Source organism: Canis lupus, chromosome 10, assembly GCF_011100685.1.
Source record: "Canis lupus familiaris isolate Mischka breed German Shepherd chromosome 10, alternate assembly UU_Cfam_GSD_1.0, whole genome shotgun sequence".
Taxonomy (NCBI): domain Eukaryota; kingdom Metazoa; phylum Chordata; class Mammalia; order Carnivora; family Canidae; genus Canis; species Canis lupus.
This window is the reverse complement of record NC_049231.1, coordinates 34,053,765-34,125,853: the sequence shown is the minus strand read 5'-3', so window position 1 is coordinate 34,125,853 and position 72,089 is coordinate 34,053,765. Positions and strand designations below refer to the sequence as shown.

Below are 72,089 nucleotides of genomic sequence, written 5' to 3'. Positions count from 1 at the left end.
TTTCATGCTACAAAAACTAACTCAAGCCACCCTTGCAAAAAGATGATTTTCTTCAGAAGGCTACTGAAGTATTCCATAAGCAGGACCTCCCCACAGGCTAGAACCAGGAGCTGGGAAGGGATCAGGTGCTAGGTGTGAAGGACGTGAGTGCAATTTAGCCATTGATATAATAGAGGGTTACATCGTTCTTCAAGCACCAGGTATAGAGTAATCCATCTTTTCTCAACTGGTTTGAAATACCACATTTATTGCATTCTAAATTTTGGAGTGTCTTTGGGTCAGTTTCTGGTAAAATTCTATTCCATCTGCTATTCATGGGTGTTATGGCTGAATTGTGTCCCACAAAAGAGACATATTTAGATCCTGATTACCAGAGCCTCAGGATATAACTTTATTTGAAAATAGGGTCTTTGCAGAGGTATTCAAGTTGAAATAAGACCATGAGGGGGACCCTAATCTAATATACCTGGGGTCCATAAAAAAGGGGGAAATTTGGACACAGAAGCAGATGGGCACAAGGGGAAGATAGCAAGACGAAAAAGGAGAAGTGGAATGATGCATATTCAATCCAAGGGTGCCAAAGGTTGCCTGCAAACCACCAGAGACCAGGAAAAGGCAAGGAAGGATCCTTTCCCCAGTAGTGTTCAAAGGGAGCATGGCCCTGCTGACACCGTCACTTTGAACTAATAGCCCTCAGGATGGGGAGACAATAAATTTCTCCCAGTTTGTGGTACTTTGTTATGATGGCTCTAGCAAACTAATATAATACTCCAGTACCAAATTGTTTTAATTATTAGAGCTTTAAAAACTTTTAATTATTAGAGCTTTATAATATTTAAAAAGTACTTGGTCATGTTAATCCCTGGGAGGATATTTTTAAGATGGAAAAGATTAGATCCAACATAAATGCTGAGGATTATAATCTAGAATATCATTTAAAAAGTTCATGTTATTTTTTAGAAAACTCATTGAAATATACTCTTGAAATGGTTACATTTTATTGTATATTAATTATTCCTCAGTAAAGTTGAAGAAAAAGGACTATGGGCAACATCCTCTAGAAAGTATTATATATCATAATGTGGTAAATGGGCAATACCACCATTTTGCTTTTTAATGTATATTGTATGGTTTGTGTAGACTGTGGACCTGAGCTCTGCATATATTTAAAAATCTTGTGGAAGTCCTCTTGATTTGTGGGTCTGGGCTGTTACACTAGTATTTAGGCCAGCACTCATCTACTTGTCTAAAATTGTGCAAGTGAATACGTTCTTATAACACATGTGGAGGCCATTCTCAAGCAAGTAGTTTGGGTGAAGCTCAGTCCTAGCTTAATATATCAGCTGGATAGGAACAATGGAACATAAAACATGCTGAGTTGTGACAATATAATGTCATAGATCATTCCCATATTAAAGTTTTTTTATACAGTTCTGACTTTAGTAAGCAGAATGGCTTCAGCTTAGCAATATGGGGCTCATGATATTGCCAGGCCTACAGGAAGAACAGCAAAGGCTTCATTGAAGCAATTGAACGGTTACATTTTTTTTTAAAGATTTTATTTATTTATTCATGAGAGACACAAAGAGAGAGAGAGGCAGAGACACAGGCAGAGGGAGAAGTCGGCTCCATGCAGGGAGGCCAATGTGGGACTCGATCCCGGTTCTCCAGGATCACGCCCTGGGCTGCAGGCGGCGCTAAACCGCTGCGCCACTGTGGCTGCCCGAAAGGTTACATTTTGGACTCAACATTCAATACAAAAAAGACAGTTTTTAAAAAAATATTTTTAAGAATTTATTTATGATAGACACACAGAGAGAGGCAGAGACATAGGCAGAGGGAGAAACAGGCTCCCTGCAGGGAGCCTGATGTGGGACTTGATCCCAGGACCCTGGGATCACAACCTGAGCAGGAGGGCAGACGCTCAACCACTGAACCACCCAGGTGCCCCCAAAATAGATAGTTTTAAAAGCCTCTAGAACAGGAATTGAGATTTCTAATTATTAAAAATGTTGTCATTGAATGTTTCAAGACATATTTGAAAAATGTTCTGTTTTTGCAAAACAAGAAAATTTAAATTGGCTGAAGTTAGTGTTCATCAAATCCCTCCTAAGGTAACGCTTAATAATTAAGGAAAGTGAAGAATTGTTAGTGATTCATCGTCAGACCAAATATTCCTGCTATCCCTCAAGCTCTTAGTCTGTTCCATTATACTGAGATTGGAAGGTGAACTATCAAAGCTCTTATGTGTGTGACTATTTATGCACGTTAAGTGAACTCTGGTGGATACGGGTTTTATCTGCTCAGCACAATTCCCTTTTACTTCTTGTTCTGCTAATGGAAACTCTCTTCCTTGTGGGAAACCCATTCCTCATGGATGAGAGGGGCTGACCCCATATATTCCCTCACCACCAACACAGCAGTGTGACCCTATCCTGGCCAATAAGAGTTTGCATTTTCCTTACCTGTAGTTATCTCTTCTGAGAAGGGTGTGTGACCCAAGACTGCTGGATCAGTGTCTGTCTTCAAATGTTCTCTGGAACTTTAGGGGGAAAAAAACCATTCTTCTAGGATGGTGAGCTTTAACTGTAATGTAAAGCCTAGAGCTACTGGGGCCATGTTTCCCTCCAGTGGAGGGAGGTTCTCTGAGAATAAGGGCAACTTCAGGCAGAGCAAGGCTGAGAGGTGCAGAGGGAGAAAAAGAAAGGAAAGGAATTAGATGCTGAAGCTAATGTAGGCCTGAACTATTTTGCATTATGCAGAATTCCACAATATAACTTGTTGGATCAATCAGAAAACCTCAATCAAAATTATTGATGGATAACTTGAAATTAAAATGATATATTTATATGAAAAATACTGCTTTATCTCCCCATTTTCTGCATTAGGGTTTTGGATAAACTTTCATTTGAAAAGTGTTCTGTGCTGAAGCTGATTTGAAAATGACTATGTTAGACCATCTCTCACAGCTCTCCTGGCTTTGACATTTTGAGATTCAAATATTCTTCTCTGGATTGAATGGAAAAAAAGAAAAATATCATGGAGAAGAAATTGTTTTCTTTCTTTCTTTCTTTCTTTCTTTCTTTCTTTCTTTCTTTCTTTCTTTCTTTCTTTCTTTCTTTCTTCTTTCTTTCTTCTTGACTAATCAGGCTGTGTTGGTCCTCTGCTGGGCTGTGAAGCCAGGGAAGAGGCACCCTTCAGGAGAATACACGGATTCATTGGAGCCCAAGGCAGGGATGGATCCCTCAGGGAAAATGGCCAGAATAACTTTTGAAAAGGTAAATGAAGATTTTTGAGGTCCTCCTATTTATATTACTTCTTACCCAAGTTCCTCGAAGAACCCTTCTCACCAAGAGTTCTTTTGGTTAAGGACAGGCGTACTCATTCATTCTATACTAGTTTTCTTTTCTTTCTTTTTTTTAAAGCAATTTAGAGAAAAGAACTGGCTTCCCCCCATTAGCAAAAGTGGGATATTTCTGGAGCCTTCCTTTACTGGCGCCATTTAAATACCAGGAGACCTTTTTACTGTCCCTTCCATTTGCTTTCTCTCCAAGAAGAGTTCATTTCCCATTGCCAGTTAGCTCTGAGGTAGAGTGAGGCACAGAAATGCAGGGCAGGAATGCCATGTTGAGTGGGAAACGTGGCATTTGTACACTTGTCAATCCCCCAAGGCTGACATCTGATGGCACTGAATTAACAGAAGTAATGACCATTTACAGGGCCCTGGCTCCCGATCTCACTTAATCCTCACAAGAATCCATGAGGTAAATATGATTATTATCCATGACCTCTCCAGGCTAAATTAGTCCCTCTGATACTCTCATATAATGTTCTGTGATTTTCTCTGGGGGCACATACTTTAGTTTGGGAATTATGTATGTCTCCCCTATGGGAATGTAAGCTTAACAATGTCAGGAGCTATGTCTGTTCATTATGGATGTCCCGACCTCATACAAGGCATGACAAGTGGCAGGCACCTAGAAAAGCTTTGCTGAACAAATGAATCCTCACTAAATATGGAGAAATGAAAGCTCAGAGAGCTTAAGTTTCTTGCTCAAGATCATATATGTAGCAAGCTGTGCAGCCAGTGTGTGGACCCGTGTTCTTATCACTTTGCTTCTCAGGAGAGAAGCTTGCTCTCCCTGTGTGATGCCTGCTCCAGGCAGGGAAGCAACATGTCCAGTGTAGCTTAGCAGCAATGTGATGTTATTTGAGTAACCAGGGTGAGAATCTTGTACCAGTTGATGGGAACTTATAGGATCGGAGGAGAAAGGGAAAACCAACATTGTTATGATGCAGATGAAGTTGGCTTTCAGTTCTCACAAATGGGCAGGGCAACCCCTGATATTTGACTTAAGTTGTTTCTGGAAGACAGTAACCTAACATATCATTTTCTCCCAAAGTACTTGAATCATAGGGGATAAGTATTTATATTGCAGGAGTGACTGTCTTGAATTGAGATCTCTAGCTTTTTTTTTTTTTTTTAAGATTTTATTGATTTATTTGAGAGAGAGAGAGAGCACACAGAGGGAGAGAGAGAAGCAGATTCCCTGGTGATCAGAGAGCCTGATGTGGGGCTCGATTCTAGGACCTGGGGATCATGACCTGAGCCTAAGGCAGACACTTAACCAACTGAACCACCCAGGTGCCCAGAGATCTCTAACTTATTAACTGGTTACCAAGTCATGTCTTGGTAGATGTAATGTAGATCCTCTGCTACCTGATGTCTACTTAATGGTTTTGCTCTAGGGACTGTATCTACATTCTTTTATTCCGTCTCTAAAACTGACCGAATGATGCTATAGGTCCACTAACTAGTTGTGGGTACTGGACTCCTCTACACAACAAAATTCTTCTTCTCCTGCATCATTGTGTTTTTACCAAGAGGGATCCATGTTTGGTTCCAAACTGATTCGGCTGATTATATTTAATGCAATAGATTACCAATGAACATCTTACAAATGTCAAAAACTGATGAAACATGGCTGCAGATGGGTGTTGTTTTTGTGAAAATGCGATCGGATGTTTCACAAAATATAAATGAGATGCTTCAAAAAACTGCTGTTAAAACTATAAACTATTGTGGTATCGAAAAACTTAAACATTTGGAAGGATTCTTCCATCAGACTTCTTACAAGCATCTTTAAGTTCTTATTCCATTTTAAGGAAACAGAAATAGGATAACTTAGATAATGCTAAACGGCTGTGATTTATGCCAGAAGGAAAAAATGAAGCTTCAACCAGCAGATCAATACTCAAGGAAAAATCCTTGGCTCAAACACCACCACATTATGTTAGTTTTTTTTTTTTTTCTTTTTCTTTTTCAACAATAGAAAGAAATGAACTGGTTTCCCCTCAGTAGCAGTAGCAGAACATCTCAGGAATTTTTGTGTGTTTTTTGATTTTTAAATTTAAATACTCAAAGTATGTAGGCATCATTAGAAAAATGATTCCTTAGTTTAGTCATCTTTTTTAAAGATTTTATTTATTTATTAATGAGAGAGAGAGAGAGAAGCAGTCACAGGCAGAGGGAGAAGCAGGCTCCACACATGAGCCCGACGTGGGACTTGATCATGGGACTCCAGGATCATGCCCTGGGCCGAAGGCAGGCGCTAAACCACTGAGCCACCCAGGGATCCCCTAGTCATCTTTTTGATTGACAGTCTCTGGAATCATATAGGTAAGAGGGTCTATATTGTGTATATAAAGTTTTATAAGAGATCCCAGATCCTTCCAAGATGGTGAATTATCACAGCCTTCAAGCTCTTCTTGTGAAAGCCAACCTCCAATCAATTCTGGAAAAATCACAGAGGAAAACATGGAATACGGGAAATACAAAATGAAACACCAAACAAAACAACAGCAACTAACCAACCAACATACAGACAACCAAGCACTGCTCTTGGGAGATGGACCTCTGCTTTGAACTCTAGGTTGGGGTTGGGGGTGCTTGGAGGAAGAGGTCACTATAGCCTGGGGCAGAAAGCCATGGGTGCAGGTAAATTAGAACTACCCAGCTAGGGTGCTCCAGGGTTCTGGATCCATAGGAACTGAGTGAAATAATAAATATTTGTTATTGTTTTAAACTACTAAACTTTGGGGTAATCTGTAATGGCGATGAATATACTGTCCTATTTCCTTGTCTGAATTCCCGAATTCTTGTCCTCTTCTCCTTTGCATGGCTCTTAGGTGTGCATCTGTGTAACTGAGCCCTTCCATGGTTCAAGGGCTGTGCATTTATCAAGCACTTGTCTTCTTTTTGCCATTCTCTGTTTCAGACAGAGATTCAGTCTGGGAAGATCATTCTGTAATACTGGTTAATTCCTTTTCCAAGATGTGGCATTGGGAGTTTAATTTTCAGTATTGAATGTAGCCTTGGAGCCCATCTCTTGGGAGAGTACACCTGAAGGGGACTTAGGTGTTGGTTTTGCTCAATCACTGGTGAAAGTCACATGACAAGAAGCAGTTCATTTTGGCTTTGAGACAAAGATAGTATTTTTGCTAATTGATGAAAGGAGAAGTGGGAGGCTTTGGATGCAGGGAGGAGATTCTTCTTTGCTTATCCATGGAAAGTGACTTTCCTTTCTTGGCCAGAGCCTTCTCAGATGGCTTTTAAAATGGGTGTTATTCTGTATGTTGACAAATTGAACACCAATAAAAAATAAATTTATTGAAAAGAAAAGGGGGGGGAAGGAGAAAAAATAAGTGGGAAATATCAGAAAGGGAGACAGAACATGAAAGACTCCTAACTTTGGGAAACGAACTAGGGGTGGTGGAAGGGGAGGTGGGTGGGTGGTGGGGGTGACTGGGTGGCGGGTACTGAGGTGCGCACTTGACGGGATGAACAAAGTGAACACCAATAAAAATAAATTTATTATAAATGGTGTTCTTTCAACTAAGGATGTGTGGTTGAGAGTAAAGCTGTTGGAAAAGGCATTTGGCAGACTTGTGAACACTTTGATGAACTTGTGTCCTTCCTCCTGGAATTTCGGCAGTTCCCTGTCGAGTTCTAATGAACACCCAGAAATATTTGCCTAAGTTGTTCACTTTTGATGATTGGGAATATTATGTTCTTTGGGATCAGCATTTTGTCATACCCTAGCCTCACCATCTGGACATTTTTTTAATGTGAGGAGAGTGCAGGTTCTAATCTCCAACCGATCTTGGAATTCTCTGCTTTTGATGCCCTTGTTTGTTGGGCTAGATAAGTTTTCTGTGTTAAAATTCTCTTGTGTCTTCCAGTGAAAATAAGAGCCACCCTTTACTCGGTGTTTACTCTGGGTCAGGCACTGTGCAACATGGTGTATTATCTCACTGAATTCTCCACAAACCTATGTGGTGAGGACCACTACTACTATGGTGCAGATGGAGCAGATGAGGCTCCAGTGGTTGAAGTGATTTGTCCAAGGCTGTGCATTTAGCCTGTGCATGTGGGAAGAATTGACTCCAAGCCAGTGACATTCCAATGCTGGTGTGTTTAACCATAACACTAGGAGGCCACTTCTGCTATGCCTTCTGGAAAGTTGAGGTTGATAGAATGGAGACTACTTGTTGGCCCCACCCTCCACAGAGGGTTTCTGGAACTCTTATTTTAGCAGGTCACCTAACATCAAGCAAAGCTATGCTTTCCACAATGGGGAATGTACACATTGATCACTTCAAGCAGGATTACAGTGACCACCACAACACAGGTCAGTGCACAAATTCTACCTTTGTCCAGGGATCTCCATATAAAGGAGGCTTCATTCACTCCATCCTCTTGTGGTATGTTAACTGTGTGTGTGCTTCCATTTTGTTTTTAAGGTTTCCAGAGAACTCATAGTCACATACACTGCTTAAGCTTTGGGTAGAATTTTGGTTTTCCTGATTTGTAATCATGTCATGATAATAAAAAAATTAATTATATAATTACATTATAAAATGATACTGAACATCTATGGAATGTGCCCAATTTGCCACTGCATAAATCACAGCCATCCTCTGAGGTGGGTGTTACTTTTATCACCCTCATTATACAGATGAAGAAACTGAGGCCTGGAGAAGCTAAGTAATTTGTTCAAGGTCATTAGCTGCTAAGTGGCAGCTTAGGAACTGAGTGAGATAATAAATATTTGTTATTGTTTTAAACTGCTAAATTTTGGGGTAATCTGTAATGGCTATGAATATACTGTCCTATTTCCTTGTTTGAATTCCTGAATTCTTGTCCTCTTCTCCTTTACATGGCTCTTAGGTGTGCATCCGTGTAACTGAGCCCTCTCCATGGCTCACAGGCTGTACATTTATCGAGCACTTGTCTTCTTTTTGCCATTGGGGTCCCAGAGCATCTGTGGTCCCAGAGCTCTCCAATTTTGAAATTATAGTGCTTCCCACTCAGGTGGAATGCTTTTGCTACACTTAGCTGTTGCCTTATTTAAAGAGGATTATTCTTTTTTGTCTTCTTTAATCCATGTTGGCTTTTCAAGTTTTATGAACAGTTTTACAGTTTCCCAGTTGTTGATTCTTGGGTATGGGTGTGGGGCTGGGGGTTTCTCTGGATGAAACCGAAGGTCTACCAGTTAGCTTCAGATATTTGACAATTGGTATTCTCTGCTATATTTTCTCTTTCCATTTAACAACTTTTGTCTCAGATGGAAAAATTTATAGTTTTTTTTTAATGGCTTTTGAAAAAATTTGAGGGTTGGAGGTGATGGGTGGAAAAACAGGCAAGGGGAAGGAGAAGGTCTTTATTTTTTAGTCTGGTCTCATTTAAAAAGCTCTGTTGCTCTGTCCTTAACATTTTAGCTTTCCAGTTTCCCTCTTGTTAGTGGTTTTGCCCTGTCTCTGTTTATTTTGTGACTTGTGCCTGAAGGGATGTTTTCTCAAAAGAGAATTATCCACACTACATCTTGTTCTGGTCACGTGTTGACCATTCTCTCGGACAAGGCCTTCTTTGTGCAGGGGAGTAGAGGGTTTATTCTTGGTAACAGGGATGCCATATAGAAGCAGCTGTTAGATGGGGCAAGGGTGGGATGAGCTGCCACTAGAATAACCAGACATTTGAGTTGTAGTACCCATTTCACGATGTTTTTCCTGGCACCAGAACCACTTAGGCAGAGGTTTGGTATACAAGATCTCATGTGGGTGACTGAAGTACATCAGGATTCCTGTTGTTTTAGTCAGAACTCAACAGAAAATCTCACTCAAATCAGGGGCGATCACCCAGGAGCTACACCAGGTCATTTCACTGGAAAGCAAAGATGCTTAGGCCTCTTGAGACCTAGGGTTGGACATCACGATCACAAGTCACACTCTCTGGCTTTCAGGAAGTGCAGGGTTCCCTCTACTCCACTTTTTGGGGCTGCATTATCTTCTCTAAGCCTCAGCTTGCTTATTTTCATCATGAAGTTGTCCCAGAGTGGTTAAGGGTGTAGACTCAGGAGCAAAATGTCACCACTTCCTAAATCTTTGGCAAATCAGTTTGTGCCTCAGTTTCCTCATTAGTGAAGTGAACGTTGCCAGACTCTGGGGTTGGTGTGAGGTTTTAGTGGGCTACCACTATCAAGCCCTTAGCACAGTGCCTGGTACTGAGCAGTGCTCAATCTGTACTATAATCTTTGTCCCTTGTGACTAGCTTCCTTTGCTCTCACGTGGCCAAACGTGGTCATAGCCAAGGGTGGTATTAACCCTGCTAGTAATATTCAAGATGGCCCATAGTTATTGAACTTGTACTATTTAAGCATTTTATAAATATTTTCATTTTATCTTCATGCAATGCACATTACCCTCACATTAACTTGCCTCAAGTCACACAGGTAAATTAGAGGCAAGCCCACATATGTACTGTGTCTGCCTGAGTCTGTTCAGGCTGCTGTAATAGAATACCATGGACTGGGAGGCTTACAAACAGTGAAGGTTTATTTTTTACCATTCTGGAGGTTGCCAGTCTGAGCTCAGGGTGTGGGCATGGTCAGGTTCTGGTGAGGACTCCCTTCCAGATTACAGGCTGTCAACTTGTCTTTGTGTCCTCACATAGCAGCGAGAGGTGAGGGGACTCTCTGGGGTCCCTTTTAAGAGCATGGATCCTATTTGTGAGAGTTCCACCTTCATGACCTCATTATGTCCCATGGCCCACCATTAAACACTATCATATTGGGGGCTTAGGTTTCACCATGGCTTTTCAGAGGACAGAAAAATTCAGTCCATTGTGATGACCTTAGAAGTTTGGTGGTTCTACTGTCTGATGGTGTGGTTGGAAGTTCTTAATCTTGGTTTCTTAGTTTACTTGTTCAAATTCTTGAGGAAGAATATGATGGACTATGCTCAGTCTATGAATTTTTTCCTCTTTGGGTTAGGTGTGCATTTTTGGATCAGTCAACTGTGGCCAGAGGGGTGGGGTCATGTAGTTCCCACATTGTGGTCTAAACCACATAGAGACTGAGAACTTTTCCCAGAAAGAGAAGGTAGGCAATCAAACCTTTCTGTTATGTACCTCCCCATTCGATCCTAAAATTGTCTCATGGGTTGAGGCATTGCAGGTATCACTGGCTGCCTTTATTCTGCCGAGCTCAACTGTAGGCATAGGGGACCTTTGCCGGCAAGCTCAGTCCCACCCAGTTCTGGAGTCAATCTACACAGTGTTGGCAGTACATTGAGTGCCCTGTGTCTGCCAGTGGGTGGGGTCTGGAAATTAGTCTGGCAACCATAAGCAGCAAGTGTCTATGTGTCTACCATGCCAGTCTCCCCCCACCTCTCGCTAGGTCCTTCTGCTGATGTCCCTGCCTTGTTCTTTGGATTGCACTCAAGGTTTTTTTGTTTTTGTTTTTAAAGTAGGCTCCATGCCCAGTGTGGAGCTCAGCATGGGGCTTGAACTCACGACCCTAAGATCAAGACCTGATAGCAAGCTGATCAAGCTGATATCAAGAGTCCGATGCTTAATTGACTCAGCCACCTGGGTGCGCCTGGTCTCCAGTTTTAATGCTGTAGTTAGAGCCCCTCAGTAAGCCCGATCATTTGCCAAATGCTACTTTCCTATTTCCTGGGGCCCCAGCCACTGGCTGAGGTCCTGCCCCAATCCAAACATAAGGCTGTGAAGCACAATCTCTTTCTGCTATGACCTACTTACCCACCATATCAGGCCCCTTTGCATATGTTTCTTTTAGCTTTTATTGTGGAAAATTTCAAACATTCAACAAAAATATTGAGAGTCATATAATTAATCTAACCTTCATGTACCATTGCCTGGCTTCAACAATGATCAAATTATGGCCAAAATGACTTTGTCTGTACTTCCACTTAGGAGGAGGGGCAAGACGGCGGAAGAGTAGGGTCCCCAAATCACCTGTCCCCACCAAATTACCTAGATAACCTTCAAATTATCCTGAAAATCTACGAATTCGGCCTGAGATTTAAAGAGAGACCAGCTGGAATGCTACAGTGAGAAGAGTTCGCGCTTCTATCAAGGTAGGAAGACGGGGAAAAAGAAATAAAGACACAAAAGGCCTCCAAGGGGGAGGGGCCCCGCGAGGAGCCCGGCTGAGGCCAGGGCGAGTGTCCCCAGGACAGGAGAGCCCCGTCCCGGAGAAGCAGGAGCTGCACCAGCCTTCCCGGGCGGAAAGGAGCCCGCAGGGAGTTGGAGCAGGACCCAGGAGGGCGAGGATGCCCTCAGGCTCCCCGGGACACTAACAGACACCTGCGCCCCGGGAGAGTGCGCTGAGCTCCCTAAGGGCTGCAGCGCGCACGGCGGGACCCGGAGCAGCTCGGGGGGGGCTCGGGGGCGGCTCCGCGGAGGGGGCTGCGGGCGGGAGCGCGAATCCAACAGCGCAGGGTCCGGAGCACTGGGCGCCGGGACACAGCACAGGATCCGGCCTCCCCCCGGGACAGGCAGAGGCCGGGAGGGCCCAGGACAGCGAGGACGCTCCTGCCCCGAGCTGAGCAGATCAGCGGCCCCGCCCCGGAGCCTCCAGGCCCTGCAGACGGAGAGCTCCGGAGTTCCTGCGGGGGCTGAATCCAGGGCTCCAGGGCTGGCCCCGCCACTGGGGCTGTTCCTCCTGGGGCCTCACGGGGTAAACAACCCCCACTGAGCCCTGCACCAGGCAGGGGCACAGCAGCTCCCCCAAGTGCTCACACCTGAAAATCAGCACAACAGGCCCCTCCCCCAGAAGACCAGCTAGACGGACCAGTTCCAGGGGAAGTCAAGGGACTTAAAGTATAGAGAATCAGAAGATACTCCCCCGTGGGTTTTTTTTTTTTTTTTTTCTTCTTTCTTTTTGATTTCTGATTGCTTCCCCCACCCTTTTTTCCCCTTTCTTTCTTTTTCTTTCTCTTTTTCTTCTCTTTTTTCCTTTTTTTCTTCCTTTTTTCTTTTTCTCTTTTCTTTCCTTCTTTCTCTCTCTTTTTCTCCTTTTCCCAATACAACTTGTTTTTGGCCACTCTGCACTGAGCAAAATGACTAGAAGGAAAACCTCACCTCAAAAGAAAGAATCAGAAACAGTCCTCTCTCCCACAGAGTTACAAAATCTGGATTACAATTCAATGTCAGAAAGCCAGTTCAGAAGCACTATTATACAGCTCCTGGTGGCTCTAGAAAAAAGCATAAAGGACTCAAGAGACTTCATGACTGCAGAATTTAGATCCAATAAGGCAGAAATTAAAAATCAATTGAATGAGATGCAATCCAAACTAGAAGTCCTAACGACCAGGGTTAACGAGGTGGAAGAACGGGGTGAGTGACATAGAAGACAAGTTGACTGCAAAGAGGGAAACTGAGGAAAAAAGACAATTAAAAGACCATGAAGACAGATTAAGGGAAATAAACGACGGCCTGAGGAAGAAAAACCTACGTTTAATTGGGGTTCCTGAGGGTGCCGAAAGAGACAGAGGGCCAGAATATGTATTTGAACAAATCCTAGCTGAAAACTTTCCTAATCTGGGAAGGGAAACAGGCATTCAGATCCAGGAAATAGAGAGATCCCCCCCACTAAAATCAATAAAAACTGTTCAACACCTCAACATTTAATAGTGAAGCTTGCAAATTCCAAGGACAAAGAGAAGATCCTTAAAGCAGCAAGAGACAAGAAAGCCCTGACTTTTATGGGGAGGAGTATTAGGGTAACAGCAGACCTCTCCACAGAGACCTGGCAGGCCAGAAAGGGCTGGCAGGATATATTCAGGGTCCTAAATGAGAAGAACATGCAACCAAGAATACTTTATCCAGCAAGGCTCTCATTCAAAATGGAAGGAGAGATAAAGAGCTTCCAAGACAGGCAGGAACTGAAACAATATGTGACCTCCAATCCAGCTCTGCAAGAAATTTTAAGGGGGACTCTTAAAATTCCCCTTTAAGAAGAAGTTCAGTGCAACAATCCACAAAAACAAGGACTGAATAGATATCATGATGACACTAAACTCATATCTCTCAATAGTAACTCTGAATGTGAACGGGCTTAAGGACCCCATCAAAAGGCGCAGGGTTTCAGACTAGATAAAAAAGCAGGACCCATCTATTTGCTGTCTACAAGAGACTCATTTTAGACAGAAGGACACATACAACCTGAAAATAAAAGGTTGGAGAACCATTTACCATTCGAATGGTCCTCAAAAGAAAGCAGGGGTAGCCATCCTTATATTAGATAAACTAAAGTTTATCCCGAAGACTGTAGTGAGAGATGAAGAGGGACACTATCTCATACTTAAAGGATCTATCCAACAAGAGGACTTAACAATCCTCAATATATATGCCCCGAATGTGGGAGCTGCCAAATATTTAAACCAATTAATAACCAAAGTGAAGAAATACTTACATAATAATACACTTATACTCGGTGACTTCAATCTAGCTCTTTCTACCCTCGATAGGTCTTCTAAGCACAACATCTCCGAAGAAACGAGAGCTTTAAATGTACTTCCACCTAATCTCCCACAATATTATTTTGAAGCAAATTCCAGGTCATATCATGACATCTATAAATATTTCAGTGTCCATCTCTAAAATATCAGAACTGTTTGCTTTTAACACAACCACAATCTCATTATCACACCTAAATACGCTAATAATGATTCCTTAATATTATCAAATAATCCAGCCAAAGTTTATATTTCCAGTTGTCTCATAAATGTTTTAAATATTTTTTTGCATTAATAGTTTATTTGAGTCAGCATCCAAATAAGGTCCATGTATTGTGGTTTGTTGATGAAATCTCTAGATTTTTGTTTCCATCTTTATTTTTTCCTTGTAACTTCTTTCTTTCTTAAAAAGGGTCTATTTATTTATTTATTTGAGGGGAGGTGGGAGGAGGGGAAGAGGGAGAGAATCTTCAAGCAGACTCTCCACTGAGCAAGGAGCCTGATGCAGGACTTGATCTCACCACTCTGAGATCATGACTTGAGCCAAAACTACTGAGCTAAGTACCCAGGTACCCCCCCTTGCAACTTATTTCTTAATTGGATTGTTTGTCTCGTCGAGTTTCATGGTTGGGACTCACTAATGGGACATTCCTGTGTGAATTAGTATTTGGTTAGAAAGTCTTGGTAGTGTTAGATTTGATTTCTCTTGGCAAGACCACTTCATAGGTGGTGCTGTGTTCCTCCACCAGAGGCACATGTCTGGTTGTCTTTTTTTGTGGAAGTAGCAGCTGCTGGTGCTCAGTGAAGATGTTTATTAATATTAGGGCTTGCAAAAATGGTTTGCTTTTGAATTCTATATTTCCTTCTTCATTTATTAGGTAGAATACATTTTAAAAAAAGAAACTTCACTTCATCTGCTATTTGGTTACCCAAAGGCATAGTCCACATAGAAAAATTAGATAAATGCTTGATACTTTTTCTTTTTTTACCATCTTTATGAATATGGAATTAGTTCACTGGCATCATCCAACAGTGAGCAATTAGGGTTTTCTGAGAAGTATCATTAAAACCCATAGATTAGAGCAGTGTGGGCGGCTCAGTGGTTTAGCACTGCCTTCAGCCCAGGGCCTGATCCTGGAGTCCCAGGATCGAGTCCCAGATAGGGCTCCCTTTGTGGAGCCTGCTTCTCCCTCTGCTTGTGTCTCTGCCTCTCACTCTGTGTCTCTCATAAATAAAATCTTAAAAAAATAAAACTCATAGATTAAATGTATTTCATAGGTTCCAATCCATTTCAGTTATTATATTTATTCATGATCAAACTATTCCATCTTTGGCCAGTGGAAGCCTCTTCAACTTGCCTCCTGTGTCCTTTTAATATCTTCTCTCCCTTCAGCACGTTGACTGGAGCCCAGACTGAGCCCATGTTTTTTTAGGCTATTTGTTTATTTAGCACAATATCTGGCACAGAGTGAGTGGTCAACAAATGGTAGATATGAATGTTTTTAAAAATCTTAACCTCCTTATCCAGGGCTAGTGCTATGACTGGATTTCTTTAATACCTGCTTCATCCCCTGATGACTTCTGGTGGGGAAGGGAGCTCTTTTCATACATTTATGTCCCAATCTCCACTCCTTTCACTAATCTTTCCCCCAGGGGGAGGAGGAACATATATCATTGGTGAGAATGAGACCAGGGAGAGTGAGTGTATATAATATAGCCCCTTTTGAACTCTCTCTCTCTCTCAGAGATGGACTTTGTCCACAATGTGTGTGTGTTCGGTTTGCCCCTGCCTCCTCTGTGAGTATGCAGCTCAGGGCAGGTCTGGCATCTGGCAGGGGTTGCCTGTGTTTGGTGGTGTGTTGGGGGGTAGTGGTGTTGCAGGGGTGGGGGGTGTAAGGAAATCTGCAGTTATACCTAAGACCGGGTGTGTAAACTGAATGCAGGAGGGAAAGAGTGGAGCAGTACTTTCGGCTTCATACCCCTGCTGGTCTCTACTTCAGCTGTAGCAACCATAAAGCTGATAACGAGGGTCCTTATTAACTCCCCTTTCCACTTCTCAGATGGCTTGTCATTTTTTCTTTGGGATGACCTGGCAAATGCCCCCCCCCCCCCGCTTTCCTTTCTCCACCAGCCAGTGACTGGCGGGGTCTTGTGTCTCCCCCTGGCAAACTTTGCCCAAGTCCACAGAAGAAAGGCTCTTGTAGAAGAGCAGATGTCACCCGGAGGAATAGCTGTGAGGTAGTAAGCTGAACAAACAAGTCACGTCGCACATTTCTTAAACAGGTGTGACTAAGGCATGGATTCTCTAAAGGAGCAAAGAAAGTCTACTTGTAAACCTTTTAGACATTCAGGGAACAGAAGATTTTGTGGACCTTCTACAGTGCTTTCCAGCCAGCCGCCTTGTGGGCACACGTGTATGCCTCTTAGCACTTGTCCATGTGCGTGGGGGCTGAAGTTGTCAGAGCTACATCCCTCCCAGACTGGAAGCCCCAGCTCTGTTCTTTTTTGGTTGATGTGAAGTAAGGTGGGGGCTGATAGTTAGGGTGTGTCAGTCCATTTGGGCTGCTCTAACAAAATATTATAAATGAGGTGGTTTATCAACAACAGAAATTCATTTCTGACAGTTCTAGAGTTTGGCAGTCCAAGATCAAGATCATGAACAAGCTCTGGTGAGGGCCCTCTTCTGGGTTTCAGACTGTTGCCTTGCCTATGTTGCCACATGTTGGAAGGAGTGAGGGAGCTCTCTTGGCTCTTGTAAAGACATTACTTCCACTCCCAAGAGTCCCATCCTCATTACCTAAGCACTTCTCCAAAGTCCTTCTTTCCTTCTTTCCTTCCTTCCTTCCTTCCTTCCTTCCTTCCTTCCTTCCTTCCTTCCTTCCTTCCTTCCTTCCTTCCTTCCTTCCTTCCTTCCTTTTCTTTCTTTCTTCCCTTCTTTCTTTCTTTCCCTCCACACCAGAGCCAGAGGCTTGAACTCATGACCTGAGATCAAGACCAGAGCTGAAATCAAAAGTCAGGCATGACTGAGCCACCCAGGTATCACCAAAGTCCCACCTTCTAATACCATCACACTGGGGATTAGACTTCAGCAGTTGAATTTTGGGAAACTCACACATTCAGTCTAAGCAGGGTATAGCTTGGACTAATATGAAATAGAACCCAAATAATGATATATTAAATCAGGTAGAGATTTATCTTTTTTCTCATGTAAAAATCTAAGCTGACATAGTGGCTCTTCTTCACAAAGGCATTGGGAGCCAAAACTCCTTCCAGTTTTGAGTTCCAATCTTTGTTTTTTCTTTTTTTTAGATTTTATTTATTTATTCATGAGAGACACACAGAGAGAGGTAGAGACGAAGCAGACCCCCTGCGAGGAGGCTGATGTGGGACTCATCGCAGGAGCCCGAATTCATGACCTGAACCAAAGGCACACACTCAACCGCTGAGCCACCCAGGTTTCCTCCACCCCTGCTCCAATCTCTGGCTGCAGTAAGGTGAGCATTTCTTTATATGGTGCTAAAGAGGTTCTTGTGCTTTTGTACCTAGGTTTTAGTTGATTTTTAGTTATTCTCAGACTTTTGTTGTCTATTTTCAAAGCATACATAGTTCTCCAGCAATAGCTATTTAGTTCCATTAACTTTATAATGACTATTTTCACCTTTTTTCTCCGTATTTTTCAAAAGCCTGATATGTGGCACCCATTAGTACCCTTTCTTCCACCAGGATCCCATTCTGGTTCACTGTGCGTGGTGATTTTTACCAGTTTTACCTCCAGCTTTGTCAGGGACTGAAACATCCTGATATCAAAGGTAACGGGGTTCTCACTGCCTGTGGGCAGGCAGGATATGCAGTCCCAGATGTCCCCCCTTAGCAGCCACTGGGATGGAGATTAAATGGCAATAGGTCTGCTGGGGAGTGTACTCAGAACCCACACCTGCTGTGGGAGGGAGGGAAGCAAGATTGGACAGAAAGTAGCCTTTGGTTGCAGTTTGGGTTCAACGAAAGCTTTGGCTGACAGCTGTGGGTGCTCTGAGGCTGACCTGGCTCCTCGGACTTGTCTCAAGTTTGGGCAAGGGGCTGCACTGTTATGTCCCTGTATTTTCCAGTTACCACTGCAGGCTACCTCTGGGAAGAGGGGAAAATCTTTGAGTGAGGTGGCTTTCTTCAGGGAGCAATTTCTGGAATGGGCTGACAGTTGAGGGTCCTCAGCCAGCAAAACTCTCAGCAGCTGAGGGAATAAGAAAACAAAATGACCATAATATTTTGTAGATCTACCCATTAAGAAGTTGAGTCGGTTTTTGCACCTCTTGAACCTGACTTGGCTTCATGTCTGGCTTTGGGCAATGGGACAGGAGTACGTGAAGGAAGAGTCTTGAAAAGGGCTTGTCTTTTGGGGTTTGCCTCAATTGCTGTTGAGAACCTTCCAGTGGTTTGTGAAGAAGCCTAGGCTAGCCCCCCTGAGAGGAGAGAGGCCCCTCTCAGCACAAGTGAGTTTCCAATGTGGGAATGTGTGTGGCATCCTAGAGCAACCAGGCCTGGCCAAAGAGGCCCAGACCACCACCCGGCAGACACAGGGTTGGGATCGTGAGCCATGCTGTGTTTATTGTTTTCAGCCACTATGTTTTAGGGATCATATGTGACCCAGAAAATGTTTATTGATGAGTAGGCCATCAGGAACCTGGCACTTAGTCTGACCAAATGGGGAAAGTGTCTTAGGATTTGGCAAATTTTTATGATTTTATTCTCCTCCTTGCCTCCCCCAGCCCAGGTTTCTAGATTTCTAATAAAACTCTTGTCAAACCCATGTTTTTTTCAGAGCCTTCACAAGGCACCCTTTCAATTACCCTCCTTAGCTCAGAAAAAGGGAATCTAAGAGGCCTTCACTATTCATATTTGCTAAAGAAAATACATGTTTCCAGAGCTGCCAGTATTACTGAACAGAAAACACAATTACAACTGGAAAAAGCCAAGGACTGTTATTTGATCATAAATGTTCTAAAGATAGCTGTATGCTGATTATTAGTTGAACTGAGGTTTTGAAGGAGCATTTGAGGACCTGATTCAGTGAAGTAGATGGAAACACACACAGATGAAAAAGAAAGATCAAATCCAAAGGAAACGCAAATCAAGCACCTTCCAGGTGTTTATTGAAAAAATATTTTCATGGTATGTGGCTCTTGGCCCTTGAAAAATGTTTGTTGAACGGGCAAATGAATATATGGATGGTAGGAATATATGCTCCTGTGCTCAAAAAATGTGCTACCCTCCTGCCCTGGCTGTGAGATTAGAAGGATCCTCTGGCGTTTAGATGGAGGCACTCGATTCAGTTGTCTGAAGGCTTTCTCTTCTCAGACCCCACAGAACTCCGCTCGAGTTCCATCACTTCCTCTGTGTGTCAATCCCCTCTCCCATGTTCTGTTTTCCCTTCTGAAAACAGGATTGGAAGCATCTAGAAAGCCTAGGTTTTGGGCTGCTCCCTGGGGTAATGGCATTTGCCTGGAAAAATAGTGACCTGGGTTTACTTCCTTACTCAGCCTCTTGCCAGCTGTGTATATGACCTTGGGCAAGTTATGCACATTCTCTGCCTCAGTTTCCAAGCCTGTAAAATGGGACAATAATAGCACCTGCGGGTTGTTGGGAGAATTTGGGATAATCTACGTGAAGTTCCTGGATTGTGGATGCTAAATAGCTAGAAATCATTTACAATGAGTAAGCCATAGATAGGAGGAGAATTGGGAGAATATAGTTTGTACATCCTTAACGGGCCTCATGAAATCTCGACTTTCTGAGCTTGTTCCTAACTGTCAAACACAGGGGAAGCCCCTCTGTGCCCATTCAGCTCCACAGCTTTGTTCAGCATTCCGAACTCGCTCTTCCGGACTCTTCCCTCCTCCAGATCCCCCCGGGGACAAGTCACACTTCTCAAGGTGCTAACTCAAGTGACAGCTGCCTTTTATTCCATATGTTTCTCATTCCAAAATGTTGTTTTAAATATTTTCAGCTACTAAGCATACACTCTGCTTGCCTATGTTTTGCCTTATAATTTCTTTCTTTCTTTCTTTCTTTCTTTCTTTCTTTCTTTCTTTCTTTCTTTCTTTCTTTCTTTCCTTCTTCTTTCTTTCTTTTTTTCTTTTTCTTTTTCTTTCTCTCACATTTCAGATGCCTGCTTTTGGGTTTCACATTATTCTGTGGTTTCCTACTCATTTGCCCCGCCCTCTAATTGTTCCACCAGCACTTAGTCTCCCGACCTGCCAAGCCGTCTCCCCCTTGTCCTGATACCCCCAGCTCTCCCCAGGGCTGTCCCTAACCCAGCGGCCTCTCGAGTGCTTTGCAGAATTGCAAGTCCTCTGTTTATCCTGCCCCCTTCCCTGCGCGTTCATGGCAGCATCTCCCTCGGGCCCCCATTTCCTGCTCTTATTCTTGGCTCCCTGCCAGGCATCACACATTCACATACAACCCTGCCTCCCTCACAGAAGGGAAAGGCTGGCAGTTGCCATTCATGGAATGCTCCTTTGCCACAAAGGGCCACAGGCAGGGTGTTCTGGGTTTCCTGACGTGCCCAGGGCAAGGTAGGAGGGCTCCGGCCCCAACAGTTATTTCCAGTAACGGCGAGTCAGGCTGGAGAACAGTGTGGTGTTTGTGCTGAAGAGAAGAGAGGATGGACTGTTGGTTTCCTAACTGACTAACACGCAGGTCTGCGAAATGGGAATCTGGATAATACCCACCTCCCTGCCTTATTGTGAGGATCATGAATGCAGAAGACTTCGCGCAGCGGAGAGTGCTGTTCGTTCCTTAATGCTTTATTTTTTCTCTTCCTCTTTTTGGTTGCTAAACCCCTAGGGTCGGTCAGAGTCCCAGCAACAAGGAGAGTGGCACCTCAGCGGGATGAATTGAAGGGAGTATAATGAAGGGATCGTGTATAGACTTACAGGGGTGTGGGCTGAGGATGCGGAACTCCTGGAACGCCAGGCCAGAAGCCTGGCACACGCTGAGTGGCCAGGAAGGCGGTGTGGCCGCCCACACCTGCTGAGAGCTGGAGCCCTGGTATGGGCACATGGCAGACTGGCGCTTGCCAAGTGCTCTGGGGTCTTAGCAAACTCAGATCATTTCCTCCCCTCTTTCCCAGGATTCTAGATTTCTAATGAAACCTAGGCAAGTCCAAATGTTTCCTCCCACTTTCCTTCCCTCCTTCCTTCCTCTGTCAAGGCTCCTTCTCCCTCTCTCTTCCTTCCTTCCTTCCTTCCTTCCTTCCTTCCTTCCTTCCTTCCTTCCTTCCTTCCTTCCTTCTCTCTCAAGTCTCTTCTCTTTTCTTTTCTCCTCTTTTCTTTTCTTCTTTCTTCTTTGAGTGGTTGGGGAAGAGCCATGGCTCAGGTGGAGGAGTGCAGCCACTGCTCACATGACAGCCATCAGAGAGGGTAGGGCTTTAATATCTCCTCTTCTCTCTTCCTTCCCACGGCTTCCATTGGCTGAATGCAACAGAAGCCGCAGGGTGAGGGGCCTGGGTGATGAAGTCCAATAGTGGTAGCCTTCTGAGCACATGGTGAATGGACCTGGAAGAGCACAGAATCATCTTGCCATTTGTCACTTATTTGCCAGTCACTTTGTGCAAGCCTCCGAACCTCAGTTTCCTGTAAAGTGGGCATGAAATGAACCTGTTTATCTACCTCACAGGACTATCATGGTCATCAAATGAAAGCACTGGGATCACTTACTTTGTAGCATGCTCCCGTCTTCATCTGTGTTGTCTCACTTAAGTGCCCACCCTTCCAAAGGCAGAGGGACTCTGGGTTCAGAGGGAGTGGGTTGTCAAGTGCGGCTTGGTTGAGTTTTCTAACTATGGGATTATAGGCAAGTAACTCAGTTGCTGTTTTACTTTGGGTTCCCCCTAAAGGAGGTCCTGAGACAAGTATTTGAGTTCAAGTAATTTATTTGGGAACTGATTTCAGAAAGCATAGATGGTGGGGTGGTGGGGGGATGTGAGGCAGGGAGGGAGGAAGGCTTATAGTGGGTCTCAGTCCCACGGGGACTCTGAGAGCCTGTATAGGATAGACATCCTTGGATTGTTCTACTGCAGAGGGCAGGTGCTGGGGTATTTATCCACCAACTCTCATCCTTCATTGGTTGAGGGTTGCTCCTGGGGCTCTAACTCTCTTTGTGGGCAGAGAAGACTCCAGCAGCCAGAGAGACCCAGGAAGCCATGTAGATGCCCTCCAATGAGCCACGACATGGCTGGGGGACCAATGCCATCCGTTCTGGCATCCTAATTAGTAACATAAGAGGCCTATCTCACAGGTGAAGATCAAATGATTAATGATAAAAAGATTAAATGTCTGCCAAATACCTAGCCCATGGTAGATGTCCAGGAAATAGGAGGTATTCATAATAAGATGGGCAAATATTATCCCTGTATTATAAACTGAGGTGAATGGGATGCAAAGAAGTTAAGACATTTGCCCTATGTCACACTGACAGTGCTTCAGTGGCCAAATCCCAAAAGACTCCATTAGTTCCTCTTCCACTCTGCCGTAGCCACCTCCTGGGAATGGACTCCATGTGCGGAGTGCTTTTGCATCACAAAGTGTGAGAAGCTCCATAAACATAAAATGTAGTCCCAGACGTGCTAGCTCAGGTCCAAGTTAAATTGACCCTGGGTAGCTCTTCCCTCAGTCCCAATCCCCACAAGCTCAAATGTACATTTTCTTAGGCCCTCAGGGTTTTCCATTCTGTGCCCCCACCATCCCCAGCCCTTCATTAGTGATGCTTAGGTGTCTCCACATATTTCAAAGGGTGCCAGAAAGTCTCCAGACAAAATAAAATATGCTGTAAAACACTAAGGGTAAGACTCTAGATACCTTGTTCTGCATGTAATGTTTCCTTTTAAAAACAAATATTTGGAAATGCCCTCTTTACTATCCTGCTGATACACACATAAGAACCAATAAAATGCAGAACTCTTTTTTAAATTGTAATAAAATATACATAACATAAAATTTATTGTTTTAACCATTTTTAAGTACAGTTTAGTGGCATTAAGGACATGGGTGTGCAACCATCACCACCGTCCATCTTCAGAACTTTCCATCTCCCCAAACTGGAACTCAATACTTATGAATAACACTGATTCCCATTACCTTCCTGCCCAGCCATTCTACTTTGTATCTATTTTGTGAATTTGACCACTCCAGATACCCTATATAGGATTTGTCCTTTTGTGACTGGTTTATTTCACTTAGCTTAAGTCTTCAACATTCAACCATGCTGTAGCATATGTCAAGATTTCCTTCCTTTTTAAGGCTAAATAATATTCAATTGTATGTATATCCCAGGTTTTGTTTATCCATTCAAGTGCTGCTGGACCCTTGGGCTGTTCCACCGTTTAGTGATTGTGAATCAGTGTTCCTATGAATACAGATGTACAAATATCTGTTTGCAATTCTTTTGGGTATATAGCAAGAAGTGGAATTACTGGATCATGGGTAATTGCATGTTTAATTAAAAAATTTTTTTAAATTAAAAAAAAGATTTTATTTATTTATTTATGAGTGAGAGAGAGAGCTTGCATGTGTGCAAATGGATGGGGAGCAGAGAGAGGGAGGGAATCTCCAGCAGACTCCCGGCTGAGTGCGGAGTCCATTGAGGAGCCAGATTTCAGGACCCAGAGATCATGACCTGAGCCGAAATCGAGTCTGACGCTTCATCAAACTGAGCCACTCAGTTGACCCTCTATGTTTAACTTTCTGAGGAGCTTCCATATTATTTTTCATAGCAGATGCACCATTTTACATTTATAAAACAATATAACTTTTATAAAGGACAAAAGTAGGAAAGTAAAGTGTAATTAAGCAGTATGCAGTGTGTCAGAAAGTCATCCCTGGGCCGGAGTGCATAGAGACAAAATGCAGCAACTGCAAGTCTGCATACCCATTCTGTGTGCCACAAATGCAGACCAGCCTATAGGTGTGATGCAGCCCAGGCTGTTGCTGGAGTGCACTGAGGTTAGTGATTTTTCAAAAACAATAAACAAATTAAACATTTCTCTCTCCGATTCTCCTGTCCTCACCCAACAGGTCCCCACGCCCCCTCCCCTCTCAGGAGAGCTGTGGCCTTGGGCAAAGGCTGCCCAATTCTGAAGGTGTAGCAGCTGAAGGCTATCGGGCACCTGTGCCCTCCTTGAGCGACGGCCTTCTGAAGGGAGTGACACCGGGACAAAGCCAACACGTTGGACCCAGAGAGAGCCGACTTACTGGTCACAAGACCACAGGTAAGCAAATGAGGTTTTTTCAATAACTGCAGTGACCTCTGGCTGACAGATGGATTAAATGAGGCCATGTATATAAGATGCCTGTCATGCTTCAGCTGCTTAAAAAGTGAGCTAACGTCCCTCTTTGGAGTCAGCATAAAATAGGGGCTGGCAGGACAGGTAGTGGGTGCAGAGCGCTTGGACTAGATCTTGTTTTTGCAACTTGTGAGCTGTGTGATGTCAGGGGCTTTTGTGGGAATTAAATGAGATGAGCCGTGTAAGAGTCAAAACGGAGCTGCTGTCCTTTGCCTGGATTCTGGTCGGGCCTCCCTCCTAATGTGCGGTGCCCGGCGGTGGCCTGCAGAGGGCGGCATCCCCGCAGGAATGCGGCTCCCCTCCGCGCTGCGGTCCTTAGCCTCCCAAACTAAGGGCAGACAACAGCAAATTATGCAAAGGGCTAGAATGTACCACTGAGATGCCATGGCATGGGAGAAGGGGCCGAATAAAAAAATACATAAATTTATGGGTGGGCAGCTGCAATGAAACAGAATGTAGAAAAATACTCAGACTTTAAAATAAAAAAAACCCAGGCGGAACTTTCTGAGAGCATGCAAGACAAAAGCCTCTTATTGAGAATAACCCACGTGCCCTGTCTTTGGGCCTGTCTTGGGGACCCCTGGAATCTGGTGACGTGTCCCTGATTTGTTTGTACAGTTTGTGTCAGAGATTAAGACCCCCTTTGAAAACCCTTGGAAAGCAACTGGAGGATCAATGATTCAGAGTGGACCAAGATGAGAGTGAAAGATCTCTGGACTTGCACGGCACATCATCCAGTATCTGATTCCTAACAAGCTGAGTGGCTTTCAACGACCACAGGGCCAGCTCTCTGTGGGATGAGGACAACCTTTTGAAAAGTCAGGAGCCAAGGGTCAGTGTGGAGATGAGCATTATTCCATATTCTATGCCACATCCCCCAGAAGTCCTTCCTCGTTTGCCACCATGTTATTCTGCAGGATATCCTTCCAGTTTCTCTAAAATCCTGGCACTTCCTATACACCAAGCACATCTGTGACTCTTTTGGCTCTTGGTGATTAATTGTAACATCTACTACCTGGCCTCTTAGGAGTCTCCAGGGACCATCATTTGCCGTCATTAAACCCAGAAACCCCCACAGCTATTTGCCATGGAGCCTTGCTTCGTATGCGAAAGTACTGTTCTGTTTTTTGTTGTTTTCAACCTAAATGTTTAAATCCCTGCCTCATTCTGTACAGAGCATTCTGCAATTTGCCCTTTTTGCCTAACCCTGTACTCTGGAGAATTTCCCATGCCACACATAAAAATTGACCTTGTTCTTTACAATGACTTGATGGTAATCCATTGTATGGATTTGTCAGAATTAATTTAAGAAATCTAGTCTCGATGGACATTTAGACTCTTTCCAATTTCCCTCTTTCAAAAGCAGTGCTGCAAGACTGTTCTATGTGTCTTGTTGTCCATATCTGCAAGTCCTCCACTAGGATGGATGCCAAAAAATGGAATTGCCAGATTACAGGGGGCGAGTGTTTAAAATTTTGACAGATTCTGTTGAGTTGCCTCCAAAGGCCATACCTATTTACATTCCTGTTTCTAGCACGTTTTTTATTATAGCTCATAGATGACAGGTAAGTTTTAAGTCAAAAACTGATGGGCTTGAGTGGAAGTAAAGCTTAATGGTTAAGAGACAGATACTGCATTCAAATCTGAATTCTACCTCTCACAATTTATGTGAATTTGGCAAGTCACTTAACCTCTTGTGACCTGGTTTTCTCAAGGGTAAATGGGAATATAAATCGTACCTAAATCACAGGTGGTTGTGAAAAGTAAATGAGTTAATGTATGTAAATCACTGAATCTTGTTACAGTGGAATCATTTACAATGTTCTCCACTCTCTGGCCTTGCTTCACTCCTCTCTTTCTGGTCTGTCTTTGTTTTTTCACGTGTTTATCACATTGGGGTCAATTACTAATCCCCAGCAGCTCCTTTTAGCAAGCTGAAGTGAAGAAGTGACTTCAGATCCTGGCGTGGTTAGGTTAATAAACCTGTAAACTTGTGCAAGTTAGCTCATCTTTTGGAGCCTTGTTTACCTCAGCTAGAAAATAGGGATCATTTCTGTATCAGGTAGGAATCCTTCTGTTGCTAAGGCTAGGAAACTCATCCCAAACAGAATTCACTGGCTTACATTAAATGGAGAGGCCCCTGATTCCCATTTTAGGCATGTTTTGATCCATGACTAAAAGGCCATATCAGGACCCAATTTCTTCTGTTCCTTTTTGATTCTCCAGTTTTGACTCCATCTTGGACTTCAAGTGGTAGCGAGATGGCTGTAGGCCTCCATGCACTGCACACCCCAGGTTTGCATCCCAAAGGAAAGCCTGTCTGCCTCCATCCCAGCCTTCCTGGCAAAGGCTCCCTGGAGCTCCCTGAAGCTGACTGGGTCTTGCACTTGTGCCTGAACCAATCACTAAGGGTAGCAGAGTGGGAGGTGCTGACTGGCTTAGGCTAGACCACATGACCCAACCTTGCAGAATGGAGCTCCCCTGGATGCCTTAGGCTGAACGTGGGAGGAGCATAATCTCGAGTGAGGGCTAGTATCCAAGATCTATAAAGAACTTATTAGGGATCCCTGGGTGGCGCAGCGGTTTGGCGCCTGCCTTTGGCCCAGGGCGCGATCTTGGAGACCCGGGATCGAATCCCACGTCGGGCTCCCGGTGCATGGAGCCTGCTTCTCCCTCTGCCTGTGTCTCTGCCTCTCTCTCTCTGTGTGTGTGACTATCATAAATAAATAAAAATTAAAAAAAAAAAAGAACTTATTAAACTCAACAGCAAAGAAACAAACAATCCAATCATGAAATGGGCAAAAGACATGAACAGACATTTCACAGAGGAAGACATAGACATGACCAACAAGCACATGAGAAAATGCTCTGTGTCACTGGCCATCAAGGAAATACAAATCAAAACCACAGAGAGATACCACCTCACACCAGTGAGAATGGGGAAAATCAACAAGACAGGAAACAACAAATGTTGGAGAGGATGTGGAGAAAGGAGAACCCTCTTGCACTGTTGGTGGGAATGTGAACTGGTGCAGCCACTCTGGAAAACTGTGGAGGTTCCTCAAAGAGTTAAAAATAAAACTGCCCTATGACCCAGCAATTGCACTGCTGGGGATTTACCTCAAAGATACAGATACAGTGAAACGCCGGGACACCTGCACCCGATGTTTCTAGCAGCAATGTCCACAACAGCCAAATTGTGGAAGGAGCCTCGGTGTCTATCGAAAGATAAATGGATAAAGAAGATGTGGTCTATGTATACAATGGAATTTTACTTAGCCATTAGAAACGACAAATACCCACCATTTGCTTTGACATGGATGGAACTGGAGGGTATTATACTGAGTGAAATAACTCAACTGGAGGAGGACAAACATTATATGGTCTCATTTATTTGGGGAATATAAAAAATAGTGAAAAGGAATAAAGGGAAAGGAGAGAAAATGAATGGAAATATCAGTGAGGGTGACAAAACATGAGAGAAACATAACTCTGGGAAATGAACAAGGGGTAATGGAAAGGGAGGTAGGTGGGGGGTTGGAGTGACTGGGTGACGGGCACTGAAGGAGGGTACTTGGAGGGATGCGCACTGGGTGTTATGCTATATGCTGGCAAATTGAACTCCAATTAAAAAAAAATCCTGAGTGTAAACTGTTGGGTGTTGTTTAGAGAAAGAGAGAATAGATATTAGGGGGCAGACGACAAGCGTTTCCTCTCATAGCTCTTCTCCAAGAAGCTATGCGTTGTGTGGATGAGGAGGCATATTAATGATTGGCACAACTCCTGGCAAAGTGATACGTGCTGGAAAATTAGTGTCAGTTTTCTGCCAATGTCTCCTATCTGGGGACACTTTGGACATTGCTGCTTTCTCTTTATGTTCTCTTTTTTTTGAGATTTTGTTCACTTTGTAACAATCCCCTAATTTATATTTTTATCCCCAGCCCTAAACTCCCCGTAGATTTAGTCCCATGTCTCTGGTTGACTTTGAGAGACTTTTGATCATTTTCACATAGTTATCTCCCTGCAGTTTATAGTTAACACATCAAAACCCTACTCATCATCTTGAATCTTAAATCAGATCCGCATTCCTGAATCTCACTTCTGCTCTTGGGTCTGCTACATCCATTAGGTACTAAAATTGCTTTGATTTCATTCCTTTCCACATTCACTTGATGTCTCGATCATTTAAAAGACCTTTTCTGCTGTGTGCATGGTGACCCCTCTTGTGAACTGGGTCATTGAAGATGAGGATCTCAGTCCTACTGCCTGGGGTCATAGCTTGGTTTACATGTCTTCTAAGCTGCCTGAACTTGGGTAAATAACCTTTCTAAGCCTCAGTTTCCTCATCTGTAAAATCTATTTTGCTTTTTCCAATGTCTATTTTTTATTTAAATCATGTTTCTTTGATAAAGGATCTAACCTTTAGAGCAGTGTATGGTCTCCTGTCTTGACTACCCTATGTGGTCTTTCCTATTTTACTCCAGCTTATGATTCACTTCACTCTTATTATTTTTTTTTCTTCAGCAGCAGATATTTTTGATTTAGAGAGTGTTGGCCAACCCTATAGAAATGCTACTTTCACACCTGTGGAATATCATGTTGCCTGACATTCACTTCTGTAGCACTTCTAATCCTCACCGGCTCTGGGATATGTAATTATATACACCCCCTTCTCAGCTCTGGCTGCTACAGGCCCACTGCTAGATTGCTTGTCTGTTTCCTCTTCACCTTCCAGTGACCCCTAGAAGGCATTGTACCTGGGAGGTGGATTTCTCCAGGCAGAGGCAAATGTACTAGACACAAATATAGGCTCATCTACAGGAACCAATGAGTGTGTGGTGAATTACCTGTGGGGCTGGACTTGACCATGAGTGGCTAAGCAACCTTATGTGAAGTGAAGTAATGTCTGGGAGCAGAGACATAGGGAGCACACCTGGTTGCACATGCATTACACCTGCACTGTCCAATATGATAATATGATAGTCATTAGCCACAGCCACATGTGGTGATTTAAGTTAAAATTAATTTTTTAAAAGATTTTATTTATTTATTTGACAGAGAGAGAGAGAGAGAGAGAGAGAGAGAGCACAAGCAAGGGGAGCAGCAGAGGGAGAGGGAGAAGCAGGGAGCCCTATGTGGGTCTTGATTCCACAACCTTGGGATCATGGCCTGAGCCAAAGGTAGATGTCTGGCTGATGAGCCACCCAGATGCTCCTAAGCTAAAATTAATGAAAAAGAGTTATAAATTTCTGTTCCTTAATTGTACTTATCACATTTCTAGTTCTAATAGCCACTTATGGCCATTGGCATCCATTTTGGGCAGCACAAATATAGAAGAATTCCATCACCCCAGAAAATTCTGTTGAACAGTGCTGTTCTGAAGTGTGGCAACCAGAGTGGGCATGCTAGGGCCTCAGCCAAGGCTGTCAGGAGGGAAAGTAGAGCCCTGCCTCCTAGGCTGATAGGATGTAGGCTGAAGAAATTTGCTTGGTTTCAGAGGTGGGTCCTGGACCTGACAGTGTATAGCATCCAAGGATCAGACAAATCCAAGTGAAGCTCCCTTAATGCTATGCGAGGAGGGTGGTCTAATCTTCTTGGCCAAGCACAATCTTGAGAGACACAGGCAGATGGGAGCCCCCAAGAGACATGCCCTGTGCTGAACACTTTACATAGATGATTTCATTCAACCTTAGGAGGGATAATATTACTTCCATTTTATAGATAAGGAAACTGAGCCACAGAGAAGGGAGCCTATGTGTAAGCACTTCTGAACTGCTCCATGCTGCCTCAAAGTCAGGCACGAGGGACCTGAACTCTGGGGGAACAGGAGGCTGAAATCTTGGCAGGAAGCTGGCTAGAGTCAGGCAAGCTCAGCTTGGGGTTGGGGCCAGCCCTCCTGCTGTCCAAGAGAATTGGAATGTATGGCTGAGAAGAGGAGGCAGGGCAAAGTGGGAAGGGGACACAGGACAGACCTCACTCTAGGGGTGATGCTCATGGTTCAGGGTATGTAGAAGATGCTATAGTCATGTCTTCTGTAGATGGAGAACAAGAGTGCACATCCTCCAGATTAGGATGATTAGGCAGTGCTGGCCATGACATGGACTCTGTGGATCACATGGCCCTTTTCTATATCCTACTTCGGCCATTATTTCTTTGCTGCAGCTGAAGTCCCCTCCCTGAGTATCAGTTTGCTTGTCTGTAAAATGAATATGATAAGATGGCATTTACTACTATCAGCATTATCTTTGTAGCCTCAGGTATGAATCCTATACTTAGCATAACCTCAATAAAAAAATGGAATAGAATTGAATTCAGTTGTGAGGGCTGGAGAATGTTGGGCTGAAACAAGAGTCCACCTGGTTGGAAGGAAAGAGGCCTACTCAGGTCCACACTAGGGCAATAATTACAGGAAATTACAAGGTCATTTACTTCTTGCCCAACGAAGGCATTTGGTTTTTTTTGCTGCTGAGAGTCCTGGAGATGTGTTCTTCTATTGTAAAAATGCCCATTCAATGCCACCATTTTGTGACTACTGGCTTTATCAATATCAGGATCTACATTTACTTGATGAATTACTTGGCTCAAGCTAGAAATTACCAAGTTATTGTTGTCCTTTGAGTGGGGATAACATGTTGTACCTGTATACAGGTACACAAACACAAAGAAGTTTAAAGCCATTTGTCTTAATTTAGTTAAGAAATAAATTATTTTGAAAACATTCAGTTTCCAAATATTAAAGCCAAATTTCAAATTAGTTTATCTGTACCTAAGATTGGTACATGGAAGCTTCCTCACAGTTGGCTAGACCCGTATTCTTGTTGCCTGGTGATACTGGTGGACTTTTGGCTTCTCCTGTGTATATATCTTGGAGTTTAACTCAAGATCAGACATACTGCGATCAAGGTCCTCAGCATTAACAACATTGTCAATAAATATTATCAGATATCTGCTATGGATTTGGATGCTACCAACCCTTACCTAACAATACCACCTGGTGCATATATAGGTATAATCCTAACCCAGTTCCCAAGTGACATACCCAGCAAACCCATATCAGGGAGTTGAGTTACGCAATCACACAACCTGATAGACTGAGTATTTGACCTCACACAAGGTGAGGATCCTTGCAATGAATTCCTCAGTTGAGTTCTCCAGCCAGAAAGCTGGACAGGATATATAAATCCTGGGTTCTGCTGTCTGGTGTGTGTGTGTGTGTGTGTGATGTATGTGTGGTATGTGTGCATGCATGCATGTGCATTAGTGAGGGAGAAGATATACTTCTTAGGACAGGCTTGGGGTCTACGTGAATTGCTGTCACATAGTCCTTTTATCCCATGACTGTGTAGACAACTTTTCATGAAGAAGCCAAAGACTTTAGAAAGCATTTATTAGCTACCAAAGGTGTTAAACTTCTTAAAGATTTCTCAAATAACTTGAAAATAGGGAGACCTGGGTGGCTCAGTGGTTGAGCGTCTGCCTTCTGCTCCTGGGATCGAGTCCTACATCAGGCTCCCTGCAGGGAGCCTGCTTCTCCCTCTGCCTGTGTCTCTGCCTCTCTCTCTCTGTGTGTCTCATGAATAAATAAAACAAAATATTGAAAAAAAATAGCATGAAAACCAAATTTTAGTTTTCTCTCTACCTTAAAGTATTATCTCCTTTAAGGATTTTTGGGAAAGAAGATAGGGTAGCAATAGGGACAGATTGTCCCTTATCTGCTCTGAGTTGTCTACTAGCACCCTGTGTTCTTCTCCTGATCCCGGTCATGCTGGTCCCTGCCTGAGCAACAAGACACAGTGCCCTTGCTAGGATATTGCTGTGTCTTTGCAAAGGCAGCAGAAGGGGGAAAGTGGGCAAGCAATGCATCATATCCCTGCCCTCTCCTTTATTTTACAGCAGCTTGACCCATCGGGGCTCTATGCGAGTGTCAGATTGCAGTGCAGGATTGAGGGAAACTAAGAGGAAGAAAATTTAAATTATGTGCTAATTATTAATATTTCCATCCTAAGGAAAAGCCCCCAGGGATTTCAGACTCTTTACATGCTGTTGGTCTCTTGTGGGTATCTCTATCTCTTTTTCCCAGGTCAAGACCTCTGCGAGTACATTCTTCCTCTGTTGTGTGCTCTATGTCTGACTTCCAAGAAAATCTCTTTCTACCCATGGGATTGATCCCTCTTCTCCAGTGGGCCATTTCCTAAGTCTGAGTTATTAAGATAAATTGTTCAGAGTGTTGCTGCTCTGGTGAGTCCACAGTTGTCCTTCACCATTGTTTCTGGTATAGTCTGGGGGACAGTGTTATAGGATTGGCTGAGTCTGGAGACTCTAAGCCTCATGGTAAAGTCCTTGATAATCCTGGGCACCCAAATGAAGTATTGTTTTTTTTTTTTTTCAAATGAAGTATTGTTGGAAGTCTCCACAACAGTGTGAGTTGTAGCTTTGATTCTTTCCGTCCTCTGATTGGCCAGCTGCTATTTGCTGGGACCTTTCCCTCCCTCCAAATGCTGTATACACATCCAAACTTACCCATATACCGTTCCCAAGGACCAAAGTGGATTCTCAACAAGAGGTCCTGTCTACCTCTCTGAACGTGTTTTCAAATCATGCCCCCTCCAGCCTACTGTGAATATGAAATATGCCTACTCCTGACTTGCACAAAGGCCCAGGAAGCTTTGGAATTGCTGTGAACAAGGACCCACTTATTTTCTTAAAGGCTGTTTTCCACCCCTCTCTTTCTGGAAAGAAAATCTGACAGGGTTCATTTCTCCAGCTCATTAATTGTGTCCATTCACCTTTAATACCTGCAAGCAGACCTGATTTTAAAGAGACCCAGTACCAGTTTTATCAGAAACTTAGGTGTTTTGAGTTCATGTTCAACCATTACTAATTTGACATAATTCCCCAAATTCCCAAAATTTATTAAAACAGTCATTGCATTTACCAACAAAATAGTTCATCTGAGTCTTAAACAACATCCCCAGCACCAATAGCGTTTTCACATAGATTATCATCTCATTTGATTCTTTTTTTTTTTTTTTATGATAGTCACACAGAGAGAGAGAGAGGCAGAGACACAGGCAGAGGGAGAAGCAGACTCCATGCACTGGGAGCCCGATGTGGGATTCGATCCCGGGTCTCCAGGATCACGCCCTGGGCCAAAGGCAGGCGCTAAACCGCTGCGCCACCCAGAGATCCCTCATTTGATTCATATAACAATCCTGGGAGGTGGCCAGACCATGTGCTTCCATTCTCTTTTTATAGATGAAAAAGTGATGTTCAGAGAAATGAACTTTCATGTCTCTCAGCTAGTAAGTAATAGTTTAATTGCAAACAACTGATCAAACACTTTTGCAACTATCCTAAGAAGCATTCTCTGTTTAACCTAGAGCCAAGACCTTCCATTTTTTTTCATAAAGCAAATAGAAATTATTTTTTTAAATGAGCTTAGGGAACATTTCAAAATGTGAAAAGTGTTGTGGTGGAATTTGGCTTTTTATTTTCTGCTCCATAAGACCCCCCACCCTTCAAATTGTTAGCATAGAGTTCAGCTGGCTGATCTGCGAGCTATTGAAGTCTTCACTTAAAAAAGGAAATCTGATCTCTGTCTAAGTGGCACTAATGTGTAGGCTGAGAGCTGCTACTGTAAATTCAGCAAGGGATTCATTAATGCCATGAGCCTCCTAGAGTGCTGTGGATGGGTGACCTCTGAAATAAAAGCATAACCAGGAAAGATAAGGCTTCATGCATGATCTACAGGACTCTGTTTCTGGTGATTTTCAAGATATCTTAAGTCAGGAGTACTTAGGGCCAGGAAGCCAGGAGTTTGGTGGGGAGGGGAGACCACCCAAAGATTACAAGATACCACAGAATAGATGGTTGGTTCCACTATTCCCTTTGCTGGGAATAGTTTTTGCACTTTTTCTCTTTGCTGGGAAAAATCTACTGATTTTGAAATGACTAGGCTGTAGTCAGTAAGGCTCATGACCTCCTGATGTGAAGATGAACTGGAAAATGTGTCAGAATCCTGTTGGGAGCCTCTGTTGTTGGGAGTGTCACACAGCTTTGTGAGATCCTGACTTTAATATAAGAGATAGGGTAGGGGTACAGGTGGCAATGGCTCTGCTGGACTAGCTCCTGGGAGCTTCCTCTAAGGATACCAAAGCCATCCTGACCACAGGACATAACTGTTTTTATTACAAATCAATGCTCTTGGTTTGGATTTCAAATCAGCTATTTAAAAAATGATGTTCTTCTCCCCAACTGCTGTATAGGGTTTCTCAGGCTGCTGTAACAAAATACCTTAGGCTGGTGGCTTAAACAACAGAAATCTAGTTTCTAACGGCTCTAGGGGCTGGAGCTTCAAGATTAAAGTGCCAGCAGGATTGGTGTCTGGTGGCTTGCACATGGCTCACTTCTTGTTGTGTCCTGAAATGGCTTCTTCTGTGTTTGAGCAGAGAGAGAGAAAAAGGGAGAGAGAGAGAGAGAGAGAGAGAGAGAGAGAAGAAGAAGAAGAAGAAGAAGAAGAAGAAGAAGAAGAAGAAGAAGAAGAAGAAGAAGAAGAAGAAAAAGAAGGAGGAGGAGGAGGAGGAGGAGGAGGAGGAGGAGGAGGAGGAGGGAGGAGAGAGGAGAGGAGAGAGGAGGGGGGGCAAGCTACCTAGGGTTTCTTCCTCTTCTTTTAAGGATACCAGTCCTATTGGGTTAGGTGCTCACTTTTATGACGTAATTTAACCTTAATTATCTCTTTCAAGGCCCTATCTCCAAATACAGTCACTTTGGGAGTTAAGGTTTCAGCATATGGATTTTGGGGGACATACTTTAGTCCACAATAACTGTAAGAGGATATCTTTATTTTAAGACATTGAACAATGTTCAACTATAACAAGAAAATGTCAACTGTCTTCTCTACTTCTGTTTGTCCAACTGAGTGACCAGTTCCTATATATTTCTCCACATCTTTCCTTTCCTGATACAAGCACTTGGCACATTGTATTTTTGTTTTTTACAGTAATGAAGTTATATTGTATTTACTACTTTGCAACGTGGTTTCTATCTGACTAACATTAAATTGATTTTTTTAAATCCTGTGGAAATTTCCCATGGGTGTCTATGACTACAGAGCAAGTGTTCCCAGGTAGAGTTTGGGATTCCTAAAAGTCTGTGGGTAGAGTTAAGAGGTCTATGAACTTGACTGGGAAGAAAAAAATGCATCTTGATTATTACTCACCTCTTACTGAAATTTAGTGCATCTTTTAATTAAGAATACAGATGACAAACCATAGTTGTATTTTAAAGAACTTCAGACATTTTTATATCACACTGCACTTTTGCAGTTATCTTAGAATATCCTATGTGCTTTATAAGTTATCTGATTTATTACTGTAACATGCTATTTAATGGGTTAAGAAAGATTTGCTTATATTCCTATATTGCAAATTTTTAAATAAAATATTTTTTAAAAAATTATTTATTTGAGAAAGTGAGAGAGAGAGAGCATGAGCAGGAGAAGGAGCAGAGGGAGAGGGAGAAGCAGACTCCCCACTGAGCAGGGAGACTGAAGCCTGGGGCTCATCCCAACATGGGGCTTATCCTAGGCTCATCACGACCTGAGCCGAGGGCAGATACTTAACTGACTGAGCCACCCAGGTGCTCCTAAATAAAATCATTTTGATAATATTTCAATATAATTGTTTTTTGAAGTTTAAAATCTTTTTTAAAAAATATTTATTTATTTTTGAGAGAGAGAGTGAGAGAGAGAGAGAGAGAGACCATGTGCATACACATTGGAAGGTGGGAAGAGGGAAAGAATCTCAAACAGACTCCCTACTGAGTGCTGAGTCCAACACAGGCTCCATCTTACAACCCTGAGATCTGACCTGAGATGAAATCAAAAGTCAGTTGTGTAACCAGCTGTGTTAAACCCATGTGCTCCTCAGCTCCTCAATATAATTAAAAAAAAAAAAATCCTACAGTATTATTTTTTCTTTTCCACGCATTTAAAAACAGAATTTTGAGAAGGGACCCATAGACCTTGCTGGTTATCAAAGGGATCCATGGCATAAAAAAAGGTTAAAACCCCTGCTATAGACATATGACAGACTGAGGATGTACTATTTTACTTGGAAGCCAAAAAGGATGTGGAATGTGGAACAATATGGAGTTTTTAATACCTAGACAATTTTGGAGGTTTATAAAGGGTAGAACACATCACATATGTGAGCACTGATTGGACCTGTATATGCAATGGACACAGTGATTTGTGTCCACTCATTTCTTTGAGTTTTATATAAATAATGAGAATTCCAACTACCATCAGTGAGTATCTATTGTTAAAGATGATTTTCAAAAGAGATAAAATCATGATGTTAGGAATGAGTTGGACAGTTAGGTAGTCAGGGTTAGGGTCCCCAACAAGAAAATATGGAGTCAGGGCAGCTAAAATAAAACAGCACTAACATCATGTTTTACAGCTTAGACAGGACTGCACTAACACTCTGCTTTGCAGCCTTTGCAGAAATGACTTCTGCAAAATGTCCTAAAATAAGACAATTAACCACAAAGCATTTGTCACCATCAAGGGCAAGAGGCAGTTAAGACATAAGCCCCCAGATGTCAGCAAAAAAGACCATCAGCACAGACATTAACCTAATAGGTAGTGAGATATGTGACCCAAGCCCTAATTGGCATGACTCAGTGTACCCTGATTGCTTAAGAGAGTTCCACAAAAGAAAAAACCCTAAACGTAGAAACTCCAAGGCAACCTTCTCAGGCTCCCTCCCTCTTCCGGACGTTTATATTCTTGCTCAATAAACTTTGCTTTGCTGCCCACCAGTCTTTGTCTGATCTACTTCTTCATTCTTCCAAGTGGTAAGAACTGCTGGCACTAAGCCAGAGAATTCCTGCAACAATGACTTTCATGTAGATATAAAATAATGCATGAAAATGATTTTATTTAACTCATAAATTAAGTAAGAGTGACAGAAGCAATGGGAGAACTGAGACCTCCCACCCTTGTAATTAGATTGGACACCAGAAACCGAAGCCACGGGTCACTGTCTATATTAAAATGACTTTGTGCTATTTCCCTGCTTTCATTTGCATGACTTCTTCCCCCAGGAGTCTGCTGCCCAAGAGAACGGTTTGGTTAATTGTAGAACTTTCTTAAAAACCCATCCTAAGGTTCTTTGAATTCCTTGCCTTTAAATTCTCATATTGCTATTTCTATCAATCCTGGACTGTTGGGGCACCTGGTGACTCATTCGGTGAAGCTTTGCCTTTGGTTCAGGTCATGATCCCAGGATCCTGGGATGGAGCTCCATTTCAGGCTCCCTGCTCAGTGGGCAGTCTGCTTCTCCATCTGTCTCTGCCCCTCCCCCCTACTCATGCTCTCTCGCTCTCTAACAAACAAGTAAATAAATACAATCTTAAAAAATCCTGGGCTGTTGTTTCATGATCCTTACTCAATCCTCACCAGGACTTTGAAAGATCTTCCTTAAGTCAAACATTCAAATCTGAATAAATTCTGACTTTGCATTTCCTTCTCTGAGACACTGCCAAAGGTTTGTGAGGTGGTACTCCCTCTTAAGACTAGAAAGCAGCAAGCTCAGCTTTGACATATCAAGAGGTTGTGTTGGTGAAATTTGGGGAGACAGTTTTAGGCAGATTTGGAGGTTCCTCCCGAGATCCAGTTAGGAGCGAGATCTCCCTGCCATGGCCAATGCCCATGAATAGGAAGCAGAAAGTCCTTCTTAGGTCCTTTGAGCCTTCTGCCTGGAGACTTTCTGACAGTGATGATAGGGAGGTAAGTAGATCTTGCATTGGTTAGAAACTTAGATCTCTTTCATCTAACTCAAAGATGTTGAGTTTATTTCATTTCCTAGGATTAAGAAACTCTCCTTAGGTATCTACATTTGAAAAAATGCATATATCATTGGTGGAAATCTGTCTCTCTCTGTCCTTGTCATTTTTGTTGTCCATCAGTAAGAGGAAATCAATTAGGAAGGGGATGGGTGCTGACTCTCAAATAAACTCTTTCCTTAAGCTGGCCCTGGAGACTAAGAAGTTCAGTTCAAACAAGGACCAAACTTGCAACTTCCAACTGCCCTCATTTCTCAACTGGCATAAAGAAGCATTCCAAAACATTCAGTTTCCAAAATCTCCTTAAGAGATTCTTTGGCCAAAGGAAAAGAAAAACTGAATGCTGTCTCTCTTTTAGATCCTCCTAAATCACAATGTGAACCTAATAATAGCCTTCGTCCTACTTGCTTCCCCCAGTTCTGTACTCTGCCATTCCCCCTGCCTCTGTCTTCCCTCTCATTTTCTCCTCTTCTCTCCTGGCCTGCCGCACTCTCTTAAGCTCAGTTGTCTTTTAAAAGTAAACCTCCTTCAAAACTGACAAGCCCCCTTCCTTTGAATTCAAGCTCTGGTCTCACTCTGAGCTGAGAGCCCGGTCAGGACAGGAGAAATTTACAGAGGAACTTAGAATACTTTTGTGAATGTGTAATAACAGCATGATTGGAAGCTCTCAATAATAATTTAAGGGACCCTGAATTTCATAGGAAATTGGAGGGGGTCAGAGAAACTCTGCACATTGGATAAGGTCTTTTGGAGTCTATCACTCAAATCTGCGTTATGAAAGTAGATAAGATTCTAGTTCAGTCTCAAGTAAAGAGAGGATGAGAAGTGTGGAGACTCCAGGGATAGGCCCATTTGACCTTTAGACAGCATTTGAAAGAAGATCTAGAAGCAGATGTGACCTTCACTTTTTATAAATGATATTAAGCCAGAAATTGAGTATTGAATACAAAAGCATGAACCCAAGTAGGAAATAACCCTACTTCCAGAACTCCAATACTTGCTGAGCAATTTGAAAATGGTAAAAACGAAGTAGAAACCAGAATAAATGTATAGCCTTACAGATAAAACATCTAGATGCTCTCATCTCAGTCATTCAGCTCCAAAGGAAGGAGTCTCTTGATGAAGATAGTTATAGATATCGTAAACAAAATACTTTGGGAAAGAATTGCCCTGTCTTGGTTAAGAAAGCAGAGAAAATATGTAACAGATGAAATGATTGATTGATGAGGTGCTCAAAGGGATCTGTTGAGCAGAAATTTCTTTAAAGATTAAAGGAGCTCTTCTGATTGGTTTATTTCAAATAAGGATGGTATCAATTGAATATTAAAAAAATCCCAGAAATTAAATTTTTAAAAAAGATTTTACTTATTTATTCATGAGAGATGCAGAAAGAGAGATAGGCAGAGGCACAGGCAGAGGGAGAAGCAGGCTCCATGCAGGGAGCCCGATGTGGGACTCGATTCCAGGTCTCCAGGATTATGCCCTGGGCTAAAGGCGGCGCTAAACTGCTTAGCCACCCGGGCTACCCAGAAATTAAGGAAATTGATCTAATAACTTTAAATATGTTAAAAAGAGTATTCTTGTTTTTTTTTTAAGATTTAAAAAATTTTTTTATATATGAGAGACACACAGAGGCAGAGACATAGGCAGAGGGACAAGCAGGCTCCCTGTGGGGAACCTGATGCGGGACTCAATCCCAGGATCCCAGGATCATGACCTGAGTCACCCAGGTGCCTCCAAAAGAATATTCTTATAGAAATTTAACCCAAATGGTTTAAGAGGCTAAGTTCAAAAACATTAAATATAATTTTGCATTTTAAATTGTTTATTATTTTTAGTTTAATAAAAAATAACTGTCTTCTCTGCTTTATAGTGGTAAAACATAATAGGAGCTTATGATTTTATTCTACGTGGGTATGTTCTTAAACCTACACAGGTTCACTGTACTCACCAAATAAACTAGCATTACTTCTACTTAACACTTATATTTATGAAAAATAAAAATTTGTGTTGATTTATTCTGAAAATTTAATTGCAACAGTGATTATATTTTACAATATGTCACCTGGAAGATTCATTTCCAAGATCTTTAGGAGTGATATTAATCTGAGTTAATGGGTATTCATTGAATGGCTAGATCATTTCTAAGTAAGAGAGAATATTGAAACTGGTCACTAAACCTAATTTCACGTGGATATACGTTTGCTTCTAATTTTTGTATGCTATCTTGGGACCTGTTAATGGATGTGCTCATTTTTGCCATGTTGAGAAACTGTATAAAGGATGTGTATGGCTGTAGAAAGTTGTGTTGTATGTATTCACAAATTCTGCTGGTGTGCTAAAATGCTGATGTGGGGTAGTCAACAAGTATCCACACTCCTATTCCTGCTTTCTCCAGTTCTCTCTGTGAAACAGAAGTTTCTTTGGTTAAAAGTTGTAATTAAATATACCTGAAATTAAAGAAATTGATCGAATTTAGTCTCCACTATAGCAATCTTGGCAGAGAGGTACAAGTTTGTATGCAAGATAATGAGGTGTGGTATTGTTAAGGGAAAAAGATTATAGTATGTGCAAGCGAATCTGAAAAGCTATAAAATGTGTTAAGAACTTCAGCAAAGTTTGCTCAATTTTGATGGGCTTGTTTCCTTGCTTTACTGTTTATTGCATTTACTTACAATATAAAAGCTTATTTATTTATTTATTGGCCCAGTGGCTTGTCCTCTGGAGAAAGAGGAGATCTCTTAGTACTTCAGGGGAATTCTGGATTTGACTTGCCCGAGGTCTCTTCATTTCATGCTTAATAAGAAGCTTGGAAAGTTGGGGGAAATCCAGCATGCTATGGTTGAGAGAAGAGCAGGCAATTTATACAACACCACTAAAGCCACTTAAAGGGATCAGCATATGCTACCCCCAAATATGCCACTTTGGCACAAGAATAATTTTGAGATGAAGGCAATTGAGAAATAGCAGACACAGAGAGAACTCTCTGTCCTCCCCCTTTCTGCCTAAAATCAGTGCACAGATTTCCTTTTGTGAAGAGGACGTACATTTTTATTTGTAAAGGTGATCCCATCTTCCATGCTAAGAAGAGGAGACCAACTCTTATCTGCATAACAAGCCTTACCAAGCAAGCCTTATTTTTTATTTATTTATTTTCACAATTTACTGTTCCTTCCCAACCCCCTTTCCTTTGTCCTGTCACTTCCCCATAATTTATCACCTTTTGTTAAGAGGGTATATAAGCTCTCAGGTCCAACCACTTTTTTTAAGGTCTTCACTTCTTTTCTTTCTTTCTTTCTTTCTTTCTTCTTTCTTTCTTTCTTTCTTTCTTTCTTTCTTTCTTTCTTTCTTTCTTTCTTTCTTCTTCTTTCTTCTTTCTTCTTTCTTTCCTTCTTTCTTCTTTCTCTCTCTCTTTCTTTCTTTTTTCTTTCTTTCTTTCTTTCTTTCTTTCTTTCTTTCTTTCTTCTTTTCTTCTTTTCTTTCTTTTTTAAAGATTATTTATTTATTCATGAGAGAGAAAGAGAGAGAGAGAGAGAGAGAGATGCAGAGACACAGGCAGAGGGAGAAGCAGACTTCATGCAGGGAGCCCCATGTGGGACTTGATCCCAGGACTCTAGGATCACGCCCTGGGCCGGAGGCAGGCTCTAAACCACTGAGCCACCCAGGTGTCCCTTTCATTTCTTTTCTATGAAGACCTCCACGCATGGAAAAATAGATATACTAATATCAAACCACATTGGTATGCTTTTTCTCTTGTTAATTTGTCTTTTGTCAGTTTAATTAGCAGGCCCCCTTACTGAACCTAAAAGAGTGGAGGAAAAGTTTGTTTCCCCCTACATCATAGATCTCCTCCTTTAAGAGGATTATGAAATTGCACTTGCGGTTGTTTAGAACAAAGCTGCCTCAAGGAGGAATGTATTCTGTTTTATTTTTATTTATTTTTTTTTTTTATTTATTTTTTTTTTTTGTATTCTGTTTTAGAGGAAGAATATCATACTTAGATTCCTGCAGACTTCTCTTGGATCTTTAATGCTACTAAAAATATCTGAGAAGTAAACAAGGAAATCAGTTATTTAGGTAATTTGGTTAAAGATTCCATAACTGGTTCTGTGGATTTTCATACTGGGAGGTAGATTGTTCTCTTAGCTTAATCTGGGTGTCCTGGCTCAGAAGTGGATGATAAGTGGCTCAGTCAATTGAGCAGCTTGGTTTCTGCTTAGGTCATGATCTCATGAGTCATAGGATCGAGCCCCACATTGGGCTCTGTGCTCAGCAAGGAGTCTGCTTAAAGATTGTTTCCTTCTGCCCCTCTTCCTACTTACTTTCAAGTGCACGGGCTTTCTCTTTATAAATAAATAAATAAATAAATAAATAAATAAATAAATAAATACCAGAAATGGACAGTGAACTCTGATCATAATCACTTCAGTTAGTACTCATCTGTGTTCTGAGTGATCTATAGAATTGTAAATGTTGTTCAGCCATTAACCCAGCAAATGATATAGCAAAAGGCCAGCAGAAAGAACTGGAAAATCTGACAGTTTTGGAGATTGAAACAACCACTACGGGAAAGTTGAGTAGAACTATTGATGGAATTTTGAAATGCAGTTATGACACCTCAAAGAGCAGTTGCAACGATCTGGGTTATTACACCCCTAGATATTAATGATCTATTCTTCAGTGCAGGCTGAAGAATGTCCTCAGGAGGTGCTGAGAACTGATCTGCCTACCCTTAAACCCAGCATGGGCATTGAGAACAAAACCACACTTTACTCTTTACATTAACCTGGTTTTGGGCTCTTCCTCAGTCTTCATAAACATGACTTTACTCTTCCAGGAATTTGCTGCCCAGAAATACTCTGACTGTTCATTACAGAACTTCCTGAAGATTCTTCAAATCTTTTGCTTTGAGGTCCTCACTTTGCTATGTCCACCAATCCTGGACTTCTGTTCCACCACCTTTCCCAATACTAATCAGACCCTTGTTTTGACAACCCCCTTTATATCTAACTCCAATTCTTAATAAATGCTGACTTTCCCTTCCTTCTTCAGAGACCCTGCCACAGTTTTGCCAGGTGGTAATCTCCTTTACTGTAGTAAGCAATAAATTCAGCTTCGTCTTCTCATGACGTTGTGTTGGTGACATTTGGGAAGGCAGCTTTTGATGGATGTTATTATTGCTTTAAAGGAGAAGTTAGAATGCAGACACTTTGACAGATTAGAAATAATGAAATGAATTTTGCAACTGGCTGCAGAAGTGGCTTTTTAAAGAGAGGATTTGGTTATCCCTCCATGGGACAGAATTTGTTTGCATGTCTATAGGCAAAAATTACTTGCATTGCTATTGGTTATCTACATTTTACAGGGCCATAGAAAAACTCAAAGGCAATGAAAGCTGCAGAGCCCCCGTAGAATCAGAATCCAATGACCCAGAAGGATATGCTCTAGACTGTGCATAGTTCTCTATGGAAGCCCAAATTCTTCCCAACGCCTGCTAGATGCTGGGTATCTAGTGAGGTTCTAGGGCATTTCCCAGACACGATTGCACTTCATCTTTACCACTCTCTACAAAATGAATATTACAATTTCCTTTTTTCAAGAGAGGAAGCTGAGGCTCAGGGAGGTTTTTCAAAAATCACAAAAATGCTCAGAAACATGTGTCATATATATTAGTTTAGTGAAAATGTCCTATACTGAGAGGAAAAATTGCACAAATCTTTGGTGAAGTGAGGGAGGGATTCCTGAGTATCCTATGGAATACTGGGCACTATCCAGTTCTTAAGTTTGAGTTCCTTAATTGTATCTGCACCTTTAACTCTGCAAGTTGAAAAAAACCCCATAGTAATGTAAAAGATTCTTGTCCACATTCAGTACAAATGAATGTCTGGTGGAGGAAACCAGCATTGCATCTCTTAGCAAATGCATCTAAGCATTTCTGAAATGCAGTCAGCACTTATGATTGTCTGCATATGTGTCTGCTCTTTGACTTCTCCTTTGAACCAGTTTAGCACCTTAGGCTGCCCTCATTAATTGATGAATCACATAGAATCTTTGACGTGTTCATTTTATATTTGTATGAGAGTCATGATTTTTATCTTTTCAAAAATACCTTTTAGCAGTTGGAAATGAGTTTAGCCTTTCATTAGCTGGCTCTGGCGGCACTTAACGTTTCAGGCCACAGAGACGATTAGCAGCTCATCTAAGGCTCTGAAATGATTCGATTTTATGACTACATACCTGGCATTCCTCGAGTTGCATGTTAAGCCTGCTATTGTTTTCTTTCCAGAGCTATCTGATAGCACAGGCCGTCTGTTAAATACAGTCTGAGCAATTAGGCCCAGCTAACGTCTTCCTGACTAAAATGCCAGGACAAATATCTAATGGCAGTAAGTGAGTGAAAATAAATAAGGCCAATGAATAAGGACTAATTTGGTGTTACAATGGAAACAGGGGCAACTGTATGCATTCTCAATTCCAGTTAAATGTGAGTTCACTCCAAGAATGTTTGAATTTCAGATACATTTAACTGTTTGAGTCCTTGGAAACTTTCACAGACATCACTGTAGCTCTTGTATTGTACAACCGTCTGGATTTTCACGTCACCTTTGTAAGCTTGTAACTCCTACTACAGTGTCCTGAGACCTGCATCATTAACTGCTCAGTATAAAGTTGGAGTTCTCAGCTTCTGAACATCAAAAAATTCATATGTGTTCAGAAGAGAGTTTTAGTCATGGCCTTCTTTGCTGCAAGTGGCAGAAAATCCAACTCAAGCTAGTTTAAGTGAAGAAAACCACTGTTGGGTCACAAGGCAAAAATCCTGGAGCAAGGTGAGTTCAGGTACAGCTAGACCTAGGGGCTCCAAAAATATTACTAAAACCTGGTTTTTCTCCTTTTGGTTATTCTTCTTCTGGGTTCACTTAACTGCCAGAAACCTTCAGGCCTCAGGCCATTCCTGTCTTGCAACTTTACTTACCCAAAACCAGTGGAAAAGAGTCTAGCTCTCAGTAACTCTTTCTTGGTTGTCTAAACCAAAGTCTCAGGATGATCTCTTATTGGACTAATTGCCACAGCTTGGATCACATGCCCATCTCTGAACCAGTGAGTGAGTCATCACATCCCAGGAGAGTATGATGTTTCGATTGGCCAGGTTTGGGTCACACGTCTGATATTGTAGCCAGAGATGGATACTCACTTTCACGTTCCAGGGGTACATAAAGAGTGAGAGTGGAGGGGGAGAGACACCCCAGAGGAAATCAGGGAGTTTGGCTTCTGGGAGCCCAAACCACCACATAGGAATAGTATTACATGTTGATTGGTGTCTTCAGGTTAAAATACTTGTGAGCAATACTTCTTGTGGGCTCTGTGTACAGAACAGTTGTGTCGTTAATCAGTATCTGAAAACATCCAGTCATTCTACCAATAAACACTTGTTGAACATTTACCATGATACTGACTCTAAACTAAATGTTGGGGATACAGAAATAAAAACAGTCATTGCTGGCAGGGAGAGTCTAACATTATTGCCATTTTGTTGTCAGTGTCCTTGGTTTTTACACATTCTGCTGAAAGTATAGTTTGGAGGAAAATCTGCTGATGGGAGTCTCTGAAGATCTTAAGGAGAGGATATTTAAAGCTCTTGAACATAATATTCATATTCTGTATTTGCATTTGCCTTGTATTTTCAAATTACTCTCTCAGTACATCTGTACTGTCTCTTGTCCATTGGTAAGTCACCTATAGCCCACTATGAGATTATTATAGAGAAGTACTTTAGGGGATTATTTTTTATCTGTCATTATGACCCACACCATCTGTTTACATGGTGAAGAGGGAACTGATATGACATTATTTGTGATGCAACATCATAGCTGCTGCAACCCGCCATCACCTGCTGAATGAATCACTGCATTGCCACTCACTTTGCAAATTTCTCTCAATGTATTTATTATACCATCCAAAAAAAAAAAAAAACCCCAAACAAACAGATGGTCATTAAAAAAAAGTCCCATAAGAAGGAATTCCAGGTTTGCATGTTTTTGTCATTGGATAAAGGATTGCTTTGGTAAGGGAGGAGTTGTAAGTGGTAAAACTTAGCACTTAGTATAATAAGAGCTAGGGATGAGTATAGGCCATGTAGTCCTATAACAGGGGATCCCAGGCCAAGCTGGTAGTTGGTGAAGGCTTCTTGAAGGTAATGTTTGAAGGATGAATGGGAGGGGCACCTGGGTGGCTTGGTTGGTTAAGCATCCAACTCTTGATTTCAGCTCAGGTCATGATCTCAGGGTTGAGGGATCAAGCCCCTTGTTGAGCTCTGCCCTCAGCAGGGAGTCTGCTTGGGATTCTTTCTCCCTCACTTTCCCTCTGCCTCTTCCCCCACTACTCACTCTATCTTCCTGTCTTGAAAAAAAAGAATGTACCTGATGCTATGCTATATGACTTATATGAATTTAGTCACTTCATACTTACAGCAGCTTTATAAATTCTGAATTACTGTTATCACCATTTTCCAAATGAAGAAACAGACTATCCCCTCCACCTCTCCTCCTGCCTCACCACACACACACACACACACACACACACACACACACAAAGATTAAGTAAGTTGCTCCAAGTCACACTACTAGAACAGGACAAAGCAGGATTTGAATGTAGGAGTGTTTGCTACACAGTCTCTTAACTGCTGTGTATGGAAGTTTCTAGAAAAAATTGCTGATTTAGCAGGAGCTCAGGGAGCTAGGGGAAAATGGTATGAGATATGGCTGGAAAAGTAGTTGGGGGCCAGGCCAGGCTTTGTAGGCTGAGGTGAGAACTGGAACATATGAGGCCTTTGAGAGGTTGTGGCAAGACCATGATGTGACCTGATTTATGTTTTGAGGAGATTACTTTAGCTGCTGGGCTGTGAGTAAATTGTAGGATAGGACTTGATGCAGGGAGATGAGTTAGAAGATTGCTTCAGTGGTCCAGGTGAGAACTGATGGCTCACTGGACTGAGGTGGTGGCAGTAAAACCAGACATAAATGTGTATACTCAAGAGATAGGTAGGGTATAAAATTGCGTGGGTTTGGAGATTGATTACAGGGACATGATTGAGGGCAGTGTCATTGGTGACATTCAGAGAACTGGCTTATGGAACTGGATTGATATTGGCACTGCCCACAGAGTTGAGGACACAGAAGGACACTAAATTGTGGCAGTGCTACTGTTTTCATATTCTGGCCCCCCTACCTACCTCCCCCATTTATATGTTGAAATCCTAACCTCTGAAGGTGATGGTATTAGTAGGTAGGGCCTCTGTACATGATACTTTCAAACATTTACAGGAAACTGAGGAATATAATAATGTTGGTTGATTGTTCCTAATGTCATTGACAAAGTAGTGATAGGAAAGGATCAGCTTAGGGATTTGAATTCCCTCAGAGCCTCTAGGTGGGCCTGATCTCCTGTAGGAGCACTGAAATGAGCAAAATTTTGTCTCCCTTTTTCCTGTGACTTTATGTTCTGCTGGCCTAGAGGACTTAGTTCCACCAAGAGACACAACAATGACCCCACTGAACTGGAAGTTATAATTGCCACCTGGCCACTTTGGACTCCTACCCAGTGCCTCTGAATCAACAGTCAAGAAAGAGAATTACTGTGCTGATTGGTGGTTGATCCCAATTACCAAGGGGAGGTTGGGTTACTCTTCCACAGGAAAAGTAAGGAGGATATGTTTGGAATACAGAAGATCCCTTAAGGTATCTCCTAGTCTCACTGTGTCCTGTGATTAAGTTAAGGTCAGTGGAAAACTACAACCCAATTCAGACAGCACTAGTAATGGCTCAGATCCTTCAAGAACGAAGCTTTGTGTCATCCAACCAGGTAAAGAACTACAACCAGCTGAGGTACTTGCTGAAGGCAAAGGGGATACAGAATGGATAGTAGAAGAAGGTAGTTATAAATATAAGGACTGTAATTGGCATGTTTCCTCCTTATTTTATGTCTATGTACATATATTAAGTAATATCTTTGATTTCTTTCCTCTCTTGCTCCCTCATCATGTAACATAAGATACACTGACTTTATATCATAGTATTTAAGTAAATTTAACTTAAATTTAAACCATACTAATTTAAGTTTATAGGATGTCAAAAAAAGAGTAAACATCAGTTACCTTCTCTTCCGGGGAAGGGGTTAGTGCATTTGTGGCTACATAGGACACTTGAGTCCTGTTAGACAGAATTATGACCTTGTTAATGTCTTTATTTTGTTTAAGGAGATACATATAGGTGTCAAGTTGCAAGGGGTGGACTTGTGATGGTTAATTTTGTGCGCCATCCTGCCTGGGCTAAGGGATGCCCAGATAGCTGGCAAGGCATTATTTTTAAGCATGTCTGTGAAGGTGTTTCTGAAAGATATTAGCATTTGATTCAGTAGGTTGAATAAAGAGATCTGTCTTCACCAAGGTGGATGGGCACTATCCAATCTGTTTGGAGCTTGAATGGAATAAAAAGGCAACGGAAGGGCAAATTCCCTCTCTCTTCTTGAACTGGGATGTTCATCTTCTCCTGACCTTGAACATTGAAGCTCCTGGCTCTCAGGTCTTCAGACTCTGGCACTTATATACCGGTTTTCCCCCCGGGTCCTCCTTCTCTAGTTCTTAGGCCTTTGGCCTCAGGCTGAATTATACCACCAGCTTTCTTGGTTCTCCAGCTTGCAGACAACAGGTTGTGGAACTTCTTGGCCTCCATAACTATGGGGGGTGGGGTGGGGGTGGGTGGGCAATTCCTATAATAAACCTACTCATGTATATCTATATACAGTTGACCCTTGAAAAATTCAGGGTCGGGGTGCCAACCTCTTGGGCAGTAAAAAATCCATGTATAACTTTTATTTTTTTTATTTATTTATTTTCATGTATAACTTTTAGTTCTTCTCCAAAATTTATTTACTAATAGCTTACTGTTGACTAGAAGCCTTGCCAATAAAATAAACAGTTGATTAACACATATTTTGTATGTTATACATATTCTATACTGTCTTCTTACAATAAAGTAAGCTATAGAAAAGCAGATGTTATTTTTAAAGATTTCTAGATTTTTAGTTTAAATTCAATTTAGTTAACAAATACTGTACTATTTGTTTCAGGGGTAGAATTGGACAGCAACATGTGGAAGAATGAAATTGGACCATTCTCTTATACCATACACAGAGATAAACTCAAGATGGATGAAAGACCTAAATTTGAGACAGAAATCCATCAAAATCCTAGAGGAGAGCGCAGGCAGCAATCTCTTTTACCTTGGCCACAACAACTTCTTATTTGACACATCTCCAAAGACAAGGGAAACAAAAGCAAAAATGAGCTATTGGGACTTCATCAACATAAATAGCTTTTGCACAGCAAAGGAAACAGTCAACAAAATTAAAAGACAACCCACAGAATGGGAGAAGATATTTGCAAATGACATATCAGATAAAGGGCTAGTATCCAAGATCTACAAAGAACTTATCAAACTCAGCAGCCCTGGTGGCCCAGCAGTTTAGCGCCGTCTTCAGCCCAGGGCATGATCCTGGAGACCCAGGATTGAGTCCCACATCAGGCTCCTTGCATGAAGCCTGCTTCTCCCTCTGCCTGTGTCTCTGCCTCTCTCTCTGTCTCTGTGTCTCTCATGAATAAATAAATAAAATCTTAAAAAAAGAACTTATCAAACTCAACATCCAAAAAACAAAAAAAAATTCAGTCAAAAAATGGGCAGAAGACATGAAAAGCAGATGTTATCATGAAAATCATAAGGAAGAAAAGTACATTTATAGTACTGTATTTATTAAAAAGATCCACATATAAGTAGACCCATGTGGTTCAAATCCATGTTGTTTAAGGGTCAACTGTATATCCTGTTGGTTCTATTTCTCTGGAGAGCCCTGGCTCAGACAGGTGGATAAGATGTTGGATTACATCAGGGACACATTGAGTCCAGGTTCTTCTGAGACATAAAGTTGGCAGGTACAGATATTTGTCTGGAATTCAGGGTGAGGCCAGAGAACTTAGCCACATATTTGGGCACTCTATTAGTTTTTAGGGCTGCTGTAACAAATTACCACAAATCTGGCTGCTCAAACAACAGAAATGTATTCTCTCATAGTTCTGGAGGCCAGAAGTCCAAAATCAAGGTGTTGGCAGAGTTGGTTCCCTCTGGAACCTCCGAGGGAGAATCTAATTCATGTTTCTCTTCTAGCTTCCGGTAGCTGCTGGCAATTCTTGGCTTAGGGCTGCATGACTACAATCTGTCTTCACATGGCTCTCCTCTCTGGGTGGCTCTGTATCTTCTCCTTTTCTCTTACTTACAAGGTCACCCATCATTGGATTTAGGGTCCAAATTAAATACAGGATGATCTCATCTTGAAATCTTTACCTTGATCATATTTGCAAAGAATCTATTTCCAAATAAGGTCACATTATAGATACTGTGTAGGATTGGACTTACCCTTTTGGACTACTATTCAATCCACTACAAGTGCTATCAATTTAGAGATACCATCTGTACCTTGGAGCATGTACGCCATCACCTCAAGGGAAAATACACAGGGGAAGGAAAAAAGAGGGCCCAGAGTGGATTCTTAAAGATCTCCATTATTTAATGGTTGGGTAGAAGTGGATGAGCCTAAAAGTAAAATAAAAAGAAGCCAGAGGAGAAGTAGGAACACTAGGGGGTTGAAGTTAGGAGAAGAGTACATTTCAAGAAGGAGGGAGGGAGCAATGCTTTCAAATGGCCACTGAAGGAGTGCTAGGTTCTTGCTTAAAGTAATATTCATTATTGACCTTTATTGTTGCTAATCTGATAAGAGCTAATGTTATAATTTATTCTAGTTTTTTTTTTTTTGGTTGAACTTTAATCAGAACATTAAATGGAATGTTAATTTTTACAGAAAGTTCAGTCTGACAAACACATATATGTTGACAAATTTTCTGGACTCTATTTTTCTTTTTATAGAGACAATCCACATAGCTCATCACCTGAATCTTCCCAATTAAGATTAAATTTTTAGGTAGTAAGTCAATTTATGCTTTCACTTTGGAGTGAACTAAAATACAGACTTCAGTCTTGTTTGCAGCAACATTTTTTGAAAAAATTCCCTTCTTTTGGTAACTTGTAGCAAAATGATACTACCAGGAAGAAGATAAAATATATAGAAAAGACCACCAATTTCTAGCAATATCATTGGACTCTGAAGAAGACTTAACATCATGTTCCCTTTGAGACAGTGCAGGAGGCAAAAATGCTTTGGCCAAAAATACTCCCCTGTATTTACCAAATGAAATTCCTGGCTCTGAGATGGATTGAAAAATGGGCTTTGTGGAGGAACACTACCTCTTTGTAGATACATTGGTGCTTCCTGCTTTTTGCTGAAGTATCAGGAAGATGTGGAGGGACCGGCTGAGGTTAATGTACATGCAAGCCAGAGCAAAGATGGGAGCTGGGGTCTCTGTGGCATGAATGAAGGACAAAATCTGTGTGACAGTGTTTGTGTAAGGGAGTGACAGGGAGAAAGTGGAGAGAGAGTTGTGTCAAATTATGGAGAACCCTGAATGCCCAGCCAGATTCAGGAAACAGTAGAAACAATGGAGTCTATCCCAGACAAGAAAAATGTTTTCTCTACTTCCGTGGCTGTGATGCATTTTTGGTTTTCAATGCAAGTATAGTAATCCAGGGTGTAATTATTTGTGTTCTCTCTGGGCTAATTTGAGAGTTTCTCTGGACTGAGGTCAGATTTTCATAAATCCGCGTGGAATTCGTGTGCTAGAAACCAGGAAGAGTGGCTCAGGTAAAGGCAGCTAGATCAGGGCCTCGTGGTGCTGCAGGCACTGTGGAGCCCTACCCCCATGCCCATGGGTTTGCATCGCACACTGTGGCCCTGATCAAATAGGCCACAATGGCGGAGTCCCCTGGAAGCCAATCAGAAATGAGCACAGAGGTTATATTCATCCTCTGTGTATTTTTTTAAAAAGATTTTATTTATTTATTTGACAGAGAGAGAGAGAGAGAGAAAGGAGAGAGCACACAAGAGCACAAGCAGGAGGACTGGGAGAGGGAGAAGCAGACTCTCTGCTGAGCAAAGAGCCTCACGTAGGGCTCCATCCCAGGACCCTGGGATCATGACCCTAGCGGAAGGCAGACGCTCAACCGACTGAGCCACTCAAGTGCCCCATCCTGTGTATTTTTATTTCTCTACTTCTTTCAGCTCAGAGAAGCTCTGGAGAGATGTGTTCCTTCTGTTTTTATTAAGTTCTTCTGGTTTGAGGAGTGAAAGAGAAAGGGAACAGGGAGGGGCTGCAGATGAGATGGTCTCCAGGCTGGGATTTATAAGAACATCCTTCCACTGGGTGATGTCTGCATGAGGTAGAGGTATGGTTTCAATTCCGCTCTGGCAAGGCGGGCCAGCCCACTTTGCCAGCACATAGTTCTCTTTCAAGTCTCACACTGATTCGAGAGTTTGTAGACAACTTTGTACTTTGGGTCTCTGCCAGCTGTCCTGGAGAAACAACTGCCCTTGGCTTCATGTTTTCTAGCTCGCCCCCCCCACTCCCAACCAAAGTTAGAGAATAACAATTGTTTTCTTAGCAAACACTGCTCCCAAGTCAACCCGAGCGGGGGTGCAACCTGAGCAACTGTGCATTTGGGACCTGTGGGGTCTTTTCTCACATGGTTGGGACTTTCCTTCCTTGGATTGCAGAACAGCGCCCCCAGGTTTGTACTGCCTTAGAGACCATCCGCGAGGAGAGAGTGTTTGCACACTTAGACGTCAGGCCTGGGGGTGGGGTAAGGGGATGGCTTTTTGGTTTTTGTTTTGTTTTAAACTACTAACCCGCTCTAGATTTTTTTGTACTTAACTTGCCACCATATTTTCTGATGTATCAACAAAAGGAAAACAACATATTTCTATTTTGTCTCTCTTGTTCTCCAAAATGCTCTTTGTTTATTAAAAATGTAACCAGCTCCTGTAGACTCTAATTTACCTCTCTGTGGACCATGCAAACCATGAACCTCCTCCTCGCCCTCCCCCTAATCTTTCTTACACGAGGACAGTTCACTGTGTGCTAGCGCCTGCTGAGGTACAAAGAAGGGAAGTGTAGCAGCAGATCCACCCCCGTGTCAGCACATTCTAGATCAGCACCCAGAATCTGTGCAGAAGGCAGGTCTGAGCATAGAACCCATTAGATTAAAACAGGGACTGGCAAATTCTGTAAAGAATCAGATGGTACATAACTTAGTCTTTGCAGGCTGGGCTGTCTCAGTTATGGCTGCTCAACTGTGTTTGTAGTGTGAAAGGAACACACATCCTGTGTACATGAGTGGCTATGGCTTTATTTCAGTAAAAATGTATTTACCAAAATGGGTGGAGGGCAGATTTGGTTCAGAGCTACAGTTTGCCAACCTCTGTCATAATGCCCTTCAGTGTCATGCCGATACCCTCAGACCGAAGCCTACATTCCTAGCCAGTATGTGAGGGCCGTGTGCTTTGGTCCCTCTCATATCTAGTGCACTTTCTGCCTCCTGCATTGCACTCCAGCCACGTTGGGTTGTTCCTGGCCCTCGGACTTGCCTTACTTCTTTCATCTCGAAAAACCCATGCAAGTTGTTCCTTTCGCCTTAAACCATCTTCCAGCCCTCTCTCTCCTCCCGCATGCACTTGCATGCGACTTACTCTCCAGATCTCAGATGAGGCTTGTCTAACACATCTCCCTTAAACCCTGTGCACAAATTAGGACTCTTGACAGCAAATGGCAGCAATTAAATTTCATTAAACTGAGGCACTACAAACAAATGGTGTTGTTTGACTGAAATCAACACATTCTGGATGGGGCTAAGAGAAAGTGAGCCTAGGCATGATGAGAATCAGAGATGCAATGAATGACATCATTGGTGTAGAATGTACTCATCTCACAGCAGACAGGAGAGGACGTCTCCTAAATCTGGTGGCCTCACCGACCATGACATAGCTGAGAAACTGAAACAACAGGGTCTTTGGGCATCAAAAAAGATGGTAGCAAACACTTTGGATTAAAACACACACACACACACACACACACACACACACACACCAAACCAAAAGGCTTTAATTGTATCATGGGAAAACTTTTTCCGATACTAAATCAGAGCCTCTTTACTTTTGGTTTAGGCACAATAATAACACATTTATTTGTCAGGTTTCCCAGACTATCGCAGATTAGACACAGTTTATTTACTTAGTTATTACTGGGGTTAGGAAAAACTGCCAGACCCAGTGACACCAACTTGGAGGGACAGTTAAATGACAAGTAAAGTAGAGAAGGAAACTTTTAGAAAGCAGAGGGGACTAGGGCCATTTAGTGATAGAGAAAGTGCTTACATCCTTCAGTAGGTACTCAGGGCATCAGTGCTTTCTAATGATACCTAATAGCAAAGTGTAAATCATATTTATTATACACCAGGCCCTGTTCTAAGCACTTCTTGGAAATTATTTAATCTAGCAAAAACTCTATCAATGAGTGCTACATCATTACCATTTTATAGGTTATTTGAGTTATCTATGTGTTGCTAAAATTTCATGGCAACAAAATTTATTTATTTTCTCACAGTTTCTGTGGATCCAGCAGCCACTTGTGGCTTGGTTGGTCCTCGGGCTCAGCATCTCTCGTAAGTCAGTGATCAAGGTGTTGGCCAGGGCTGCTGTGGCCTCAAGGCTTGATTAGGAAGAATTCACTTTTGAACTAGGTCATGTGGCTTTTGACAGGATTCGGTTTGCTGTGGCTGTCAGACTCAGGGCCCCAGTCCCTTGCCATGTGGGCAGCTCATAATATGGCAACTTGCTTCGTCCGAGTGAGTGCATGAGCAAGATGGGAGCTTTTGTTACCTAAAGTTGGAGATGACATCCTATCACTCTTGCTGGATTCTTTTCATTAGAAGCAAGATATGAAGCCTAGCCCACACTTCAGGGGAGTGGGTTGTAGAAGAGCGTAAATACCAGGAGACAGGAAGCCCTAGGAACCAGGTAGCTGGCTACCGCGTAATTGGAGAAACCAAGGTGCCATGCACCTGGCCTAAGGCCACATGGTTAATAAATGAGAGAAACTGGAAATGAGACTCAGGACTTGTGTGTGTAAACACCAAGCCACCCTGGGCAATTAAATTTGTATAAGCTCCAGGATGATTTTAATGTGCACTTGAGACTGGGAATGACAAGCCTAGCCCTTCACAAGCTTCAGTGTGTCTACAATTCATTTGTGTTCTGGTTAAAATGCTGATTCTGATTCAGTGGGTTTGGGCTAGGGCCTGAGATTCTAAATTTCTAAAAGTTCTGGGTGATGCTGATGCCCCTGGTCCTTGGACCACACTTTTTGAGTAGGAAGGACCTGAAGGAACGACTCTGGGCTAAAAGTTGGGCAATTGTTTTCCAACTTGTGATTTATCCTCAAATTGGTGGTAAGTGGACAGTCATTTGATTTTTCTGATTTTTGAAAATTTTATATTCATTTTTCATATATGCATGCATTCATTCATTATTCACATTCCATGTTCAATTCCATTCATCTAATAACAGCCAATACTAATTTTTAAACCCTTAGTTTTAACATGCTTGTAAAAGTAATAGCAGTTCTTGTCTTCCAGGTTTGATGGAGATGTTACTTCCTATGGAAAGCTTACCCTACTTCCAAAGACTACCTTCAGACATGCTTACATGAAGTATTTTGTGTCTATTCCATCTTTATATCCCCCAGGGCCTAGTACAATGCCTAATGTGGTAAGCATACAAAAAGTATTTGTTAAATGAACAAATGTTTATTGTAGAAAATACTGAAAAGCAAAAAAAAAAAAAAAAAAAAAAAAAAATCAAGTGCCATCCTATTTCACAGATGTAACCTTTGCCAATGGTTCATTTTACTTTCTTTGGTCTTTTTTCCATTCATAAGTATGTGTATCATCCATATCTATATTTGCATTCATATATGTAACTTTTCCTCTCTTTCTTTTGAGTGAAACAGCCAGCATTTACTGACACTGTGCTAAGTCCTTGGGGAGATCCATTGTAATAAGCTTCACTCGTTGCCACTAAGCTCCTTGGAACTTACAGTGTGGGGACAGAGTTGGAGTCATGGCTAACAAGGCATAGCTGTTATGAGACTTGACGTTGTGAGATTTAGCCTGGCATCTTCAATAGGCAGTGGGGAGCAGCCGGGCTGAGTGCTGTCAGGAAGGGTGGGACAGACCTTAGGACCTGACCCAGGGGCTGCCTGTACTGAGACCCTCTGACAACCAACACAGTTCTCCACTTGGTAAGAGCAATTCTATTCTGAAATCCCTCATAATAGGGCACATCATCCGGAGTTGAAACACACTACTACTTTTAGTGGAGAAGAAATATTTTCATTGCATGCCCTCAGATTGACCTCTATTCTGCTAAAAAACAAAACAAAAGCAAATAATACAGCACAACCACCAAATCCCATTAAAATGTATGGCATTACTTCATTTGTTAATTTAGCCAGACAAAGCATTGCCCTTCATCAATAACTCTCTATAATATGACTATTTACTTGTTTTCATTAATCTGTTATACAGAGCATAATTAAGACTTTGCTTTTGAATTATGCTTATGATATCCAATTTTAAACAAATCAATCTTTAGTGCAAACAAATAAAGAAATTCAAACAGAACAGTAGGGGCAAAAGAAATCAATTAAAGCAAAGAATCATACCATACTCTCTGGAGAGGTTACATGTCATTCTTGTGCAAGGGCCATACTGATCTATCTCTGTGTTGTTCCAATCTTAGTCTATATGCTGCTGAAGCAAGCACCACACTCTCTGGAGAGGTTGATATCACCAGGCTTAAGGGACAAGATTGTGTCCTTTATAAATGAGCAGACCCCCAGGATTCTGAGGGGGAAAACTCAGTGAAATGTGTGCTAAGTGTACAATTGCCAAAACAGCCCTGTGGTCACTCTGGACTGTGGCATCAACTGCCTGTTGATGAGCAAAGGGCAAGCAGATCTTGAACAGTGCAAGTGTCCAAGTAGCTGAAGGAAGGCTACTGAATAAAACTCAGCTGATAAGGTGTATCTAATGTCATGTCTGTATAGTTATACCCATGTGGTACCAAAGGCTCTCAAATGTAAAAAAAAAAACAACAACAACAACAACAAAACAAAACTGGGAGAGGAGCTACGCTTTTGCTTTTGATTCAGTTACCTCCAAACCCACTCCTCTGTGTGTCCTCCATTTCAGTAAATGGCACCACCTTCCATCCAGTTACTCAAACTGAATACCTGGGTGTCATCTTTGTGATAGTTAAGTTTATGTTTCAATCTGACTGGGCTGCAGGATACAACGTTATCTGGCTAAACATTATTTCTGGGTGTTTCTATGAGGGTGTTTTTTCCAGAAGTGATCAGCATTTGAGTTAGTGTTGACTTGAGTAAAGTAGATGGCTTTCCCCAATGTGGGTGGGCACCATCTCGTCCACTGAAGGCCTGAATATTACAGAACGTGGAGAAAGGTTGAGTCTGTGCTGTGCCTTGTACTTGAGTGGGACACTGACCTCCTGCTGTCATCACTCCTGCTTTCTAGGCCTTGAGATTCAGACTGGAATCCACTCACCAGGTCTGCAGCTCTCTGGGCTCCCAACCACACATCCAGCTTTTTGGGCCTCCAGCTCACAGATGGCAGATTGTGGGACCTCTTAGCCTCGAAAACCATGTGAGCCAATGCCTTATAATAACTCTCTTTCTATATATCATTATATCTATAAGTCCATATCTATCTCATTGGTTCTGTTTTTCTGGAGAACCCTGACTCATACAGCCTTGATTCTTCCCTTTCCTTAATCTCCTGCATCCAGTTTATCAACAGGTCCTTATAATTCTGCCTCCAGAATATATCTTGAATGGATCCCCTTCTCTCTGTCTCTGCTGCCACCTGCCCAGTCAAGCCACCCTCATCTCTCTGAACATCCTGGAGCAATGCTATGGTTTCCCAATTGGTCTCTTTGCTTCTTTTATTATCCCTTTAAAATCTATTCTCCATAATGCAATGCTGTTTATGAAACACAAATTAGATCACACTGGTCTTCTGTGTAAAACATACCTTAAATTTCCATCAAACTTAGAATAAAATCCACACTCTCACTGTAGCCCCCAGCCACCATGTGATCTGGCCATGGTTAACTGTTCTGCCTTCATCTCCCACCACCCTCTGCCTGGCTCACCACATTTGGGTGGCTATGTTAGTTAACTAGTGCTGTGTAACCAATTACCCAGGGCTCACATAAATGACAGCAATCAACATTTAATACTTTATACAGTTTCGGTGGATAAGGACCTGAGAAATGTTGTAGCTGGATGGCTTTGGTTCAGGGTGTCTCATGAGGCTACAGTCATCTGGAGTTTTGACTGGAGCACCTGCTTCCATGGTGGCTGATTCACTTTGCTTTTTTGAAGGAGGCCTCAGGTCCTTGCCATGTGGATCGCTTCATATCATAATGCTGCTTGAGTGATCCAAGAGAGCATAACAGAATCTGCAATGCCCTTCATGATCTAGGCTTGGAAGGTACAATCGTTCAGTTTTGCAACTTTTCATTGGCCACATAGACCAGCTTAACTCACTGTGTGGGGGAGTTGCATAAAGGCATGAGTATTAGGAGATGAGACTCACTGGGGGCCATCTTGGGGACTGGCTAGCCCTCAGTACTCCTCACACATACCAGACTCTTCACACACCATGACACTGGTTGCTGGTCCCTCTATTCTCTCCCTCCACACTTTCCCCAGCCTAGCTTTTCCCTCATTGTCTACACCTGAGCTCAAATATCTCTTTCTTGGAGAACTCTTCCCCAACAACCCTATCTGGGGGAGATGTCCCCACACCCCTGATATTTAGTTCATAGCACTCATGGCAATCTGTAACGGTATTATTTATTTAGGGATTTATATCTCCCTCCTTACCCACGGGATATAAACTCCAGGAATAGCTGGGATTTCTTGTGACCCAAGCCCCTAGCACAATATCTGGCAAGTACAAAGAACTCAATAAATATCTGTTGAGTGAATGATTTTTAAAAATTAAGGCTAAGGTATGATGGTTCTTTTTTTTCTCTTTGCTTTGATCAGAAGTTTTCTCTGGCAATTAGGAAGGGATCTGGGGATAGGGTTGGAGCAGAAAGGAAACTAGGAAGTCCTGGTTGGAAGCAGATTGAAGGCTGAGAGAAGAGGATACCAGAATATGGCTCCCCCATTCATTCTCACTGCTGCACCCCACAAAGGAAACACTCAGAGACAGTTGCCTATTACCACAAGCCCTATCCTGCAGCACTAAGGTTTTATTCTGACTCCAGTAGGAGAGTATCTTCATTGGGATTCCAAAGGAGGTAAGAGATTTTCTAATTCTAGCTGTTGCCAGAAAGTAGCAGAATAAGAAGGTGAGACAAGGTCACATTCATCCTGAGTGGCTGGAAGGTAATAATGGGAATGCCTGGGATGTGTGGAGGGGGAGACCCAAGTCCTCCATCCTTTTCCCGTCATTTATCTCTAGAGTATCCCATCTGGGAGCATTCAGAGCCAGGCAGAACAATGTGAGGAAATTTGCACAGAATGTTATCTCTGCACTTTGCCAAATACTTGGTAAGCCCTAGAGGGGGCAGGTCCAGTCTTTGCTCAGACCTGGAGCCCTCTTTGGAAACCGGGGAGGAAAGATCCTCAGTGGAGCTCGGGAGTGAAGTCCTAAAGCTCCCACACTGTCTGTGCCTGAGGCAGGGAGCCAGTTCAATTTAAAATGTGTTGCTGGGATGTTTCTGATCAGCCTGGAATCACATGGCTTCCTTAAAGGACTGTTTTGGGGCCCCCAGAGGAAGCCTTGTCTCTGTGTATGGTATTAAAGTATATTTTTCAAAAGATTAAAAAAATCATGACTCTAAAAACAACAAAAAAAGACTCATGCAAATACAAAAGAAATACATGTCAAAGATTTTATTCAACTCATTAATTAATTAAAGAACCAGTAATATGTTGAAACCTGTCCAAAGAGCATTTGAAAAGCTTGGGATATATGCACACATGTGTGTATAAAATACATGTATGTATAATATATGTATATATTTATATATGTATGTATATTATATATATGACATAATTATGTTATAACAGTATGTGTTATATAAATACAATTGTTATATAATAAATACTATGCTATATATAATTATGGTATATAATAATAATAATAAATATATAATATATACACATATTTATGTGTATATCCCCAGATTCTCAAATAATATAATAAGTATATAGAATATCTAATATATGTACATATATATATTTGACATAGAATAATTATATTACACACACACACACAAATTGCTGGGTTCAAGTCCAGTAGGGCCATACATCACAATCTATGGGGTATCTGCTTCCTGGCCTTAAATTACTTGCATCTCCACCATTCAAAATTCTACACGTTAACCTGTGCCCTTACAGAGTTGTAAAATAAGCTCTGGAAATAGAAAGTCAAGATCAGCACTGCACTGAAAAAACCCTCAATAATCTCTTTTGTCTATTTCCAGGATTCAGATAATTTTTCTGATAGTAGATTCCAGTGGAAGCTCCCATCTCAGGGTGATTTGATGGCAGTTGAAAGGTGCCCCCAACCAAAAGATTATCGTGACAGTTGGTCCTTTCTGTGAGTATTTCCAAGTCTGTACTGCATGCAAAAATAGTTAACATTTATTAAGTACCTGCTCTGTACCAAACACATTGCTAAGTACATTGTATGGATAATCTTATATAATCCTCACAGGGAATTAATTATTCTTATCTTTCTATTGCAGATGACAAAATGAAGCTTAGAAAAATTCAGTAATTTACTCAAGGTCACACAGCCATCTAGGAAATGATGGATCCAGGATTTGGAGGCATGCAATCTGACCCTTTGAACTGTAAGACGTTGTCCTAGACACTGGTAATTATAGAGAGATCAGTTTATACACTGTCCCTGCTCAAAATAATCTTGGAAAGGATAGTTTCCTACCAAGGCAAAGCCTCATTTTACTTACAAATGAGATATTACTGATGTCTTCATCAAGCTTACTGTGAGGATAAATGAAATAATGTGCAAGTAATGTATAGACTACATCAATGGACAGGCTGATGTTATTGTTAAGGAAGCTGTCATTTTCAGAGTTGTTATTTTTGTGCTTTTGGTTGTGTGGGACATTTCCATGGGGAAGATGGAATTTGGGTTTTTGATGAGCCAGAATCAATGATGAGCTGTTTCTGGTTACCACTGGGACTGGGACTAGGATGGTACAAAATTTAAATTGGTGCCGAGAAGTTCAGTAATCAAGATAAAAAACATTTTAATGGAATGTTTTTCTAAAATAAAAATTAAGGTGGAAAAAGTCCATGATGAACAAAATACAAAAAATTTAAATAAAACCCAAATCAAGGGATCCCTGGGTGGCGCAGCGGTTTGGCGCCTGCCTTTGGCCCAGGGTGTGATCCTGGAGACCCGGGATCGAATCCCACATCAGGCTCACGGTGCATGGAGCCTGCTTCTCCCTCTGCCTGTGTCTCTGCCTCTCTCTCTCTCTCTCTCTGTGACTATCATAAATAAATAAAAATTAAAAAAAAAAACCCAAATCAATATTATTGATTTTTCCTTTTTGCTTTGGGCTCCAATATGGCTCAGCTTGGCACAGGCTTCTAGCCTATTTCCTGAAGGAATTCACCAAAAGGACAATATGTACTTCCAGTCTTGTTCTGGGGTGCTCTTATATATGCATATTGGGTCCGCTGGATTTTATGTACAGGTAGGGCAGTTAAAAAAAGTTTATTTCAATTCTTTGAAAAAAATGATACACACAGACAGTTATATCATGAGTATATAGTTCATGGACTTTTCAGAAAGTGAACCTATCCAAGGAACCAGCATCGGATAAAGACAAAGAACATACCAGCACTGCAGGGAAACTTCTCCTTCTGCTTGTGATCCTTTCCAGTCATATCTTAAGAACAACTTTCCTTGTGGGAACTCATTAATTGAGTAGTAATTTTTGCCTTGTTGAGATAGAGGCATATCTGACCCAGGAGCACAAACTAGATTCATTCTAATCCTTGGTCCATGACACAGTTTCATTGTTGGCTCATGTGCAAGGCCCTCTTTTGATTAACATAGTAATTTATTTTAAATAATACTACAATCATGGAAAATAGAACACTGATAGTAACTGACAGCCACGTCTATGGGCTTTTTGTCCCTTTGCCTCCCTTCATCAGAAGTAACTACTTTGTAGCCCTACAGTATATGCTATAGGCTATTCCACCTGCTGAATTTCTGTCATTAGACAGTCAAAGCCCCGGCCATTATTGATTGTCTGACCAGGCCTTTGGAAGTCTGTCCTCTCCATTTGGGTTCTCTAAACATCTTGTTCTGTTCTGCTCTTGAATAGAGAAGGCCAAAGAGTAGGATGGTTCAGCCAGACAGGCAATGCTGGGAGAAGCCCAGAGTCAGATCTACCTGGGATGGGCCTAGCAACTGATTAGTGGGAAGGTGGGATTCCAGGATGGCTCTCATAAGATGTGGAGAGGATTTGTCAAGGGACCCTGGAGGATGGAGGCTGGGGGGAAAGGATATCATCAAGGGATGCTTTAGTAGCTGGAAGTAGGACCTAGTGGGCCATAATCCGAGGGTTAAAGTTTTTTTTTCTAGTGGAAAAATGCAAGAGCAAGAAGCAGCCAGAAATATATGTTAGTGAGGAGTTATCAAGGATAGTACAGGGTGGCCCAGTGCAATATTTGCAGTGCAGATCTGGATGCATCATTTCTTTGCATTATGGCAATATGAGTATATGTTTGGTGGTGGGTTCCAATCCTTGCTCTATTATTTGTATGCTGTCAGACAAATTACTTCATTTTTTTCCTACTACTTGCCCTATATGATGTCATAGAATTGAAAAAAAATGTAAGGCCCTCAGATATTGGGACACACTAACCATGAAATGAATAATAGATAAATTAAATAAAGGGACAGGATAAAAAATGAATACCCAGAAATTGGTAGCATTTCTATACACTAACAATGAAGTCACGGAAAAAGAAATAAAACAACAACAACAACAACAACAACAACATTACGACTACACTAGAAAGAATAAAATACCTGGGAATAGACTTAACCAAAGAAGTGAAAGATCTGCACTCTGAAAACTAAAACACTGATGAAAGAAACTGAAGATGACACAAACAAATGGAAAGATATTCCATGCTCATGGATTGGAATAATTAATACTGTCAAAATGTCCATACCCCTCAAAGTGATCTACAGATTCAATGCAATCCCTATCCAAATACTAACAGCATTTTTCACAAAACTAGAACAAATAATACTAAAATCTGTATGAGACCACAGAAGACCCCACACAGCCAAAACAATCTTGAGAAAGAAGAACAAAACTAGAGGTAACACAATTCTGGATTTCAAGTTATACTACAAAGCTATAGTAATCAAAACAGTATGGTACTGGCACAAAAATAGATACATAGATCAATTGAATAGAATAGAGAACCTAGAAATAAACCCACATTTATCTGGTCAATATAAAAAGAAAACCAAAGCCAAAATAAACTATCTGGACTTAATAAAAATGAAAAGCTTTTGCACAGCAAAGGAAACCACCAATAAAAACAAAAGATGTAGGAAGGGAGGTGGGCGGGGGATGGGGTGACTGGGTGATGGGCACTGAGGGGGGCACTTGATGGAATGAACACTGGGTGTTATGCTCTATGTTGGCAAATCGAACTCCAATGAAAACATATACAAAAAAAAAAAAAAAAAAAGAAAACAAAGATGATGTACCAAATGGGGGAAGATATCTGCAAATGACATATTTGATAAGGGGTTAATATCCAAAATATAAAGAACTTAACTCAACACTAGAACAAAACAAAACAAAACAAAACAAAACAAAACAAAAAAACTAACAGCACATAATCTGATTTAAAAATGTCAGAGGACCAGAATAGTATTTTTCCAAAGACATCCAGATGGCCAACAGACATGAGAAAACGTGGTCAAACATTGCTCGTTGTCAGGAAAATGCAAATCAAAATGAGATATCACTTCACACCTGTCAGAATGGCTAAAATCAAATCACAAGAAACAAGTGTTGGCGAGGATGTGGAGAAAAAGGAACCCTTGTTGTTCCTTTGGTGCATCCACTGTGGAAAATAGTATGGAGTGCCTCAAAAAATTAAAAATACCACAGGATCCAGTAATTCCACTGTTGGGTATTTATTTGCCCAGGAAAAATGAAAACACTAACTTGAAAAGATATATACACCTCTATGTTTATTACAGTATTATTTATAATAGACAAGATATGGAAGAAACCTAGGTGTCCATTAATAGACAAATGGATAAGGAAAAAATGGAACACAATGGAATATTACACAGCCATAAAAAGGATGAGATTTGCACCATTTAAGACAACATGGGTGGACCTAGAGGGTATCATACTAAGTGAAATAAGTCAGACTGAGAAAGACAAATACCATATGATTACACTCATATATGGAATCTAAAAAAACCAATAAACAAAAAGCAGAATCAGAATTATAAATACAAACAAACTGATGGTTACCAGGCAAGGGGTGGAGTTGGGCAAAATGGATGAAGGAGACAGGGAGATACAGATTTCCAGTTATGGAATGAGTAAGTCATGGGAATAAAAAGCAGAGCATAAGGAATACAATCAACCATATAATAGCAGTGTGCGACAGATGGCAGCTACATTTGTGGTGAACATAGTATAATCTGTAAACTTGTCAAATCACTAAGTTGTATACCTGAAACTAATGCAACACTGTGTGTCATCTATACTCAAATAAAAAAAAGAAAGAAATAATGGGCTTATTTTTCATGTTGGTGTCATTATTATTAATAGGGAATGCACTCAGAATCTTGTAGCATGGCGAAGAAATCATCTGTGATCTGGTTCTGCCAATTTCCCTGGCCTTATCCGCCCCCCTCTGCCTCATAGTCTATGATCTAGTAAGGATAGCTTAGACCACCTCCCAGCCCACACGCACAGCTAGCAGGACTTGGGTGCTTTTTGCTTATGCTCCTCCTCCAGCCTAGATTAATTTCCAACCTCAATAGATGCAGTTGATCTTTTTTTTTTTGCTGGCTGGTGCACCCGCCCACACCCAGTGGCTGTGAGAACCCATTGCTGTTCTCTTTTCTAGAGACTTGCCCTTGATTGGAGAGTATCCCAGAAGGGAAATGCCTTGAGGGTCATACCCTCCAGCCAGCAGCCTTTGACTAAATGCTACTGGGTTACAAGAGCCCAGCCTCCTGACTTCAAGGAGGGCTACTTTTCACCCTGGTGAGCTGCTCACAATCCAGAGCTCCCTGTGGGATCAGGCTGATACTGGACTGATCCACATCTTTGCTCTTCTTCCCTTGTGCTTTCCAACTTCCTTCAATACTCTACAGGCTTCTTCTAAGGTCACGATCCTCCGTAAATTGCTTGGACATGGATCCCTATCTCAGGCTTTCCTTCTGGAGAATATGACTTAAGAGACTATTTTTCTCCAATGTTCAGCTCAGTTGGTATCTCCCCAAAAGCGCCCAGCCAAGGTGATATCAACCACTTCTCTCTGTGCTCCCGAAGCTTCTTGGACATATCTCTATTTTGTCACTCACACGTTACACCAAAATAACTGGCTCATAGGCCTTTTCTCTACCACCGGCCCTTGAGAGCGCTTCCAGGCCATGATTCCTTCTTTTTCCACTCTACTCTTGGCCTCTTGACAGGTGATTGTTATCTGAATCACATGTTATAGGGGGATGTTATAGTAGGTGCTTAAGGAGATACTTAAATAGAGACCTTGTTTGGATTTGGGGATCATGAATGTTTTTCTGGGAGAAGAAGTATCTAAAAGGTGAATTTTGCCAAAGAACCAGGTACCATCTGAATTAGTCCCCATATTTTCTCATCTATCCTCTCAGGGGCTGGCTGGTTCTAGGTATTTATTGCAGGAGTAGGTTGGCAAAGACGTTTGACAAGTAGGGAGGATGGGGCTTGGGAGTGTCCTCTCTCACGTGGTTGGGTATAAACAACTACAGTGACCATCTGTATTAGTTAGGATTTGAGACAGATGCATAGTAAAGAAAAGACAGTATTTAAAACACAGAAGTTTATTTCTTCTTGTAAAAGAAATCAAGTGGTAGGTAGTCCAGGACTAACATGGTTGTGTCATGGTCACCAGAGATCCAGCACCTTTTATCTTTCTAACTACCATCTGTCACTGTATGACTTTCAACCTCAAGGTTGTTTCATGGCCTAGGATGGCTGTTGGTATTTTGGTCATGTACATGTGTACTTCTACTTGGAAGAAGGAAAGAAAGTGGAAGGGCAGGAGGATATGGGCTCCATCCCAGTCAGCTTCTTTAGTAGACCTTTCTGGAAATCCTATACAACACTTTGACCAACGTTTCTTGGACAGAGGCTTAGACATATAGGAGGGTGGGTAATCTAACAATTACAATCTCTTGTTTCCTTCCTCTGAGGGGAGAATGGACGTTTGGAAGGCAACTGGATGTCTCTTCCATACTGTTCATCCCAGGTTTTCTGGAAGGATTTTATTTGAATATTCTGCCTCATGTTTTCACAAGCCATTGAAATATTCTAGAATATTCTCTATTGCAGTCCGAGTTACACCTTGTAGACTGCCTTTCACAATAAAAACTCTTTATAACTTGACATCTAAAACTTGATAAAAAAATAAAACTTGATCAAATAGATGGTGTAGATGGAAAGATGTTTGGTAAATTTTAAAAAGACTAAGGTGTCAAACCAGGTGATGTCTTCACAATGAATGGCTTAATGGCTATGGGCAGATTTCACTCCTTAGGCATTTCATTCTTTGATATCTGAGCAAATAATACATCTAGGAGATGGGAAGGAACATCTGAAGTTTCTAGGAAGAGGAAGAGACATGAAGGGATGGCAGATCTTTTTGAGATGGTTGAGATGGTGGAAACAAAGAATGCTGTCCCAGAATTAATGATGACCACTGAGGAACTGAGAAATGACTCTGCTTCCACTGCTAGTTGTGTAAATTAGCAAACACCAATAAAAGCTGGCATAAATTTTGAGTCTTTCCTCCGAGATCTGGTCGCCACTTGTGTTCCCAGCCCTGGAGTCTCTCCCTTCTTTCGTGGGCTCCATATTTGACCGGACTTCATGATTATCTGTCCTCTGCATGCACCTGACTTCTTGCCTCTGTGCTCTTGCTTATGCTATTGTAAGAGCAGGTAAGCCTAGTGGTCTCATTTCCACAAATCCACATATAATGAAGCTTATGAGCATGGATGCTTTAGGTTGCTGTTCAATGGACTCCCCATCACTGACTGGACTCGTTTGGGGACCTCAGTCTACCTAAAGTTGTCTTGGACCTTTCAAAGGTCAAGTGGAGCCTGGCCACTTCCATCTTTTGAGGTACCTGGTTTAAAAAAAAGGAAAGAAATGCCCAAGCATTCATGGAATGAAACTTTTATATAAGTTCACAATGGATGGCAGTGGCTCTCTGTATTTCTGTGAATAAACTCAGTTGGAAGTAATAACAAAAATATAAACCTGAGGCCTTTTTGATAGTGACATTTGTGCCAAAGGACCTTCTTGTTCCCCTGTGACAGGCTCTCAGGGGAGAGCCTTGACAATGACTTTGCTCTGTGTGACCTGGGTTCTGTGAATTGCTCCTTCTGAGTTATCTCATTCAGTATGGTGCTTATGGGAGGAGATCAAAACTTCTTGTTGTATACCTATGACCCAGCCTTTCCTCCACTGTCAAGCTAGACTTCCATCAGCCATCTTGTATAGTCCTCATGATTCCCATCTTTTAAAACGCGAATCATGGGGTAATATCTCTTGAGTACTTTCTATGCCAAGAGTTTTTTTCTGAATTACCTCATTGAATCCTTTCATCTATTCCTAAGAGGTAAATATTATTGGCCCTAATTCACAGATGAGCAAAGCTGAGGCTCAGAAACTCGTTGATGGGGTGACAGGGGAGCCTGAACTGGGACCCTGGCATCATGGCTCTAGCATCACTTCACCTCTCTCCCTCATTTCCAAGAGAAATCTACTCTGAGTAGTCAATCTTTCCATCCCTAACTCAACTGGCATCTTCTCCACAGGGTCTTTTTGGGTTACCTCAGCTGGAAGCTCATTCCCCTCTTAACTCATGGTCCTGAGCACTTTCTCTAAACCTCTCTTGTAACTCTTACCACATTTTTCCACTTCCTAGAGTGATTTGTGTATATTTCAGAAAATAGGGCCCTTGTCTAATAGAACTTCTTTTTCCAAAGCACAATGCCTTGCTTATAGAAAGTACTCTGTGTGTTTCTGTTGAATGAAGGGAATTTGCTTGTTGCCCTCAGGGGCCAAGCCTTCAGCTCCTCTGTCCGTGCCTTGCTCAGTGTGGTGCAGAGAGAAAGCCACATGCTCAACACATCTTGCCGACTGACTGACCAAAGCGGAGGTGCCTCCTGAGGATGGTTTTCTGGGTTTTTCTGTCTTTCACATGTACGGGGCTCTGTTTTTTTTTGGTATTAAATTTCTAAATACAGAAGCTAAGAATTTTTCCTTTTGTAAGGTAGGAAATACCTGATGGAAGGAAAACAGAATCTTGCCAAACCATAAGAAAGTTCTCAGCAAAGCTCCCATCAGGAGTCCCAGGAGCCTGTGGAGGCCCAAAGACCCTGGGTTGAAACTTTGTCCAAAGAGGTCTTTCTACGGGGTCTTAGTGGGTCAAATTCCCCTGCTGTGTGTGTGTGCATGAATTTTTATTTATTTATTTAAAAGATTTTATTTATTTATTCATGAGAGACACAGAGGGAGAGGCAGAGACTAGGCAGAGGGAGAAGCGGGCTTCCTGTGGGGAGCCCAATATGGGACTCGATCCCAGGACCCCAGGATCACGACCTGAGCCAAAGGCAGGTGCTCAACTGCTGAGCCACTCAGGAGATCCCACATGTATTTTTTTTTTTTTTTAAGTAAGGAAAGCTATTGAATCCCTGATCAAGAGACAAGTCAGTATCTTTTTAACAGGCCATCCCAGGAGTCGTTAGTTTCGGCAGCAATGGGTTATATGCGGACATGGCAGAGACAAGCTGAGGAACTGGGCTTTTGGGGCTGGTTCTAAATAAGATGGAGACATAAGGGCCACCTGAGTGGCACATCTGGACTTCTCCTTTTAGATCTCTTGGCCAGTTTTGCCCTTTCCTCACCGAGCCTACTGCCAATTGTCGCCTTGCTAGCCCCTGTCTTCAGAACACCTCGCTGAAGTACCAGACTCTTTATTTCCATCAGGATTTTTCTGACCCTCTTCCCTCCCTGTAGAAATGTGGACATCCTGTCCATGTTTCCTCAGGGCCTGCTCTTGGAGTCTAGCTAATCTGTTAATGTGATAATGGGAATGCATGCCCTTCTTCCTACCCCAGATAACACACTTGCATTTTATTTTTACTCAGACACAGACAAGCAGGGAGGTTGTCGGAGCAGGGCCAATGCTATCAGATAGCATCAAAGTTACTGCAGTTCAGCCTTCTTGTTATTGTTTTTGTTTTAAAAAGCAAAGAACAAGCCAACCAACAAACAAAACAGAAGCTGTTTTGGAAATTCAGTTCCAATTTATGGTTCACTGTGGCTTTGAAAAAAAGTTTTTTTTGGTTGGACTCTTATAACCAGACTTTCCCCAGCTTGTAGGTTGTACACCATGTTTTTTTTTTTGTATGATTTGCATAAATAAGAAAAATGTTTAAAAGTAGAACTCCCTCTCCACCCCTATAAGATGACCATTTCTTTCCATCTCCTTTGCAGTAAGAATCTTCCTCATGGACACGGCTATGGCAGAGGAGAGAGGACAAGGATTATCATGCTTCCAATTCCTCAATCCTCATCCAGCTGCCCGCACCACCCTGCTTAGGATTCTAGAGACGTCTGTGCGGGGGGGGGGGGGGGGGGAAGCATGGTAATACCAGTTATTTCTCACCAGAGCCCAAGCCCTGTTCTTTCGTGGCTTTTTTCTGACCAGGGAGCTAGAATGGCAGTCTAGAGAATTCCCTTTGCTCGTTTTCCCAGAGCCACCTACGTCTTGTCTTCCACCTCCCGCCTTTGTCCTCTGAGATGCAGGATGCCCCCGACTAAGGCGGTTATCTCACTTCCTCAGTTAAGAAGGAAAGAGAGGAAGAGCCCATCCCACGGAAGAGAACCAGCTTTGCTTCAACCTCCCACCCAAGCTATACTACCTACCTCGGCAGCCCCAGAGTCACCACTGTATGGGAATTCTTTCCCTAATTAATGGAGAGCCTTGATCTTCCCCTTGGTGGTTGGTAAAAACAAGGCAAACACTCTATAACTCCTCTCCAGGCACATGGCAGACATCACTAATCAATTGTAATTTTCCGCTGAGCCTCAGGAGGACTGCTCCCAGCAGGCATTATCATCTATTGGAGTCTTCATTGTAGAGCAAGCACATTTGCCATTCCTTGCATAGTGACGCTTCTATGATTCATGCAGGATGGTGGGAGTAGGGGCAGTTCTTCAGCTGCTGCAGCTAACAAGACTTGGAAGTGGGTGGGGGGAGGGAGGGAGGAAAAAGCTGTTTCCTTAGGTTTCATGTGGATTTAGTTTTCAGTCAAAGAGCTTTACCTGATTCACCTGCTCTGGGCCTAACTGTGGCACCTCCACTCATTTTCTCTGCTGAATAGGAAGCAAAAATGCAAGAACCCAGCTCTCCTTAGGCTAGCAGTAGACTTGCTCCTTAAGGAAGAATATGATGCATTAAAGTGACTCGGGCAGCCAGAAGGTCTCAGGAAGGGGGAGGGGTGTCAGAGCCTGGGGACAGGGGCTGGAGCTGGAGGTATCGAGTTCCCTGGCAGCCCAGGCGATCCTGCAGAACAACACACATTCTTCTTGTTCACCGCTGGTGTTTAGACGCCGCTGGAATGTCCTGGCAGGACTGTCTGTCCAAATCCATTCAAAATTGATTTTTGTGTCTTCGATGGGGAATTTTGGCTAGGATCCCCGTTGCCCCCCATTCAGTTAGACATTCTCCTTTCCCTTTAGCTTATTAGCTGCCTCTCTGTGGGAGTCTGAGCTGGTTCAAATGATCTGAAGCTGTAGCAAGGATCAAGGTGGGTGTGCACTGCCAATCTGAAATGCCCAGATGCATTTATTTAAAGCAGCAGCCTCTCAGCAGGGTTGACACAGCCCAATGCTGAGAAATTGGGTTCTCAGCCAGGATCTCCCCCCTTTGCTAGAGAACCAGGAAATGGGTAGGAAAGCCCACTGCCAGAGCAGAGGAAAAGAAGGAGTCCGAGAAGAAAAGCAGAGCTTGTATAGGAAAATCCTTGTAGGATTTGCTGCGAGACCAGCTCCTCCATTCAGAGTGCCTTCCTTTAGGCCTGCTGTTTTCTCCCACAGTCAGCAGTGGGTGGAGCATCAGTCCATGCCAGCTGCTCTTAGGTACTCAAAAGGCTGGAGGAACAAGAATCCAATCTTCTGGGAATTTACAATCGGAAGAGATGATAAGTACAGACCTAATGGAAATTAAAATGTGGAGAAGAAGGTGGACAGCTAGGGTATGTTAAGAGGAGTTCAGATGAAGTAAAAGTATACTTCTCTGTGGGCTCTAAGAGCTAGATTTTGAGGTGTGTGTGTGTGTGTGTGTGTGTGTGTGTGTGTGTATGTATCAAGAGTTCTCTGTCCTCCAGACAGGTGGCTGTTATTCTCAATCTTGGCATCTTGGCTGTGCATTGGAATCAACTGAGGTTCTGATATGATTGAGTCTGAGTCCACCGGAGGGTCCCAAGGAGATGGCAACAGTGTGCTTTTTGGTGACTGGCCAGGCTCTGGTACTTGTCCTCTTTGATTGATGAGCCGGAAAATGGTGACAGTGGTAGGGTAGCAGGCGGCTTCTGCAGGTCCATGTAAGATACTGCCCTTTTCTCTGGGGGGCAGGTGAGGAAGGAGATAGTCTTTGTGTTTGCAAAGTGCAACGTGCACCCACAAG

The 72,089-nt window shown here is 42.2% G+C and overlaps 1 long non-coding RNA gene and 1 other non-coding gene across 2 annotated transcripts; one reads left to right on the top strand and one right to left on the bottom strand.

Moving 5' to 3' along the window:
* Positions 1 to 17,156: 17,156 nt before the first annotated feature.
* On the top strand, positions 17,157 to 61,462 carry LOC111097680. Its single transcript, XR_005365192.1, has 6 exons — positions 17,157 to 17,315; positions 23,889 to 24,082; positions 55,633 to 55,765; positions 57,592 to 57,720; positions 60,578 to 60,693; positions 60,842 to 61,462. It is a non-coding gene; the product is annotated as an uncharacterized LOC111097680 (long non-coding RNA).
* Positions 56,710 to 56,821, bottom strand: LOC119873830. Its single transcript, XR_005366326.1, has one exon. It is a non-coding gene; the product is annotated as a U6 spliceosomal RNA (small nuclear RNA).
* Positions 61,463 to 72,089: the final 10,627 nt, after the last annotated feature.